Genomic DNA, 61,009 nt, shown 5'->3' on the forward strand with positions numbered 1-61,009 from the left:
GAATTATCAAATAATCAGGAAAAAAATAATAATTAGACGAAATAACTGCCACTCAAATTAGGACGATTTCGAGAAAATCGCGAACTGTTTATTATCTATCACACAAAAAACAGAACAATCGTTTTCACACATTTCAATTCACTTTTATAACAATGCATTCAGTATAAAATAAAAATATTATTACATTGCATTGAAATAAAAATAAAAACCTTTTGCCTTCCCTTTTTCTTCTTTAAAGTGGTAAAAGAAACAGCGGTTCCCAAAGTGTGGGTCGCATTAATGAGCTAAGGGTGGTCACAAAAGATTCTCCAAAACAAAAACGTTCGAATAAAAAATTCAATTTAAGTTTTAACAAACATGTAAAAACTAAAAATGTCTTTATACCCAGCTGAGTTAATTACTATGTAATTTTATCAAATTCTCTACTTGCACAACAATCATGTATCAAGTTCATGTTTATACAGGGTGGCTCAGAGAGAATCGTCCGATTTCAAAATTGTATATTTCTTAAAAATTGCAAACACAGAATGATAAGTAGAGCCTGGATTATCTGCGTGAAATGGGAAGTAAAAAACGCTAAAATATGTAGTGAAAATATAATTCTGCAGTTAAAAACACCGAGACATTCCATGGAATCAGAAGTATGTGCGAAAAATGAAAAGAAATCCATCTAATAATGCCGGAGTATGGCGCTAAAAATGGGGATAAATGCATTTGAAAGTTCCGACAAATGGAAAAAAAAAATTGGTAAAAATACATTTAAAAATGCCAAAATATGCATTTAAAAATGCCGAAACATGCATTTAAAAATGCCGAAACATGCATTTAAAAATGCCAAAATATGCATTTAAAAATGCCAAAATATGCATTTAAAAATACCGAAATATGCATTTAAAAATGCCAAAAAAATTAAAAATACCGAAATATGCATTTAAAAATGCCGAAAAAATTAAAAATACCGAAATATGCATTTAAAAATGCCAAAAAAAAATTAAAAAATACCGAAATATGCATTTAAAAATGCCGAAGTATGCATAAAATAAAAAATATGCTTCAAAAATGATTTAATAAGCCCTAAAGGAATTTCTCAAAAATGTAAATAAATTGGAAAAATATGCATTAAAAAATGCTTGTTTCCCTATGACAAAAAATATGCACAAAAATAAAGAAGAAAAAAAAAACCATACGTTATTTGAAAATGCAGAAATATGCAGAAAAGGGAAAAACGAAAAATATGCGCATGGAAAGCTTTGAAGCATGGACTAAAAGAAGAAAAATATGCAGTATAGAACTGAAAAAGTGCGAAAAAATAAAGAAAAGATGAATTTTTTTAAGTGCACAAAAATACGCATTTAAAAATGCCTAAAAATATGCCCTAAAATGAACGATACTTAATGGAAAAAATTAAAGAAATATGATTAAATTTGAATAATAAAAAAGATAAAAAATAGTTTTGAAAACATTAGTACAATGCGATTAATACTAAAAATATTAATACTTATAAAATACTTATAAAATATTAATAATTATTAAATTATAAATACACTTATATAAAATTTCGGTGATTTTATGCGTTTATATGCACTAAGTACAAAAATCAGAATCATCCGGAAAATCGGGTCATATGGCAAACCTATCTGGGAGGGTTGCCGATAAATTTTTTGGTCAAAAGGGGGGGGGGGGGGTCCGTGCTTCAAAAAAGTTTGGGAACCACTGGATTTAGAAGAATACAAAAGTTAATATATGAGCCGTCGAGTATCTAATATCTAATATCTAATATATCTAATATCACAATTTGTAAAAAAAACAGAAGAAAAATAATTACATAAATAATGTTAGTAGTTAGTTAGTTAATTAAGTTTTGTTTTGTTTCTCTTGAGAAATTTGTCAAACCTGGTCTATCTGGTTTCGATACTACACGGATCCTACACTCTTTAGATAAACACTACTCGACAAAAAAAGAAGAAAAATTCGAGTCTCAAGGAAGTTTGAACTGTTTTACGGGGGGTCATTCAAGTATTACGTCAACATCGATGGGGAGTGTGGGGGGGGGGGGGGTTAGCGCGTTTCCGATCTGCTGAGTTTTGATGACAAGGGGGAACGGGGGGGTTGGATGATGCTTACGTGATCAACCACCCTTTATAAAAATATGAAATATTCTTAATGCCATCCTGGACTGTGGTTTGTGGGCACCTGAACTAACAATCTCCCTATTGATAAGTATCCCAGAGAGCCACTCTTTAGTGATCTCTAAATGTTTCGTGGATCCTTCAGGTGATCTAGAAATGTGTTTGGGCCTCGTAAGTGCTCTGGAACTGTTCAACGCAGGAATTACGGGATCCGTAATTATGCCGCGGATCACTTAAGTAATCTGGGAATGTGCCGGGGGTAACTTGAGTGAGAATGTAGAGCGGCACTGGGGGTTCGCTTAAGTGCTCTAATACTGTGCCAACTGTCACTCAAGGGATTTCTAAATGTGCCACGGATTGCTTAAGGGCCGTATTCACCAAAATGGTTTAAACGGTAGTCACAATTTTTCGATAAGAGATCAACATAGATTGGTTAAAAATCTGAATTTAACTAATCCGTGCCGATTTCTTTTCGGGAACTGTGCCGCGGGTCACTGAAGTGACCTGTGAATGTGCCACAGGCCTACTGGTATGATCTGAAAAAGTTGGCACGGGCCTACTTGAGTGATTTGAAAATGTGCCACGGGCCGCTGCAATGCTCTGGAATTGTGCCATGGGTCACGTAAGCGATCTGTAATCTGGGCCGCTTAGTTCATAAAAAATTAGGTTTGAGGGGACAGGCCACATCAGATAATCCCATGGGCCACATTTGGTGCACGGGCCAAGGATTTACCATTATATGGCTCAGAGGGTGGGTCACAATGAATTTCTTAAAAGGAAATTTTGAGTTCTTAGCCTTCGAATAGCATTGGAATTAACAGAAATTGATTATAACATATAATGGTATTTTCTTTCACAATTTTGATTTTTTTACATATTTTATGCATTAAAAAAAATGATTTTTTGATCGTTTGGGGGCTTCTGCCCGCCCATGTGCCCCCTCTCCTCGTACAGTCTTTGATCCACCAATATGTGATAGAAGGGGGGGGGGGTAAAAAATGGCTGAAAAATTGATGACGTAATACTTGAACGGCCCCCTAGGTTGCTGATTTCAAAATTGGTGTTACTTTTTGCTGGATTAACAATATTTTTTGAAATAATGCATATTCTCCACTATTTAAATGTATAGTAAGTAGACTGCAATACTGTTGAAATTTAATTTTCACTTTATCTCAAAAACTAAAGCCAATCTGACAAAACCAATACCAGATTCGGATGCAGCGCCGCAAAATCATCCTAATCCTGTCACTTTTTTCCATTTTCTTGCCACTAACGTTATTTCTGTTTATGAAATATGTATTTTACAGGTTCCAGATAATGGGGAATCAAATCCGCGTCTCAGACGACCAGGTCAACATCTAACGTTGCCCGACCGGGCTTCTTCACAGCGAAGCTAATGATAATAATACTAATCACGTAAGGCAGTGGCGGCATTTTACCAACGTGAAATTTAATTAATCGTAATCGTAAAGCCAAGAACCATTTTAAATACTTTCTTTCCCGATTTTGACAAAAAAATATATATATATATATTTCCAGCGTCATACATGCACATACACAATTACACATACATTACTCCCTTGTCTTTCTCTTCACCAGGGGGACGCAAGGGCCCCCAGCCTATATGGTGACAGATGGCCCGCACAAGGGCCAGGCGTCACCTTAAAATTCTAATTCTGGTTCAAACTATTAGCGCTTAACCCACATTTTCTATTTTCATTGCGAGAGGACTGGTCCTCTCAATTACGTTTATGTTGTTGAACCTATAACGGATAAATTACCTTCCCCGTTAGTTGATGATCATTAATGTTTTTTCACTGTAATTTTAGAGTCAACCGTAAATGAACCCGTTTCTACAGAAGAAAAATTCCACCGTCACCACAGCGGTGGTCGGCTGAAGTTGGTTTTCAGTGGTTCGCAACTTCACGGCGCGAATGCGAGCCGATATCCCCTTTAAAGAGTCTCGCCACAGAGAGCACCAGACCTACAAACAGCACAAATTCAATCATACTCATCACTCGCTTCACTTCTGAAATATAGATGGCGGCACTGAAAAATCAAACATAACTCTATATGCGCATTCAGACTGTTAGGTACAGTATACACACAGTTACACTTCCGGCACAATTCACAAGGTAGTAAATCGCCCATAGATGGCGATAGACCTGGGTTGTGCTCGGTTTGAAAGAAAGAAAAGAAGAAAAATTCAAGATATTAATTTATACCATACGTATATTCATTATCCACGAATATTCAACCAATTACGTAGCATTCAATTTTTAAAAAGTTAGGCATTTCATTATTCCTTCTCTAAATAAAGTATTTTATGAATTCCGAAATGGATATTATTTATTAATGCCATTGTTTTAAAATCTAGCGACTGTTAAGAATGAACAGATAAGATAATAGTGATATCAGAAATGGAAAGAGAATTATCTCGTAAACAAACGATAAAGAAGATTGATTTATGATAAAAATTATTTTTATCTATGTTAAAACCATTTTTCTTGCCGATTAGTGGTTAAAATATACAATGCAAAAAAGAAACGAAAGATATTTCAGACAAACTAGAATACAATTTAATAAATATCAATAGGGCAGGAGTGTGCGACCTTTACAGCTTGCGAGTCAGAAATTTGTATACATGTATATACATATATAGGGTGACCGTATGACGTGTATTTCACGGGACATTGCTGCAATTTTGGGCGTTGCAACTTTTTCATAAAACGTCCCTTTTTCTCCTTATTTTCAACGAGGCTTACTTTGAATTATTTAAATCAAGAATTACGAGTATTTTCATGACTTAAAAGAATTTGATGTCTTTAACAATTTTTTTTTTGCCTGAAGTTCGCAACTTCACTTGCCTTTGACAATTTTTCAGCTTTAATAAGCAACTTTACTTGAATTTGACAATTTGTTTGTGCACTAATTGGCGATATCCCGTATGAATCATAATTTTCTATAACATCAATTGGATTTGACATTTTTTTTTCCTCGATAATTGGCGATATATGTATGCATCTCGATTTTTTTTTCTTTTCAATGAACGAAATAGGTTCAACCTAGGTATTTATCGTGTTAAGTTCATTGATTCTTCTCCACCGGAACACCTTTGGATGGCCTGATTGAATCTCTTTTCGGGTGACGTTTGGCTCGCGGGCCTGTGCACTCCCGACTTAGGGCGCTGCAATAGTTCTCAGCATTTTGGAAATTTACTTTGGAAGATCAAACATTTTACAGCCGGTACCTCTTCTTTAGCAGGAAAAGGAGGCTGGATAGTGTGAGTGAGTGTATTTTGGGCCCTGTATAAAATATCTATAGTACTATGAAAATTAACGGAGTTGGTGCAAATTATGCAAAAAACACGTTTTCGAATTTTTCACAGTTCAGAAATGCTATGAAATTTTCTGAGTTTAACTGTGTTTAAGTTTTCGTTCTACCTGTACTAGAATTATTTTTAAAATATCTTAATATAAACAGCAGTTTCTGTTAGTTAGTCTGCATTTCATGGTTCTGTTAGGCATTATATATGCCTAATCAAATATTAAATGCTCCTTCCTCAAAACTAAGTTTTTGGTAGATAGTGGCATATTTTCGAACAAAACTCATTAAAATGTCTTGAAACTTGTCTCTCAACATTATGATGTTACATATTCTAACATGAAGATTTTTTTATCAAAATTAATTGAAAAAATTTCGTGGCACAAAATATGGTTAAATTTTGGAGGTTTTTGGAAAAGTTGCACGTCGTTGAAGTTAAAATTCGAGAAAAAAAATAATCAACAATTAAAATCCTAAGGCCGGGATTACACTATAAAAGTTTGATAAAATATCTTTTATAAAACTTGAAAAATTCAACCAATAAGTGCGTCGGTTATATTCCAGCAAATGCAACCGGAGATCGTATTGGTTGAATTTTTCAAGTTTTATCAAAGAGCTTTTATAAAACTTTTATAGTGTAATCCCGGCCTAAATGCTCAAGTTAAATTGCATAAAATAAGTGAGCCAACTCTTTATCTTCATATTAATCTTAATTCTTCTATTACCACCACGAATCGAACTTGGTGTCCATTTGCTTCATCTTGCTCTTTGGTATCGATTGTAGTCTATCGAGAGACGGGAAAATCTTCGGTTTTTTCCCAATGGAAAGATGTTCGTTGCACTTAAGTAAAAAGGTTCTGAACTTTCAAGATGTCCGAATAAGTCTAGGCCTTTAAATAATTAAGACTTCACAGGCTCCAATTGGATCACAATCTGCAAATGAATTCTCTGTTCGAAGACGGTTCTTGCGAGTTATGTGTACCGTTCACTTTGACTGATTTGCCGAAGCCGTTTTCTAAGTGGCCATTTTTAGTGTGTTCCACGTCGTCGGATGCATTCGTATCAGAGAAACCATTTTGCTTCGATTCTATTTCCGTTTTCACACCCTCAATTGTCTTCTTGAACACGATTTTCTCGATGTTTAGGAACGGAGCTTCGATAAGCATAGTGCTCACGAATGAACACGAGTAAGTGATGAACAAATGCCCGCAAAATACCCATACCTGAGTGGGATGAAAAAGAACAAAAAGTCAATATAGGCACATGCAAAACAAGTAAAATTTTACCTCTCGATAACGGATGCTCAAAAGAGTGAAATTTTTGTCCACTAACGAAGAGTGACCTTTAATATATTAGCAAAATACGTTAAAGCCCTGTTTCAAAGGGTTCGAAAGTGTCCACTAATGGGGAGTGTCCGTTATGAGATACATATATAAGAGAGGTTTCCCTCTATTTCTATACTATCAGAATGACTTTTTTATACTTTCAATACACTGTTTGGAATCTTGCGGGACCAGTCCTACAATTTGCTTAACTGTGCAACGTAAGCGTTGAATCCGACAGGTGCCTATTCATTATAAAGTGTACCCATCGTGGATCCAGAGCGATGTGTCGGCAGTGGTGACAAATTGTACATTCATCCCGTATTTTACGGGAACACAAAAAAAAAAAAATTTCCCCATATTTTCTGGCTTTTGGGAGGGGTGATCGCTCACCTCAGGATCGGTACATAAAAACGACTCGCCCTTTCTGTACACGCACGAGAGTTTCTTCATTCCTTTAGAAGCTGAGTTGAGTTTTAGGCCGTTATCTCTATGGCTACATAGCAAAACACATCATTTTGGTCGGGAATTCATTCGTTTTGATGAGGAAAACAAATTTGGTGTCTAGCAGCCCAATATGCGTTTCAGAGTGTTTCAGAAGACGTCTCAAAAAATGTTTCTCACAGACAATTACTGGTCCCTATGAAGACAGAATGTGGCAGCGAAAAGCCATTTCGGCCGCCAGAATGGTGTAAGCGAAGAAAATTTCTAAGGTAATGAGAAAATATTTTAAGAAGTGTTTTTCTGTGACTATGGCACTCATTCACTTCACAATGTGACGGAACAGCCGAAGGGAAAGAACACAATTTTAACGGAGAAGATTCTGGATAATTTAACGTAAAATAATCAATACCCCCCCCCCCCACCTCGGATTTTAATGATATCAGTGTAAAATGAACATTTGCGTATGATATATCCGACCCGCGTCCTCAAGAACGAATTTTATCGCATGCCGCTGACGAGTTTATAGATTTCCCAACATGAGTGGACTATACTCACCGCAAAGTAGTGCCAGGGCATGAGCGTCATTCTCAAGTTCCCTACGGCAGCAATCTGTACCATGGGGTGGAGAAGATACGCACCGTACGTCAGTCGTCCCAACACAACCCACATCTTCCAGGTAAGAATATAGTTGACCACACCTGTTGAAGAATTTAGATAAACTTATACGCAGCATTTTATTTAGACATTTTATGCAGTATGGCAAGGGAATATATAGGGTGTCCTGTAAGTGCTAATACGGAATTTATCTCACGAACCAACGGTAGAGGTACGATTCAAATTTAAAAAAAAAAAAAAGAGCTCAAAATGCGTTAAAGTTAGGGGTACGGGGGGGGGACTGTACAAAAAATTTAGATTTTTTATATTTTGTGACACTTTATTTTCCACTGTCAAAACTGGTACATGGTAAATGTTTAACGCATTTAAAGCATTTTTTTTAATCGGAATCATACCTCTACGATGGATGGTAGATAAGATAAAGGCCGCATTGGCACTTACAGGGCCCCCCTGCATACAGCTGCAGACTGAATATGATAGTGCATGCATTACACATGTAATGGTCTCATTTTATGATTCTGATAAATGAAACCATTGCAGTTATAGGCAAAGTGAGTTTGACGTAATAAAATGTGCTTATTGTTGTAAGTGTACAGAAATGAATGAGTAGATTGTGTGTAGTAAGATAGATAGACAGAACCGTTCACAACCCCGGACGGAGCACCTTACTATCGTTACCTCAAAAGAGGCAGAGTTGTGTCGGAAAAGTTAGCAACGATTTATAGTGGTGGCTCTCCTTGCCCCGTGCTCGCAAGTATCGAATCACTCGCGTCGTTCTCTCCATGAACACAGCCATCAACTCGATGCAACGTGCAAGCCATTTGACTAAAATGGATGGCTGAACCCAATGATTAGGGAGAAAAATTGCGCGTGCCCCCAGCGGCACATAAGGGGTTTCAAAAGAAGTGTGGAAAAGACTTATGGGTAAATAAGAAGAAGTAGGCATGTTGAAGTGGGAGAGATTTGAGAATGGTCTAAATACACAATGTATACAAATTACATATATACAGCGCCTCCACTGTGACGGGAAACGCAGAAACAAAGCCTCCGTACACAGTGCTGGGCAGTTTTGTTTCCCTTTCCTTTTGCAATATACACACACAGAGCCTCCACTGCGACGGGAATAATCAAACACAGCCTCCGTTCACAGTGCTGGGAGTTCAAACTTGAATTACTCACATATATTTACATAATATAAATTTCCCTTTTCATAATAATTTGTGATGCACATAAACATTGTGTGAATAATCGAGTGACCATGAACACAGGAATGCGTACGAGTGAGAACATGACAACGAACTTATTGAGTAGTATCATTAAGAATTAAGAGGCCTATAAAGATATTTCAAGGAACTCTGGGAAGAATGACCAGTATAAGTATCCAGTGATGACGTGAGAACCTGTGACGAATGAGAATCGCATGCGGACGATTCAGTAATAAGTTGTTTGATAGGGATTGCGTGTGACTATGTGAAAAATGAAACTTGTCAGTGCGCTGGTGTACAAAATTAATGTGTTCGTGATGCACACGAATGACTCGAAATAAATATTAATTAGAATGAGCGAAATATATCCTATCATGTGATGCACTTGGATGTTTACAACTGCGAAAATGGATGAGGGTGGAATATTACCGCAACGCACTTTCCGGCACGTGCATATTTGATTAAAAATATACACTAAAGGAAAAAAATAATTGCAAACCCTTGAAGATGCAAGGAATGCAACTTTCCGAAATATACGGTTATGCGTTCTGCATTTAACTACTTTAATACACTTTGAAATTATTCATGTATAAGAATTCCGAATAAGCAGGGTGATCAGTAAATTAGCCCTTACTGCCAAACATTTTCTATTTAGTTACTTATACCAAGCGTTACCAGATTCGAAAACTGAGGAAAAAGAACGTTTGCGTGCGGAACCTTGGTAACGTCACTTTTCTCAATAACATTGCACAACAGATGACGCTACTATACTAACAAAACAACAAAAAACACGTCACCACACAAACATTTCCCTTCCAGAGCCACTAAAAAATAAATGGAAACAAAAAACACCAAACAAGATCCGTCTCTATTTGCTTTTAATGAATTTTTTCACACAGTTTGGTCAGTTTTATTATTTGGTCTGAAACAAGGCGAGAGAATTTCTCCCTCTATCTTCAGAAGGTTTTTATTTTTCTTTCGGGAGCATTGCTTTTTTTACCAGAGGTGTGATTTCGCTATAATCAGAATTGAGAGTGTTGTTTTTATACTATTTTCTTCATTTTTTTTATGGACGAGGTAATTCCTTCAGTATACAACATTACATGTTAGTGAGCAAACAATGGAATTCTCAAAATGGGTGTTGTGCGGTTTTGTTCTTTCAGAGCCGTTTTTCAAACTATCATTTTCATGTTATACTGAAGCAAACTGGGTTAGAATAGCATCTGCCCTGCTTGAAGGCAACTTGGGCTGTTGAATTCTGGGAATTTTCACGGGGTGATTTGTCAAAGCGTGTAAAAAAAAAAAAAAAAACCCTACAAGAAACTTTGATTCAAAGTGAGAAAAAAATATCCCAGGAAAGAAAAAAAGAAAAAGAATTTCAGAAACCTGAAAAGGAAGACGAAAGGGCAAATTTTCTAAAACGTAGGAGGACGCTTGAAATGACATCAAAAAGTAGGGCGTCTGGTTACCATACTAATATTTTACATTCCAACAATGGAAAGAATACCACAACTACTACTTAACCGTACATGCCCCTCATTCATAAAAATTCCTCTAGCGAATATCTGACGAAATGGTACATACCGGAAAGAATTTTCTTAGTGTATGTGTGTTCCATGACGTACTTATCCTGGCAGAGTTAAGCTTGTTTCGAGTTCTGAAGGTGCTGCCATCTGTCTTCCACATTTAGAAGCGAAAATGGAAGATCCTGAATTCTAGAGGCATGTAATTATCGTGTTTAAGACATGCCTGCTCTCAGTGGAGAAATTTCTACAAATGGGAGACCAGCACGTATTCGCTCCTCGAAGTTTGAAAACCACGAAAACCAACAATGATAAACACTGCGGAGATGTGGAGGTAGAGCTTCCTTGAGCAATGAATAACAATGAATAACAATTCTTTTAACGAATTGGTACATGTTGGAATGTGTGTGTAGTGAACCTTCTCTCCGTGAAGTTTTTTTCTGTGTAATGTTTGTTATGTGTAATGCTGCCATCTGCTATTAATTTTTCTAACTATGCATGAGGTGTAATGACAATAGTATACCGCTGTAGGCCTGTTTCTCTCTGCGGCGAGAAAACAGACAACTAACTGCTACATGTGTTTACTACCACAATAGCGCTAGTTCACGTCGTCGGCAGCGCTTGATACTATCCCCAGCGCATGCATTTCGCGACGCTGCCTACGTCAGATATGGTGAGCGAACCCACGAACGTATTCAGCGATCAACTGTTCATCTCTTCTAGACTCAGAGCCTGCACGCGTTTTTCGCGATCTTCACCCTCTCAACGTGGTTTGACACCATGTTCCATTGCAAATTTTGTTCCTCTTGATGCCTACTGACAACTCTCGTCGGTTTGTCGGCCCATTAACAGAACACCCTGTATATTTCTTGTCTAGTATATTTTTCAAATGTTCAAAAGTTACATCAAATAGTTCTGATGACATTGTGAGCGTTTTCATGCATATACATTTTAGATTAATCTGAATTGAAATATACTATAAAAGATGACGTAAACTTAGGTTATGAAAGATGTGGTAAAAGATGTGCAAATTGGGGGTTGTGCAAATCAAATGTGATATTGTGTAGTTGAGAGAATATTTTATGGAAATACATTTATTCACTGAATTGAATGTTGTAAAGTATTGAAAGGCACACGTATAATACAATGTAAATTATCTGGAAATTCCTTCTTGTAACCTTCAACAATAGTTTATATTTTGTGCAATATAATTGTCAGATGTTCAACCTTATTCATGCCTGAAAAGAGTTTTCTATAATATAAAAAAATCACCGATGGTTGTTTTAAAGCAACAATTTTGCCTTGACTGATCAATATCTCTACCTAAGAATAGAAACGAAGGCGAGAAGAAGACTCAGTGTTCGGCACTTTGCACCAACTAGCAATGGAAAAATTCATTGAAATAATCATATTAAGCGGGAAACTTCTCTCTATGGGAGAAATTTTGGTGCCCGAAGATGCCGTCCCTATGAGTAAAGTATCCGTTTATACGAGGCCCATAGATTAGAAAAATAAACAAACGACAGTAGCATAGGCCATGCAAAGTGTCCAGACACGTCCTAGGACTACACGTTTTCTCCCAAAGAAACACATATAAACATGAATCATCTATTCTGCTAGCGAAAAGAGGACGAAACTAAAGAATCTCATTAACGCACCTTGATCAGAATCAACATCACATTGGAATGCTTATTAGCAAATCAATGTGCAGATAGAAAATCTGTTCGGACACTCTAAACATGTTAAGTTTAGAAATAAAAACCCATGTGCATATATATAAAAGAAATATGATTTTGTACCTATTCAAATTCCATTGTATTCCTCGTATTTATTCAAAGTGTTCCTAATTTCTGTTTCCTTGATTGCATTATGGGCAATCCGATTGATCACTCGGTGTAAGAGTATAACTAAGGAAAAAAAAAAAATAGCGGATAATCCAATAAAAGACTCACCTGCCTGACCAGTGGCGCAATTGGCAATAACCCAAGCTACGCCTAAAGCCCAAGCAACCCGATGGCAGCCACTGTATAGCAATGTTTCAAACGTACTCGGTTCGATACCCTTGTTCCATTCCCAAACGCCGTAGAGGACGGCAAGGTTGGTGGCTATCGCTATCGGCCAGCCGATCATTCTGATTGGCTAATTTCAAGAGGAAGAAAAAAAAAATTGAAAAGGTAATTACAAAAATTCAAATTCAATCGCGAAACATAATCATGTGAATTCTATACACAAACGTATACAGCTTTATTTTTTAAACTTCCATAGCACTTACCAAAGAAAACCTAAGCTTTGGCCGCATTGCCAGTAAGTATCCAAGGAGTATCCCAACGCAGTAAGGACCAGCGTGCGGATATGGCTTGAAATATGATGACGACCATTGAGTCATTCTTTGGCTAAAATAATAGCAGGAACTAATTTGAAAGGTATTTTTTAGCAACAGATAAAAATCTTTGACAGAATCTTCATGATTCGACACTCACGGAATCAGAGGTATGTTGGACAATCGACATTGTTGGATAATTAGGGGAACGTATCATCTCATTGCCTGTATACAAACATATAAAGGGTGTCCTGTAAATTTCATATATAATGCGGCGGCCTTTCTCTTATCAACTGTCTGGCGTATAATTTCAAGTTAAAAAAATGCTTAAAAGGCGTTCAACAATAGCCTGTACGAGTATTATTTGGAGTGAAAATACAGTGTGTGGCAAAATAAGAGATCTACATTTTTATACGGCCCCTCTGTTCTCCAACTTCTAATTAGAAGGTTGTTTCCCTGTCTCTCCTGAGGCCATCTAAAAACATTCCAAGCCTCTAAGTACAATATTTTCTGAGATATTGAGATATTGGAATTTAAAAAAAAAAGGAGAAAAAACTTGGAAAATGACAGCATAAATGAAGATAAAAAAAGCTGTCCGTTACTTTTGGCTGTTTTTTTTTTCGAACCGAGCACAACTCGGGTCTATCGCAATCTATGGGCAATTTACTACTTAGTGAGTTGTGCCGGAAGTGTAAGTGTGCGTACCTAACAGTCTGAGTGCGTATCTAGTGTCGTGTAAGATTCTTCAGTGCTGCCTTCTATATCTCAGAAGTGAAGTGAGTGATGTGTAGTGACTGAATATGTGTGTACTTTTTGTAGGCCTGTTGTTCTGTGTGGCGAGACTTTTAACGGGGAGATCGGCTCGCATTTGCTCCTCGAAGCTGGGAACTACGGAATACGAACTTCAGCCGACCACCACTGTGGCGATGGTGGGGCTCGAACCCCGGTCCCTGAGGAACCGTCTTTCACTATGCTACGGCGTGCGAGTATATACCAAGGACTTTCATTTTGGCTCTACTACGCCACAGAATTACACCACTTGGAAGCAACAGTTACTGAGAAAACACTCCAGAATCGAAAGAATTAAGTGCCTTATTAGATACGTCATGTCAAACGAAGACAAAATCACAGTCGCGAAACAGTGCCAAAGTACGAATGTTTCAGCTTCCTCACAAGCTGATAACAACCCTTCATCAGACTCAGACTATGATCCTCTGGCATGAGATGAGATATTTTGGGATTGTCTCCGGTGTCTTTGTGCGCGACTTCTGATAGACAATGAAGTTCCTTGATTCTCGTTGCTGTCAATGGACAATGTCGCCTGCCATGTATATATTATATATATGAGTGTTTATATGTCTGTATATATATGTTTATATATCTCTCTTATATATATGTGTCCATAGTTATTTGTGGGCCCCCTTCGTGGCCTGCTGGCGATGTGCGTATGCACCTGCCCATGTAACCTCAACCTGTTCTCTTCTTACCCGCTGGTGGTCTTTTGGTGCTTAGTGATCCGGACATTGCATCGCTCTTCCACCATGGCCCAAACCCTCTAGGTGATCAGCTTATATTCCCTATGGGGACAGAGCGGGGGCCATGGTCAGTTTTGGGTCCCTGCGATGAGAGTCTGTTACTGTGACTCCTCGACCACCACAGCGGTCGTTAGTTTTGGCTGTTCTTTCATAACTTTTCTCTCCTATGTTTCAATTCAGATATCTTAGTGAATACTGAAATTAGAAACATGGATTTTTTTCCGTTGGCCTCAGGAGATACAAGTCAACACCTTTCTAATTGGAAGTTAAAGGACAAAGGGACCGTATGAAACTTTAGATTTCTCTATTTCGTGACACACTGTATTTTCATTCTCAAAACTGGTACAGGATAATTTTTGAACGCTATTTAAGTGTTTTCAGTTTCAGGATCAGGATTGTTTCGAGAATCATAACGTTTTCAAATTTTATTTTTGTTATTTTTCTCACGGTCAGTCACGCGCCAAACACCAAACGTAATTCACAGTGGGGGGGGGGGGGGGGGGGGTTGCCACTTTTAAAAAATGATCAGAATCCCGTTAGAAGCCGAGTTCGGCCTTCTTCTTTCACGATTGGCGCTTTTTTCCCCTTCGTGAAGTGTAATGTTACAACCTTGTTGCTACGCCAACTATTCTCAGTATTTGTTGGACTTCATTGTGTCAGGTACAGGGTGCAAGTTGCAACTGTGATCCATTTCATTCAACAAGCTTATTGTGAATTGGTTAAGTTAATTCAGAGAATTACGATCAAAAGACACGGTGCAAACATGCCTCTTCCCCACCACATCTAGGGCAGGACCCCTTGGATCTTTTGCGGTGCGATAGTCGATAGGCGGTGCAAGATGTCACGTGTTTGCAAAGGGGGAAACATCCTTACAATTTTACTGCTATTAATGAAAAACCCATATACATTGTTTTTCTAAAATAATTTTTACATTTATTGTTGTGTAGAATTTGGAACAGCGCGTAAACCTTACTAATTCTCATTCGCCAAAGTTGGCAGCTTTGAATAAGTATCCTTAATGCAGTTGCTCAGACACTCTTACTGCAGACGCACTTCAGTGTCTGTATAACAATGACTAGTACGATAATGTACTTGTTACTGCTAGTGCCCGAAATTTTCCAATATCGTTGAATATTGATCTGGCCAATGCTCGGATTTCGGGCTTTGGTCAGCCAGCAAGCGGAGTGGCCACATATATCTGGTCAAAGTCCGATAACAAAAGACAAGATTCGGTTGTCATGGCCATGGTAAGGTATTTTTTCCTCGATAATAATGTTCACGTCAGCTGGGGTAACCCGCCAAACCATCGGTGGGCAATTGGCCGGTCAAAGCCCGAATCATTTATGAAAATCGGACTCTGGTCAAACCTCACTGCAGCACTTCTGTCTTCGGCAGTAACATATATAACATTTACGCGTTTATACCTTACATTAGACTGGGAAATATTATATAAAATTTATAAGCTAGCCATTGAACGAATCAAAAAATAAATTCTTACTCGTGATCGGGATGGACGAAAAGCATCGTCGGAGGGTATCCTTTAGCGTAGATGATCGCAGATGAAGAAAATATCGATGCGAGGATGCCCAGTACAGCGACAGAAATACCGACTTTGGGCCACCTGGGGGAAATATCGTAAAAGAACGGCAAAAAATTTAAAACTTCCGAAAATTTCCATATTGACTGTTATTCAAACAGTACAAAAAAGGGATAATGAACAAAATGAATTATAACAGACACAACAGATCGAATCCCTTACCTTAAGAGCGGCAATAGGACAACGAGTGCGGCTATGTACAGTTGGACATCGCAGGCAATATACCAGCTCTGAGGTAAACACTGTCCAGAGAAAAGAAAATGAGTGGAATATTAAAACCAGAATTATACGTGTTTTTTCAATGCTTTAGGATAATTTATTAATAAGGTGAATGTAAAATTTATAATTACTATTAATATCAACTGGATGACAACTAAAAATGACTATATAACACTTATATAATTGCTATTATAAACATCTAAAATGTGAAACCTATACCTACTTTAATAACACATTCTAATCTCGTTAACGTGATTCCGCTTATCACGCAACTCTGGTTGATGTGAGAGGAATTGTTGGTCCCGTCATTCTTTATGGCGATATAATGTTATAAAATATATGCTTAACACGAACCTTCTAACCGTTTCGCTTACAAGCGATTGGCAAGAAATTCATATGATCTCTGTTTGAGGAATCGGCGATAAATATGATAACCTTGTTCTAACGTAATGGCGTGTTAGAAAGAGAGAAGGAAAAAGAGTAGAAAAGTAAGAAAAAAAAACCAGTATACTACTCTACTTTCTCTCTTATCTGTAAATATTATAGTTCTGTTTCCCCCTCTAATGCACATGCATATAGAAGGACCTATTTATCCTTAGAGTAGAAGCTACAGCAGAAGCTTTTTACCTCCTCATCACGAAGGTAAAAGGAACAACTTTTTTTTCATAGGGTTGCAACAAAGTTTCGTGGTGATGAGGAGAGATGAAAGCAAACAGGGAGACTTGTATATGAATATTTTTCCACTGGCGTTTGGACGCAAAATTACACACTTGATCGTAAAGTGGTTAGATGGAAGATCGCTTAACGTGAAAGGATTTATCAACCTGAATAAAAAGATATAGTATTGTAGAAAAATTCCGGGAAGGCAAGGTGAATGTCGTTAACGCGCTCGATAACGGACCATGCTTGTCATTCAACCGAATTGGCCATTTCGCGAACTGGCCAATTTTGGACTCAGAATTTCTAATGAATCTGCGTATGCAGGAACGTGTGCATAACTCTACTACATTAACACCTAAGTGCCACGTATAACTACTAAGAAACAGTTATGAGTGACCTTTACGATTACAATAACAGCAAGATAGAATTAGTAGGGAGATCAATTGATTTTGTGCTTGAAATTCCAAGATTTAGAGATGCAATCGTTGGTAATAATACATCTGTTTTCTAAAAGAATTTCGGACATTTTCATAGCGCATGTTGCGACTCGTCATCAACATTTGAAACAAAAAAAAAAAAAAAGTTCATAAATCGAAAAACTTTCTCACCATGTGCTCTCCATCGTAGAAGTTGTTGATGAACAAGAAGTTAGTCCACCAATTTTTTTGGCACGATTCCACGAACGGGTCAACTGTGTCGTGCCAAACTGGCCCGTCACCGGTCAGCGGGGCCAGAAACATAAAGGATATGGCCAGCGAATAAATAGGCAATACTCTATAAACATGAAGAAGGAAACAATAATATTTCAATGAGGCTTGTTTTAATAACTGTTAACACATTTGATTTTTTAGATGGTAAATACTGATTTATGGGATATAAATTTGAGCGATTTTCCATTAACGAAGAGAGATAACGTGTGCTCGTACATATATCAGGTGTTTACCTGTAAATTCTGTGGAAGATGTACAATCCGATATTCAAAGGTCGATTGGTCTCTTTTGCAATCTTCACTGTCAAGTAACAGGCAAGAGTCCCACTGGAATGTTAAAGAAATAAATCATCGTATTAGACAATGATGTTACGTATGGTAATGAAAATTTTGTAATGTTTGATGGATTTCGGATTGAAAATGCATCGATCAAATTTTTTAAAATTTTCCTCACGAAACTCATATTCGTGAAGAAATTCGTATTTCTGACCAGGACTGCAACTGGATGCTTGGTCACCTGGGGCAAGGCAGCACCTCCGCGGCCCCCTTGTAATGTCGAAGGAAGTTTTGTGAATGAACTTTCGCCACCTAGGGTCAAGCGCCCGTGGCACGAGACCCTCCTACTGCCCCCTAGTTGCGGCGCTGTATCTGACGAAAACAGTTAATTTTTTTCATTAGATATTTGAATCTCTTGTTTTTTTTTTTGGTCAACATGCTTACACATTGTTTTGCTCACTCACACGCTTGTATACCCTTCATGTAAATCTTTTGGTCACGCGCATGGCTGCTCTTGGCCATTTTTCTGGCCGCTCACATGACTTGCACGCACACTCTTGGCCAAGAGTGCTTAACCTTTAGGAGAGCGTGGGCCGCTTTATTGATGTGGTTGAGTGACGCGGGCCACTTAGTTATCTGTAACTGTGCCATGTGTCGCTTAAGTGTTCTTTAAATTTGCTGTGATTCACTTAAATCATCCATAAATATTTCGCGGGATACTCAAATAATCTGAAAATGTGCTGCACGCCGCTTAAGTTTTCTGAAACTGTGCTGCGGATAACATAAATTGCCTGGAAATGTGTACCGCTTAGTTCATTTTATAAGAAATAGCTTCGAGGGCCACATCAGATGACTCTGAGGGCCACATTTTGCCCATGGGCCAAGGGTTGAGCACGCATGCTCTATAGGTCATTCTTTTGGTCATTCACTGACTCGTTCTTCGCTGTCCAGGCAGAGGTGGATTTATGGTTGGTTCTACACACTGATGTTTTCAAATTCTACTCTGACTTTCTCGACTGTTCATTCCTCAATTTTGCTGCCATAGACAATTTAGCCCACGAAGCCCCCCCCCCCCCGAGAAATACCTCCCTGCCTAATTTATTACCTAATTTTTCTTTCAATTTTCATTGAAGGGAAGAAAGAAACGAAAGATACGATAATATAATTTTTTGGATAAGTACTTCCATTCATATTGTTGTTATACAGATCGTTACAGGTAAGAGAACTAATATGCATGAATTCAAATTGCACTAGGACGAGATAACTCGCCACCCACCTGTGCAAAGATAGTAAGAAAAGTTTGTGCACGAGATTTCAGACATATTTTCAATAAAAAGTTTTTCTCACCCTATCAAGAAGAACGTATCGACGGCAACACTTGCATTCAAAACGGCTTGAAAGGCGAAATCTTTAGAGTAATCCAATGCGGACTTCAGTTCACCTAATGAGCAGTAGAAAATAATCCAAAAAAATATATACACAGTGATTATTTGCCTGAAATTAATCGGTACATTACGTTGGACGTGGCCGTTCGGGCACAACTGTTTGGACGCGGGTCATTCGGACCCGTGCGGTTTGGGCATCGGCTGATTGGACAACGCCGTTTCCACGCAGCAATTCTCAATTATCATGAGAACTTCAGTAATCGAGAAATGATCGAGTACTTACTGTGCTCACAACTTTATGATATAACTTAATGTGATTGTTCTATAACTATACAATTGGTATAATTTTTGGTATAATTTAGTGACATTTTCTGTCCCTCCCACATCCACAAGGAGCCAACACTCTCCATAGATGCCGTAAGATATTCATGGGGGGGGGGGGAAAGATTTTTTTTTTTTTTTCATTTGTGTTTGTCTTCGTGTTTTTATCCTGTCTGCATATCTGTGAAACATGCTTATTTCAGCCAACTCGTAGGCTCGTAGGGCATTTACCTGTTGCGATCTTGTATTTGCATCATCTGTTAGCTGTTCCATTAACAAATCCGATGATACCAATTTCATTATGTCAGTACCTACCACGCAAAGGTAGGCCCAAAGAACGTATTCGCGTCAAAACTTGCGGCCGTGCCACGTTAAAACTACGACACAGTCTACCCCAATTTTTGTATCGTTAATAATAATTAAAATAACTAAACGACTAAATGAATATGACGTTATGAGGAATAACTAATGATCCGGATGATTGGACGCAGTCACGAGATGGCGTCCAAACGGCACGGGTCCAAATATCAGAAGTCCAATCGGCCGCGTCTGTCCTGTTCTGAAAATTAATCGCATAAGAAGAGATATACAAATACAAAGCCACAACAACGAGGTGGCTGAGAAAAAGATGCCCATAAAAATATGGATGTTATATATTTCCAAAAATATATAGCAACCCAATTAAAAATGCAATTAACAAAAATTATAATCAATATATACACATGATAAAATACTATACAATGCCCATAAAGAATACTTATGGTTGTCTTATTTTGAGTTATGTAACGAAAGTTGTCCGTTTTGCGAGCAGTTGCGGCTCATCACAAAAAATACTCAGGTGCCAAATATGAATACGCATTGTTGACCACAAAACAATGTCCCAAACGCCAATCAAATCACAACAGAGGGTATTAAAAATGCATCATCAACAATATAATCTATCGCTTCAACAGTTGAATGATTATTGTTGACGTCTCAATCTAAGAATATAAATAGGGGCTTTTCAATGCTCATACCTCACATTCGCCTTCAAGGCTTCAACGGAAACAAAAAAAAAATTGGAAAATAAAATTCTCGAATAGGGAGGGAGATCAAATCACTAAGGTATTTAAGTGATTTGGTCAGTGAGGTGGGTCGAGAAGCTCGTGTCATAACCCTGCGTGCGGAAGGGATAAAATCGCACGGAAATTGCCGTCGAGGAGGGGTCGGGGTGGCAACTCAAAAATGAGGAATTCTCGGAAGAGCGGAATTGCCAAGGCCATCCCAGAATGTGTTATATTTTCCCAGTCCTGTCAGGATACCTCGATGATCCGGGAGAGTGACTGAGTGTTTCTGCACTTTTCCGTTCTCTTCCGGATCGATTGAGTGATGGAGAAATAATACAAAGGTAACAAATGGGTAATTCCGATTTCCCCCGTGAGTTGTTGAGTCCGGTAAAGGACCGCACGAGCTCATTTATTTCTAAACTGTGTAATACCCCCAGACAGTGAATCCAAAATCGTTATTTTACAATCGAGAGTGTAAAATTGAAGCATAAATTGTGGGGTGTTCCTGATTTATAATGGAACCCACATGTGATGGTAGCCTCGATGAAAAAGGACTGGAAACCATTCCCAGTGGAAACCGTTAGTGGTTTCCGTCCTTGGTTTTCCACCTGAAAACTGGGAAACGTGCGATAAAAGCCGTGTGAGTGGCTCCACATCAGGCGTTTGACACTCTTCAGTATTAACACGAAGGGTAAAATCAGGAGATTTTTTCGCACCAAGTTCCCTCTCGGTCTACCAAGTGGACTTTCCAGGTCAACCGCTCCATAAATTTATGGGATTTGATTTGAATGCTTCGAATTTGTTGTAATAATTTTGATTTAGGGACACAGTTCGTTTTTGTGGGATTAATAAGGTGTGGGGGGGAAATGCAAAAAAATATATATTCGGCGTTCAAAAAGTATACCCGGATTCCTATTGGAAGCGTGGTAATAAATAAACTGGCACTACTCAGACGTATGTAGCGCCCATTCTGATGAAGATATTTTGATTAAACTTTGTATATAGGATATATGGTCCATGGGTAAATCAAAGCTTCAATAAGAAAAAATAGTTACATTTTTGGTCATTAGGTGAAAAAGTGACGCTTTTTTATCATAGTTAGCTTTTTCTTATGGTTCAAATAACGTATATACCAAGTTTCAATGAAATTCGTTCACCAGAATGGGCACTACATAGGTCGGATTGGCGCAAGGATCAATTTGTCAAACTGCGCCAAAACAAATGATTATACAAAAATAAGAAAATATGCCCTTGTTTGTCATGCCAAAAAAAAAAAAAATAATAATAATAATAAATAAAACAGAGCATGATAAAAAGCAACGTGAAACTTAAAACAATGACGTTGATTGTAAACTATATTTTACTGTAAAAAGCAATGACTTTGGTCAATTTAAAAATGCGAGATGCATCGCAATGGTCATTTAAAATGTCGCTAAGTGGAAGATGACTTTGACCCCAAAGCGGTCATGAAATGATGACGATGGTGTGAACAGGTAAAAACATGAGCAATGGTCAATGGACTTTGACAATGTGGGCACTCTGGTTGACTCTCTCGTAATAATAGATATGATTGCGTGAGGCGACTGTGTCCTATGCGTAACAGGGCAAGCAGAACTTCCTCTTTTCGGCTGGTCCTGCAGCTCGAAAGCCAATGGCCAAGTGTGGGCTTGATGGTATGTAATTTATTATTTATTTGGTCATTCCAGTGATCCTGCCAGCGGCGATGCATCACTTCTCGGACGATTGAGAAGTGGTCACTGGCAGGTACCAAAATGCTATTGTCAATGTTAGTTGTTGTTCGAGCTGCGACGTCTGCTTTCTCATTGCCCGGTATTCTAACGTGACTTGGTACCCAGTAAAATTTTACTGTGGTACCGTGATGGATGAGGTAATGTAATTCATGAAAAATGGCATGAATGAATGGATGAGTGTGAAACGTACAGGAACACAGTGCTCGCAATGCGCTGAGAGAGTCACTATAGATGATGCATCGTCGGTGGCGTTTGCGTTGTACATGACGTAGAGCCTGAAGGATAGCGTACAGTTCCGCCGAGTAAATAAAGAATGTGCCAGGAAGTTTGAAAGATGTCTTCTCACAGCAGATGTAGGCACAACCGACATGGGTGGGATTAGTGTCAGTATAACTGAACTGGCAATACTCAGATCGATTATACTGACACTAATTCGACCCTGATGTAGTACCCATTGTGGTGGACGAATTTCATCTAAACTTTGATATATACGTTATATACCAAGTTTAATCCCTTAAGTTTTGGTTCATAACTTGCACCATTATTACTTGAATGTACTGTGAAAATAGCAAAACGTTCCATTCATAGACTTTTTTTTTTCAATAATGTTTCAAATATTACACGAACCTTGCTTAAAATTTGGCATAAAAACGACTTTATCATTAAAAAGTGAGATAGGTGTAGTCCAAAATTTTTTATTGTTTCTATCAAATTTGAGACACTTGTCTTTATCAGAAAATAGCATTAAAATTCACTCCAGTACCTTTTTATGGAAAAGTGCTCTCGAACACGTAGTGTAGTCGGATATCTGGGACATAGTTTCCCAAACTTTCCGTTCCATCGCCCCCTTCATCAGAAATTTCTTTTTCTCATCGCCATCCAACTCAAGTGAACCCATAGGACCCCATGTCAAGTCCATAGCTTCTATCGCTCCCTTCCCCTCCCCGAATCATTCAATCGCCCACTTTGGGAAACTAACGGAAAAGCGTTAATTTTGAACGCAAAGTTACTTTGACATGCGATTACATTCGAACGGTTTATCTCAGGTTACCGAAATTTCATGACTTTCTTCACATTGTTAAGGCTCTGAAAAAAGTTCCAGAGATATAAATGCTCTAGGTTTCGTAGTTTAGTAATAAAATAAAGTTCTTCCTAGAACCACGGTAGCGGTCATTTTGACCGCTATAAAGATATGTAACTAATATGATCGTAATACATGCTGAGATGGACAATGAATGAATGAACGCCAGGGGCTCTGCCACCGGACTTATCCCGTTGCCGAGATCTCTTCCAGCCCAGCTTCGTGGCAGAGTCTGGGACAGAGTGAGTGCACCTAACAGTCTGAGTGTGCAGCTAGTGTTGTGTATGATATTTCAGTGCTGCCATCTATACTTCAAATTGTGAGTGAAGTGTAATGATTGAATATTTGTAACGTTGTAGGCCTGTTGCTCTCTGTGGCGAGACTTTTTAACGGGGAGATCGGCTCGCACTTGCGCCTTGAAGTTGGGAACTACAGAAAACCAACTTCAGCCGACCACCACTGTGGGGTTCGAACCCGGATCCTCGCATCGCGAGTCCGTCACTATAACCACTCGACCACCACAGCGGCTTGCTGAGTGGGACGGTGTTAGCATGCGAACGTGAATATTAAGGGAACAGATGTTCTGTCATGAGGTTTGCTTTTCTCCAGTACCCATTTTGTAACATTTAAAGATACACTTCTGGAAAAGCGTGTCGTCGAATTTCATCAAATTCATTTCGTGTTTCTATGGATTTTTGTGTGCAATTCTTCTACATTGCATTCACTGGTACAATGTCGCACGATGAAAATAATCTTTATTTTCCGCTATTTTAGCCATGGACAAAGCTCCAGCTTAGGGGTAGAGACAATTCTTATTATTTCGTATCTTCGCTGTACAAAATAGGGGGTGGGGCCCACCAAATAACTCAGCCTAAGGACCTTACTGAAATATATGGGAAGCCATTAATTTCCCACAAACCAAGTTTTGGAATAAGAAAAAAATAACTTTACAGTTAATAAGCAAAGAAAATCCAGGTCTGTACAGTACCCATGTACACACAAAATTGAAATCACGGACAAAGGAAATTTCTGCCGGGAGTTATGGAATTTTCTTGCTCTACTAATGAATTCCGTTGATATTTTCCACAAAATGTATTCGTTCAGTGCGCAATGTGATCTGTATCGAAAAGTTGTCTCACGAATGCATTTTACATTGCTCAGGATTTGGCGGCTATATTTGGCTATTTTATAATACCACAAAACAATGTCCGAAACGCCAATCAAATCACAACAAAGGGTATTAAAAATGCACATCATCAACAATGTAATCTATCGCTTCAACAGTTGAATGATTATTGTTGACGTCTCAATCTAAGAATATAAATAGGGGCTTTTCAATGCTCATACCTCACATTCGCCTTCAAGGCTTCAACGGAAACAAAAAAAAAATTGGAAAATAAAATTCTCGAATAGGGAGGGAGATCAAATCACTAAGGTATTTAAGTGATTTGGTCAGTGAGGTGGGTCGAGAAGCTCGTGTCATAACCCTGCGTGCGGAAGGGATAAAATCGCACGGAAATTGCCGTCGAGGAGGGGTCGGGGTGGCAACTCAAAAATGAGGAATTCTCGGAAGAGCGGAATTGCCAAGGCCATCCCAGAATGTGTTATATTTTCCCAGTCCTGTCAGGATACCTCGATGATCCGGGAGAGTGACTGAGTGTTTCTGCACTTTTCCGTTCTCTTCCGGATTAAGTTCTCTTCCGGATCGATTTAGTGATAGAGAAATAACACAAAGGTAACAAATGGGTAATTCCGATTTCCCCCGTGAGTTGTTGAGTCCGGTAAAGGACCGCACGAGCTCATTTATTTCTAAACTGTGTAATACCCCCAGACAGTGAATCCAAAATCGTTATTTTACAATCGAGAGTGTAAAATTGAAGCATAAATTGTGGGGAGTTCCTGATTTATAATGGAACCCACATGTGATGGTAGCCTCGATGAAAAAGGACTGGAAACCATTCCCAGTGGAAACCGTTAGTGGTTTCCGTCCTTGGTTTTCCACCTGAAAACTGGGAAACGTGCGATAAAAGCCGTGTGAGTGGCTCCGCATCAGGCGTTTGGCACTCTTCAGTATTAACACGAAGGGTAAAATCAGGAGATTTTTTCGCACCAAGTTCCCTCTCGGTCTACCAAGTGGACTTTCCAGGTCAACCGCTCCATAAATTTATCGGATTTGATTTGAATGCTTCGAATTTGTTGTAATAATTTTGATTTAGGGACACAGTTCGTTTTTGTGGGATTAATAAGGTGTGGGGGGGAAATACAAAAAAAATATATATTCGGCGTTCAAAAAGTATACCCGGATTCCTATTGGAAGGGTAGTAATAAATAAGCTGGCACTACTCAGACGCATGTAGCGCCCATTCTGATGAAGATATTTTGATTAAACTTGGTATATAGGATATATGGTCTATAGGTAAAAGAAAGATTCAATAAGAAGAAATAGTTAAATATTTGGTCATTAGGGGGAAAAGTGGCGCTTTTTTTATCGCAGTTGTCTTTTTCTTATGGTTGAACTTGCGCTCCTAATCCACAAACAGTTCGCCGTTTTACACCGTTTATGTGCTGCACTCTGCCGTTGCTGGATTTGTGACTCGCCTGGAATGTGTTTATTCCCTGTGGTGGTGGTGGTCAATGTGGAACACATACTGCTATAATAAACGATTTGGAGGCATTCTGTTCGTTATTCGCGTATCTTTTGTTTGACTTATGTACGTCAGCGTCACCTATCGGCTGTTTTGAGAGGTTTTTCTTTTCCTGTCTTGAAAAAATTCCCCCGACTTTAACGATGTTAACCCTGCAAACCGTTTTTATTTCCGTTATTTTTCCGGTTTTTATGAATTTTCAAAGTTTCTATGAACTTTTTGCCCATCCTGTATTTTCAGGAAACGGGCTGTTTCCTAATAATATATATTTTTTTGTTTTTTTTTCTTCATTTTTGATTATTTTTCTTTTCAAGCCACCTTGTTGGACAATTCGCCTGTTGTGGGTTTTGAATTTGTATTTGTATAATTGGTTATCTCTGAAAAAATAAATAAATAATGACTCGCGCCCATGATAACTGACTTACGGAATAGCTGGAAGTTGACATTCAAATACGTATGGGCCAAAACGATCCAAGTAATCGACAGCACGCGCATTCCGTGGAAACATGCGAAGGGACCAGACACGTTTTCGGTATTCACAAGCTTCTGGAAATTGGTCGTGAACGAGAACGCCGTCAATACTTTCAGACATACATCTATGGAAAAAGAACGAAATAAAGGTCAGAATCAAAACAAAAAATTAGTTGCAAAAGAGAAACATTATGTTCTGAATAAATACAGATTTCTCTTTTAATCAACGCGCGTCAAATCCAATGGTTGTGGGTCCTAATAGGGGGCCTGACATAAACGACAATATCAAACGGGCCCCCAGCACACAATACCCGATTAAGTAGGACGTTTGATTATGGAACAATTCGATTGCCATTTTAAAACGTCAGCGTGGTTTTTTTTTTTGTGAAAACTGGTGAAAGATTAGTATTAATAAAGCTTCTCAATTAAACCAGACATCAAAATTATATTTAATTACAATGATTACAATACAGTACATGAGATATTTACTTTTCATTAGGAAAGTTAGCGCCCTCTATTGGATTAACAGAGAACACAAATAAATAAAAATAATTTAATGTACGTATTGAAGACAACTTGAGTACCTGGAAGGTCAGTAGGCCAGTGTCTCAATGCACTTTTTAATTTTAAATCTTAACTTAAGAACGTATGTTCCATTAATTTTAAATGTTTCATTCCATAAAAACGTTGTGTGTACAGTGGTTGATGTCAGGGCCGTCTTAAGAGCATCCCGGGCCAAGTGGTTTTTCTGAGGCCCTAACTGGTAAATTCTAGAAATTTTTTACTGGATCTCATTTTTGTGAGGCACCTTTTCTCTTGAGACCCCCGGGCCCATGCGTTAAGACGGCACTGGTTGATGCGTATTAAAAGTTGACGTGTGAAGCGTAATCATAGACGTAAGATAATTATAGCTGGTTATATTATATATATGAGCGTAATATTCGATTATACGGAGAAAATTCATTGAAATTATCACATTGAGCGGGGAATTTTGGTGTCGGAGGATTTTGTACACGTTTAAGCGGGGCATCCGGTTATCCGGAGCCAACTGTACCTGAATCGAGAAAGAATCAGACCTATTTGTACAAGCAAAAATGACTATTGGAATGGATTAAATTTTTTTCTCAGCAACACATACTCACTTTTGAAAACATGTTTGGTATGGTACGAGAAAATGTCCAGCATTGTACCGACGAGCATGAGTAATCCGAGAATACTATAGAACGTCCTGAAACAAATCAATAATCGACGTCAGTGTATTTTGGACATCGATAAGTCGTGTTCGTTTATTAATTATTTCATTATGCTTATTATCTCTTGCGAAAAATGCATTTCCTTACATTATAGCAATCATCCCATTCGTGTAGACTTTGTCTTTTCTGAGTTCACATCGCTTCACGTCTATCGTTAATGCTGATCTTTCCGTAACTGCAAAAAAAAAAAAAACACCATTAAAATACCGTTACACGTGATCGAATCTGAATTGCCCTATTTGATTGGGTACCGTTAACACTGTTATCATACAATAAATTACAAGAAATTCCGTCACAGCGGGCCAACGGCTGTTGAAAAAGACTTTCCCGTGAAAATGTTAATTTCTGCCTAGTGATAATCACTGTAGAGAACGGGTCTTGAACCTTTTTTCGAGTCGCGAGCACTACTTATGCTTATCATCAAACAAAGAGTACCGCCTTACGACAAGGGTGCTCAACTATTAGGGGCGTGCGGGCCACTTTCTTGGTTTGAAAACGTGTCGCGGGCCACTTAAGTGATCTGCTAATGTGTTACGGGCCGCACCGCTAAAGTGATCTGGAATTGTGTGGTGGGCCGCTTGTGGGGATGTATAGGTGTGTTGCGGGTCTATTGCTTCTGCTGAGTGATCTGGAGACATGTCGTGGGTCTCCTGCATGAGTGATTTTGAGATATGCCGCGGGTCACTTAAATGATCTGTAAATATGGCATGGGCTGTTTATGTGATCTGGAACTGGGCTACAGGCCACTTAAGTTATCTTTAAATATGCCGCGGGTCACTTAAGTGATTTTTAAATAAGCCACTCAGTGTTCATTTTCACAAAACTATGGTTTCAGGTCACGGGCCCTTATTTTAAGGGCCACATTAGGCCCACGATCATTAACACGTATGCCTTACGGCAACTTATGCTTTAAATCTGCATAATCGTAATTCTTGAATGCGATTTTTACTAGGTATTTAGTTGATCAAGTGCTCACGAGCAGGAAATCTGGCATGATCATTGAGCGCTCTTGGTGCTTCAAAGAGCGCCACGGTGCTCACGAGAAATTGGTTGAAGATGTCTGCTGTGGAGTATCAAGGATGCATTTTGACGTAGTTTATCACTGTTTCACCTTGCAACCTTAGCGGAAGGCACAGTAAACCTAACCATTTTATATTACATGATTTTTCCATGATCCCCTCGAATTTCCTATACCTACAATGTCTATGAGGCACTTATTTATTGAGCCGGAGAGATTAATATTCTAAAACTCACGTTTTTTCGTTACTTGAGTGATATCAGCTGCTGAGCAACCAGATGGAACGCAAATCCCTATCCTCATAGCGATGAGATAGAACGCCTGAGCAAATCTGGCTGCATCACTAACGACCTGCACAAGAAAAACGAAATCGTCTCGTAAATGATTTTATTACATTTAAAGATTTTAAGTGCAAATGGCGGATTGAGGAACACTTTTTTCAGTGGTAAACTCACCGTATTCCCCTGAGCAAAATCTTTCAGCTCATCGAGGACATCGTTGACTTTGTAGAAGAACTTCTTTGGTGGAAGAGGAGGCCTGATGTCCAATGCGCAGTACTGACCAGTGAAGAGCACTTTACCTGTGCTTTTACCTCGTTTCTCTTCCAAAGCTTTAGTATCGAGACATTGGTCGTAAGCTCCTATGTTCGACAACGAACCTTGCATCATACCATCGATTATCTTTCCACTAGCGTCGATAACTGCAAAGAGGTGATATTATGACTTGCGAAAATATGTCTTTATTTAATGCAGGGCCGTCTCAATAACGTCATGGGCCCCTGGATCAAGTGATTTTTCTGAGGCCCTATCAGACATATTTACATGCTTAATCTCGAAAATTTCAACTAGATCTCATTTCGTGAGGCCCCCGGGCCGGGCTGATGCATTGAGACGGCACTGATTTAATGTACTTCGAAATATGTGGGTCGAAGCACCTATGAATTACACCTGAAAGATGGTTATAGATCCTTAAGATTTATTGATGAGAATGAATTTTCAAATTATGTGGATTATTCGCCGGAACATTAATTAATGTTTGGCACATCAAGCAGTAATTGCTTTAATTTTGCGGCAAGTAGAAAAACATAGTGACCGGTATTATGAAACATAAAATTTACACTGACGTGAAACGTTAATCAGGGGTTTTGAAGAGAGACTTCTGTGGGTCCATGAGCTTGGATGAGAGAACAATTATTTCATTTCATTGGCATGGGCTGGCGTCTAAATTAAGAATAAAGACTTATCGGGCTGTTTTTTAGGTCATGGTCTCCTTTTCCTTTCGAACGTTTACCCTCAGCTGTGTTTGTATCTTCAGTGCTGAGTCTATGGTACTGACGAGTGCAGACGACAACATCTCGTCGGCACTCAGCACAGTATCAGACTCACCTCTGAAGATTCTTGTCCTCAATTAACTCATTGTTTGTACATTGCTATATACAGAATATTATATTGTAAAAGAGTTCGTGGCCTTCATTTTATGGGCATAGAGGGGGGTCCATGAACTTGATCTCAACGACACAAATTTCTTGTGGAACACAAAACATTAAGAATCCTTAGTCAAACCTCTTCCACTGAAAGATAATAATAATAGAAAGAAGTCATCAAGAAATTGTTTAAAAATTAAAAATTTGAACTGATTGAAAATCAGGGGAGTTTAGAAAATTCTAAGTTCATAGAAAAACTCAAATTGCCCCCCCCCCCGACAATCAAATTGCGCCCTTGGGGATTCCTCCGTATTGGCCCCACGTTGGGAATCACCGCTCTACACAAACACACACACACCCATGCTTTACACATACATGTACAAACTTGTCTTTCTTCTTCACAACGCCTCATATTGTAAGTCGTCAGACAGCCTCATTCGGCTGAGAAACAGGGCCGTCATTTCAACTTTTTTCAGGGGGTGGGGGCAAAGACATGTACTCAATGTATGTATATATATATTTGTATATATGAATATCATTTGCTCCCGACCCCCCGAATGACGGGCCTGCTGGGAAACGCGAAATGAATTGAATCCTGTTCTGTTCTATTATCGGATTCATGTCCCCTAAGAAATTATTCACGTATTCATCATTCATTCGTATTATTCATGTCCCCCATGAGAAGTATCATATCCATGGGTCCAAATCGGGCACGTGTAAAGCTATTCCTAAAAAATCAGATCATTTGGGTGTCAGGTGGATTCACCCTATCTTAAGCCCCGTTTACATGGGAAATAGTGGGTTTAAAAGTCTCATCAAGTCATTCAATTTTCATCAATGACTGCTCCAAATTTCTTTCCTTATGAAGGCAAAAAAATTGTCAAGCGGGTGCTAGAACTCCTAATGCTACCGCAATATTGCACATGTAAACAGGGCTTTAATAAATAAAAAACTGTCATGGCAAAGCGTACTACTGCTACTGAATCGGCAGCGTGATGATGAAAGAGGGTTTGGTGGGTTATTGCTACCAATTGGAACCCCAGCATCTCCAGTCATGGTTTTTCAGGTGCGTATCAGATTAAATCTGAAACAATTTTTGTTTTTGATAGTAAATAAATGTCTGAAAATTAAAACGAAATTGCTAGAAATTTCTAAAGAGATCAATAGAAATGCCTGAAAATATTTCGAATGAATAAAAACAAAAGCGTCATGAACTGTTTCGAAACTTTATAGATGGGAAATAAAGTATTCATTTATTGCATCTCTTTCGATCGGTTTTTCCATGAAATTACCGAACACATTGAATGATAAATTCAATTTTATATATAATATTTTTTTTGGCCATAAATCCTATAAATGCAATTTTCCTTGAAGTTCTCATTACCTCATCCATATAATTGTCATGTAACAGTATCAGTCATGTTGCAATATCTGATTTAAAAAAAAAAAACTTATAACTTATCGACAAGACTTTTGAATGACCTTGAACAGAACCAGCTATTTAGGATCATAAAGAAATGTATATATATATGTAAAAAAGTGAGATTGAAGTGAAAAACTAGACAAAAAAAAACAAAACAAAACGAATTTCTTGAACCTTTAACGAAGGACGCCTGGAGCTAATCAGGACCAGTTTTACTAGGCTGCTTCAGGTTATCAAGAGAAGGTCACTTATATTCATCCTCAAACATGTGACTGATATTTTAATTATGATAATCACGAAAAAGGAAAGGAAGAGGAAAGAGATTAAGCTAAAATAAGCGGGGATTCAGAAATGGCATGATCATTTGTTGTGAAGATCGGCAATAATAATCGAATCGAGCTGTGTTTACAACTTTACAATACGATAGGCTCAGTGCATCGCCTCGGGTTTGTGTCTACCTCGATAGCAAAAGGGCTAGTTCAGATATGCGATGATGATGATGATGATTATTATTGGAATATTGCCATAAAATATTGAAATGTATACAAAAAAGAGGAAATGCTAATAATAATTAGACGGGGTCGATTTGTGTTCAGTTTGCCTTGTGGCTGAAGGACGTTGCTATACTCCACTCGGTCTGCTGTAAGATTAATCAAAATTCGGATGGGGAAAATTAATTAATCCATACCCACGATGAAATCCATGCAAGGATTGAATTTCCTTCGTCTTGTTATTAAAAACACTTTTAAAATTAGGCCCCAATGAATAGTTCAAGATCTATCCTCATATATAAGAGTAATTTCATTTTGAAACATTTTTCCCTCCACATAAAGATTTAATACCATTGCATGGAACAGAAATAGGAGGCAACTTGATGAATGTAATTAGATTCGTCATTAAGCGAGGGAATAGGTTGCAGCCTGTTATGTGTAGTGCGGACTTTTTGAACTGGATGGAAGTGGGAATTTCTCGAGGTAATGTTCCAGGTATCATACTTATTTTGTTTTGGCTTGGAAGCAACTTTTGTAGATGCCGTGAAAGTGTTCGCCATTAGTCAGACACTCAGGGATAAGACGTCAATTTTGGCTAATTTCAACTTGATCGCAGCATGGGCAAATAACGAAGTATATTGCCTAGCTTGATGAGTTTGTATAAGAACACAGACCCTTTTACGAAGGTACGACGTAGAGATCGACAAATCAGATAAAATTTGCATGAATGAGTTCAAACTAAACATGCCCGATTTGATATTTTATATGCTAATGTCGAGTCGAGCATTTGGTTAAAAAAAAAAAAAACACTAACTGTCAAAATTATTACATGCCACGAACATGCTTGTCGAACACTAGATTTGTCCGGCTCGAAAATACAATGGTATCACCGCCTGTTCTGCGGAAGGGTGGGGTTCAATACCCCAAACCGGGGAGATGTAGTTAGGGCGCGAGTGGCAAAAGATGCTCTTCTACCATGATGAAGGCTAATGCCAGGTCTACAGCTTCAATCCCAAGGATTAGTAAAGAAAATTTCTTTTCCTATCGACCCTGAGGCGACCCAGATGGCGGTTTTCAATACGCCTTCACCGAAAGTCCCTTACGTCCACGATGAAGACAGAAGAAAAATGTGCCATTTTCTATAGAGAAAGACTTCCGACTTAACTCAAGCGGTAGTAAATTGTCGTATATTCAGGATATGATCGAAGGTTATGAACGGTAGTAAGACACATATATATGGCTTCTGGTAAAATAAATGAGTCTACAATGGGTGCGTAATTTTTTGATACTTTTTTCTGGTTGAAAGTATGCTTGTATAACCAACGGTTGAGAAGAAAAAAAGTCTGAGGAAGAACCTTCTGGACATGCGGTATAGTATGGTATAGACATGATATCACGCTATTCTTTAGAGCACCGGTTGAGAAGCACCGGTTGAGAAGCACCGGTGCTTCCGCTTGAGGAAAATAAAAAGAACAGTAAAATTTTAAATAATAATAATAATAATAATTTTTAAATAGTAAAAATAAATCCGTAACTTTGATGAATAATTAAAAAATTGGCCGATGGGACTCTGTCATAGAATGTTTTTACTTAAAAGGGTTCCGCGAGTCAAAAAAGGTTGAGAACCGCTGCTTTAGACCATTTATTGGAACTCGTGGCAGAAAACGAAGGCGGTCAATACAATAAACTCAAGGATTCGTATGAAGCTTTATATGAAGTTTGAAGATTATTTACTTGATAATCAGCTATATCAATAGTGTGATAATTGCAAAAAAAAGCGTTACTCACAGCTAAATGCCCAGGGTCGTATCTTCTTGAACCCGATGAGCAGTTTCATCACTTGACTCATGCAGGTACTCGAAACATTCAGGCTCGTTCCACTGCCTTGGCTCCTCAGTGATGTCGAAATGATAGTTTTCACCGCACGCCCTGCCAAATTCTTCAGCGTTGTTTCCATACCTTCCCATTTTTCCAATATAGTCTTGTTATGTCTGTCCAACACTTCAGCGGTATCATTATTCGCCACAGTAGAGAAGTTCTGAGCTATCACCACCGATGCTAATAGTAATATTAGCAGAGGGCTGACTCTCAGCATTGATTGCTTGACCATTTGTAAAGTACAGTCTAAGAACAGCACATGCGCAGGATCAATGCGATGCGATAAGTCTCAATCGACCCTAGATTGGGAAACAAACGTTAAAATTATATGACATTCTTTGTCAAACTTTAGAAACATGATGCTACACCTTTTTTCCATATGAGGAGGATACACACATTTTTAATATGGGTAAATAAATTGGGGTAGGTTGTATCATTGACATGACCACAAGAAAACTTTTTATGAAGAAGGGGGCGATGGAACAAAAAAAGGTTGGGAAACTATGCTCTAGGACATAGTTCCAAACATTTTTTGTCCCACCGCCTCCCTTCTTCATAAATTTCTTTTCCATTTCCCCCAACGCAATCTAACCCATAGAATCCTATGTTATACTCATAGCTTCTACCGCCCCCCCTGGAACTTTCCTGGGACGTTAACGCCCACGTTGAGAATCACTGTTCTAGAATATAATTTTCCAAACTTTTTGTTCCATCGCCCCTTTCTTCAGGAATGTTTTCTCTCACCGGCGCCCTACTCAAGTGAACCTATAGGATCCTATGTTAAATCAGTAGCTTTTATCGCCCACCAGGGGGCGATATTGCCCACTTTGGAAAACAGTGTTCTAGAATCAACGGTTCGCCAGTAAAATCTGGCAAGGAGGAATTCTGGAATCGACCCTGTAAAGTCGGTAAAGTTCTATAATTATAGGCGGAAAACTAGGATAATAATGATAAAGTTTTACGAATGTAAGTCAGGGACACGTCGCAATAGTAGAAATACGTTTTTCAAAAGGTTGGTAACACTAGTTACAACAACGAATACGTTATAAAACGTAACAATGAGGTGGAATGTGACCAGATACATATCTGCGAACCCCGTGTTAAAGATAACATTAAAACGATGCGCATGATTTTGATTATAGTCGTTCGCATACGAATATATGATTAGTAGTTTGATCCTAAATCATTTTTTGGGGAAGAATGAACACAAAATTGTACATAAAAATAAAGTTCCAGATAACACGTATAAATTATACAGGGTGTCCTATAAGTGTTAGCACGGCCTTTATGTCATTAACCGTCAGTCGTAGAGGTATGATTCCAATTTAAGAAATGCTAAAAAATCTTTCAAAATCTACCGTGTACCGGTTTTGAGAGTGAAAATACTGCGTGTAGCAAAATAATAAATCTAAATTTTCATACGGTCCCTTCCCCCTTGTGCTCTAACTTCCAATTAAAAAGTTGTTTCCCTGTTCCTGCTGATGCTAAAAAATAAATAAATAATCCAATGTTTCTAACGTCAAGTGCAATATCCACAGAGATATTCGAAAAACGGGGGAAATTTGGGAAAGAACTGCTCTAAAGGCGAAAAAACCGTTTTGCCCGCATTGAACGCTGTACTTTCCCAAATTCCCTTCGTTTTTCGAATGCGAATATCTGTGGATATTGCAGTTACGTTAGAAACATGGGATTTTGTTTTTTGGCATCAGGAGAAACAGGACAACAACTTTCTAATTGGAAATTAGATGACCGTATAGAAATTTATATCTTTTATTCTGTTACACACTGTATTTTCACTCCCAAAACTGGCACAGGGTAAATTTTGAACGCCTGTTGAGTATTTTTTAAACTAGAATCATACTGCTACGACCCATGGTTGATGAGATAAAGGCCATTCTACCACTAACAGGACACCCCGTATATTTAAAAGAACAAAGTAAATAAAAAATGAAAATACAGTGTCCCATAAATTCATAAACAGTTTAAAAATTCATAAAAATTAGAGGAATCTTTACATCTGTATGCGGTTCGCGAAAAAGTTATTCCCATAGAAAAGCATGTTTTTATTGTCGGGAAAAATGAAAATTAGTTCGAATTTTTTTGTCGATAGAAGACAACGGGAAACAGTCCGGCAGGAGTGATTGGACCTGAACCTTTCTTCAATCTCTTCTGTGTCTGAAGCGTTCGTAAAGCTTACGCCTGAAAAACCAGACACACTGCGACGTTACTATTCCTATGGAACCTCTAACGTATAGAGGAGTGTGCTACGCAAAGCTTACGCCGGCGATTTGTGGCTGAGGTGAAACAACTTCACCAGATAGTGCTTCATCATCCAATGGTGAACACATGACGATGAAAAACTTATTCATGTGCGAGTGACAGGAAAATTCAGAAATGAGCTGTTAATCCTACACTTTGGCATTTTATAGGACCCCCATAACTTCGCATTTTCCACACACGCATTTCTCCACACTTTGCATTGTATAGAATTTGCATATTTCCAGTGATGTGTTTCAGTGCAGCTCCACTCTATCAACAAAAGTTTGAACTAATTTTATTTTATATCCCCCCAAAAAAAAATCCCTCTTCGTGAGAGTGAACTTTTTGGATAACGTCATTCAAATACACGAATTCTTTAATTTTTTATGAATTTTTAAACTGCTTACGAATTCATGGGGTACCGTGTATAATTGAAAGTAAATAAAAGTTAAAAATCATTTCTATTTTCCAATTGTAATTATACATGGATAAATGCTTATCCAAACAAATCAATATTTCATGATCGGCTCAATCAAAATTAAATCTGAAATTTATATTTCAATATTAATTTAAAAAAAATTGCAATTATATATAATAAAGAAAAACTTACTTGAGCATATAGAAGTGTAAAAACGCGTATCTATACTCCCAATATTTTTGAGCCTAGATTGACGCAGAAGTGGTGACGTTAGACACTTTCTCGACTTGACGCCAATGTGAATGAGACACTTTCTACGATTCCGTAAAATCAAAAACAATATTCTGATGACAGGAAAACAAATCTAAGGTATTGAAGAGTTGTTTATGTTTAGTTCTCTTTTACATTAACTATAAGGACGTTTGAAGTGGTTTAGCCGGTATTGAATATTTAGCCTACCTTAAGGGCACCAGAGCCCAGAAAAACATCCCTTATCAATGAAAGGTTTGGTGAGGAATAAGTTATTTTTTTTCTTCGCTTTCCATCTTTTCTCATATATTTCTCTTTTCTCCTCATTTAATATAATATACATTTTTTTTTCTCTTCTTCTTGTTCTTTAATCGGACCTTGAATCGAGAAGAAAATGTTAGAAGACATCAGTAAGAAAAGAAGAGGAGAAAAAGTGAAATATTATTGAGAGAGACCTAAAAACTTATACTAATACCCTTTTCTTGTTTCTTATTTTTCCATTTCGCTTCGGGCTCCGTGATCAATTACCCGGACATGATGGCGTTACGGGGGGGAAAAAATAAAATAATGAATACAGGTTCGGATAGCACGTGACCACGCGAATAGCATCGGCTACTTTCTCAAACTACTATCATCATTATCATCATGAACATGGTATTTTCGGGGGAAGAAGACATAGGAATGTTGTCATTATGTACGGCTTGTAGTTGTTCAAATACTAAATTCATGACTATATACATATTTTTTTTTCCATTGATTTTAAGGGGCAGTGATGACGTGAAAATTTGCAAATTCGTGTATACGTGATGACGGGCAGGTCGCTGAATGACATCGGTGGTATTGAACTACATTGGTTCATTCGTGTCTTCTGAGTAACAAGGTTATCGTTGGGGGGTGATATCGAAGGAATGTTGAGAAAGCTAGGGTCTCCATGTGAATATTAATTATAATATGAGGTGTGGTGTGTATTACAGTCGGCCTCGCTTAAACTGATGTCAATGGTTTCATCATGTAATATCCGATAAGGTGGGGGATTCGATTATGCGAGGAGCAATTCAATCGCCGTCAGTATAGTTTTTGTATTAGTTTTATTTATAGTTTGTTTCCTTATACATTTTTCAATGTCAAGACATTGAAAAATGTCTAAAATGCCAAAGGAAAATAAATCAGATAATAATGAATACAGGTTCCGATTTCACGTGACTACGAATAGCATCGACTATTTACAAAGCACCCTGTCATCATTATCATCATGAATTTTCTGGGGAAGAAGACTTAGAGATGTTCTCATTGTGTCCGGCTTTTATAGTTGTTCAGACACTGAATTCATGACTACAAAGATTTTATTTCTTTTTGACCCGATTTTAATGTACGGTGATGACGTGAAAACTTGCAAAATTTGGGTAGGTGATGACGAGCAGGTTGCTGAATGCCACCGTTGGTTCATTCATGCCATTCGAGTGAGATTATTCTTCTCCAAGAGAAAAAATTTGAACGGTATGAAGGTCATGTATTTTTTAACGCCTTAGGAGTAGTTTGGTATGTTTGGCATACATGACTTCACAGTTATTTACTCCCACTGCATTACCCAAAAAAATGAGATCACGAGGTGATCATCCTTGCTGGACATACGAGATGAATTGATGTGACCGCACTGCTTTGACTTGTTGGTATCTTAAGCCAGTATTTATATATTCAATTGGATTCTTGAAATGGACTAGATCGAGGTCGGATTTTTAATAGCTACTTGGTGTTGCTGTCCCGTGACTAGCTTATGCGTACTGTCTTATCAATACGAAGACTCGCTTCAACGTTGGGAAAGAAATATACAGTAGACTATATGGACTATCCACCCAAAAGTGACGGAAGGACGCGCCGAATAACAACAGAAAAGCCGGATAGGCTGGAGTTCTACGTATAAATACTCACTTTCTACAAACCCTACCATCAAAAAAGCACCCTTTTTATATCAAAACACACTCTTACTGATATTTTCTGACCTCTACAGGAATATAAAAAATGTATGCCGGGCCATAATTTTTACATGCTCTGGGCATTTCGGGTAATAAATGAATTTCAGCGGCTCTGGTTCCTACATTCGGAATATAATAAATAAGCACTACGAAATGCATTGCAAAAAAGCAATCAAGCTTTTTAACGTTATTTTAATGGTTCAGACGCATGAAGGCAGAGGAAACGTTGCATCGACCAATATTTTACTTTATCCGATCATTTTATAACTGAATAAAACTTACCAAAATAATCAAGTATTCTGTAAATAATTCAGAAAATTGATTTTTAAGATGCAAAAAAAAAAAAAAAAAAAAAAAAAAAACCATTAAACAAAAAGATAGAAAGTAAAAAAAACAAGAGCAAAAAACGCATAAAAAAACGTTTTGTCCAATTAAAAAGTAGTATTCAAAACTGAAGGTAGATGGCGCTAGAAAACGAAACTAATTAATTTTAACACACCAAATATCGAAACCAAACCTTCAAAAAAAAATTTTAACCAGAACAAAATTTACAGAAATTATGCTATAACCGATATTTGACTGAAATAAGTTTCTCTATGATATGAGCTCAACTATATAAATTCGATCGAAGTACCAGACCAGACCAGAATAGAACTTTTAGCTGATCCTATATGGACGACTGTCAGCATACAAATTGGCCAGGAAGGCCTATGAAGAGTGAAAAAATGAAAAAGCTTAAGGGGAGAAGAAGAAAGAGAAAAAGAAAAACATCAGCTGGTCGTCAATGGTCAGACTATACAAATTTAAGCCAGAGTTTTTTTTTTTTTTTTTTTTTTTTTTTTTTATGCCACCACAACCAACAGTCCTTATGCAGAAACACCAAGAACAGAAACACGATAGAAAGCTTCTCTCGTAAACGTCCTATCTATACAGGGGGAAAAAAGGGGAAAAAACACTGCATGGGGGACGCAGCGCAAAAACCTCAATATACGTTTTGAAGATGTAATTTTCCATAACAAACCTATTATGTACCTTCCATAACAAACTTATTACTGAACCTTCCAGTTAATGGCAGTCCTAATACATAACTGACTGTAAGTTAGTATTTCGCCAACATCATTTCAACTCCATGAGGGTTTACAGTCAAAAAACCAGATGGGTACATTCAAAAAAATGCCACTACTACTCCAATTGTTCAAGATCAAAAGTATACAGTGAGATATATACATACATAAGAGTTCTATTCAGTAAGTGCTCAAAATTTAAGAATTATGTACAAACACAAGATTCAACTTCTAATGAATACACTATAAAATTTCAACTACCGTTATATATATACATATGGTATCAACATTTTCATATATACAATTATCAGCTATAGATTATTCCAATTTAAATGGAATATCTGCTGTGGTCTCCTATATTTCCCTATGGCTTGTACATCATAGTCCACTATGTCAGCAAGGTGTTGGTACGTAGACTCTCTCATTCTGTCAAACTGATCTTTGTTTAGAGTTTGTATATAGTCAAATATATGTGGAATATTCAAGTCATTTCTAATATTAAAACCTCTGATGAACCATGGGGCATTAGTGAATCTTCTAAGAATTTTATTTTGAACAGTTTGTAAGTTTTTAATATTCATCTTGCAAGCATGGGCCCAAGCAGGGGATGCATAAAGTAGGGTAGGTCTGAGTATTGATTTAAAGAGGATGATTTTGTTATGCAATGTCAATTTGGCCTGTGGAAACGTGATTTTGTTTAACATGCCCATTACTCCATTAGTCTTATTTTTGATAAATTCAATATGTGAAGAAAATGAAAGATTTTTGTTTAGTGTACATCCCAGATACTTTACCTGATTTACTGGTCTTAAAAACTGGTCACCAATTTGGATAAGTTGTCTGGGAAGTTTACGTCGTCGCGTAAACCACATGAATTTGCACTTGGCAGCATTCAATTTGATAGCAGATTTATCACACCAGTATTCGATGTGATCCAGAGTATCCTGTAAATTTTCCACTGCTTGTGATGCACTTCTGCTGCTGCACAACACCGCACAGTCGTCTGCAAATAACGCAATTGTTCCATTCGGCGGAGCTGGTATATCATTGATATATAAGAGGAACAATTGCGGGCCCAACACACTACCCTGTGGCACAGAGGCTCGGATATTTTTAATATCTGAAAGAGTATCTTGTATCTTAACCTGAAAAGTCCTACCCAAAAGGTAATTATAAAAGAAAATTATAAAATATGGTGGGAAGTCAAGGTGAATTAGCTTGGCAAGTAATGTGACATGGTCGCAACGGTCAAAGGCCTTTGAGATATCTAGGAACGCAGAAGCAACATGGTCAAAATTATTAAATGCATTTGTGATAAATTCAGACACTCTTAACAGCTGAGTAACACATGAATGTTGGGACCTGAACCCATGCTGCTCAGGTCTTATGACGTTGTTTGTGTCAATAAACTGTAATAGCCTGGGTGCCACAATTCTTTCGAATAATTTGCTAAGATTACTAAGAAGACTAATTGGTCTATAATTTACTGCCAGTATAGGATCTGTACTAGGTTTATGTATTGCCCTGATTATTGATTTCTTCCAGGGGGAAGGAAAATAATTGTTCTGTAAGGCAGAATTAAAAATATTCCTAATCGATTCTACAATATTTTCTGGTAAACACTTTAAAGCTTTATTGCTAATTCCATCAATACCAGCTGCTTTTTTAATATCCAGATGTTTGATAATGTCCCTAATTTCATTTGTTGAGGTTAGTTCCATGTGACCTTGTGGGGAGTTCGCAGCATTATATAGATAAGAGGCCACCCTGTGTCTCAGTCTTTGGTATGTGTTTAATGGTTGATTGGTATTCCTGGTGAACTGATTTTCATACACTTCTGCAAAGGTGTCAGCTATCTCTTGATCAGTAAAAACCAGATTCCCAGCTGTTGTCTGAATTTTATTAAGTCTTGTGTTTTTGGGTTTACAGATTCTCCAAGCTTTCCAGAGACCTCCGTTTTCTGCTGTTGCATTACCAATGAAATCTGAAAATCTTTCATTGACATGATTTGCGACCTCTTTTTTGATTTCTTTCTGTAATCTGTTTAGTATAATTTTATCCAAATTGCCCCTGTACATTTGCCATTTTTTTCTAACTCTATTTTTGTGTTGGATTTTTTCAAGAATTTCTTTTGGTAATCCAAAATTGTTTTTGGAACTTCGCTTAACTGTTGTTACTTCTTTTATTGTATTATTAATTACCGTAGTAACATGATCAACTGCTTGGTCAATATCCAAAGCACTTGGATCATTAAATTCAATGACCGGTAATTCCTCTAAAATATTAGTGTACTGAGCCCAGTCAATTTGATTCCAGATTAACTTTTTCCTTGGAATCAAGAAATCTATTGTAAGGAAAAGTGGATTATGAGGTGATGAAAGCAATGGTTTGACATGCATATTAATATTGTGTAAAAAGTTCTTAGCAATTCCAAAATCTATAACATCCGGAAACCCAAAATTTTGAGGAGGATGGTGTGTAGGCTCCGGTGAAGATATAACCTCCAAAAAATTATCCAGGCAGAATTTCCTCAATATCCTACCCTGTCTGTTTGTTGTTCTGGAGTGGAAAAGAGAAGATTTACAGTTCCAATCTCCTATTGCTAAGACAGGTAAAGTTGTGTTAAAAATCTCTTTTAAGAGATCCATATCTAAATTGTTATTCGGGGGCTTGTAAATTGCACAGAATCTCATAGCCACTCTGTTTACATATATGGTGGCAGCTACTGCTTCAATATTGTAAGAGTCAGAGAGTGCATAATGCTGAAAAGGGATATTATTCCTAATAAACAAGGCGACTCCTCCCCCCCTATTATGAAGTCTATCCCTTCTTATACATTGATAACCATTAATTTCGTATTTATTGCTAGGCAATAACCATGTTTCATTTATCAATGCTATATCAATTTGATAATCAAAAAGAGTTTGTTTGAAAATTTCTTTTGTACTTCCTCTTAAGCTATTTGCATTCCAGGCCATTAGGGTTAATGGCCTGGGGGGGGGGGGCATTAATTAATTGAGCTATTGTTAGGCTGTTCGAGAATTTGAATCAGAGATGCAATAATCAGTTTAGCCTTATCAGAGTCAATTTTAGCTGACTCAAGTATGTTCACAACTTTATCTATGACCATAGTACCTTCGTTACCAGTATTTTGCGTTTTGTCTTCAAATGTCTTAGCACCAAAATTAACATTTTTTTGATTATTTTCATTCTGCACTCTCATGCTTTCCTCAGAGCTGTGCACAATTCCTTCCTCTGTTTCTTCAACACCACTCATGTCAAGTTCCTCAGTGTGTGTAATGATATCATGCATTACATCACGATGTAAGATTTTTTGTAGCTCCTCCTTCCACTCGTCAGTAGTTCTGTGAGTTTTCCCAATACCCAGAGGGTGAGGGCCCTCGTGTAAAACATTGTGTAACTCCTCCTGTCTACGCAGTAATTCCAGTTTTTCCTCTTCTGTACACACTTGTGCTGACAGGGGAGTATTATGTTGTTTTGTGTCCATCACTTGTTTAGATCGAACAAAAAGTGAATTAGACCCTATATTGAAATTGTCATCCTCTTGTCCAACTAAGGTTGGGAAGTCATCAATATTAGGTGTTTTAATACCAGAAGGTATTAAAGGCAAAAAAGTACGTGTGTTCCTATTTGTAACTCCAGGTCTGGCACTGCATCCTGAAAATCTAGCCGTGTGGCTTCCTCCACAGAAAAAACACTTCAGATATTTTTTATCACCTTTGACAACACAACTTCTAGTCTCATGATTGCCTGAGCAGAACGAACATACTGGCAGATTTTTGCGAAAATAAGAACTGTGCCCCATCAACATACAGTTCCTACACTGAAGAGGCACCTGGTTACCCCTATAACGTTCGATACTGATTGGGATATCACCTATGTTTTTTACATTAGCAAACTTCTTATTTTCAATCGTCACCTCTACTAAGAATAACGGTAGTACTCTACCAGACGAATAATTCTTCATATTAACCACCTTCACAGTGGAATAACCCTGTTTAGACAGGTCATCCGATATCTCCTGCGGTTTTACATTCGCAGGCAGACCTCTTATCACAAATTTAATGGTTCGATTTCCTTTAGTCTGATATGTATGATATTTGTATTTTTTTTCGTCAAAAATTTTTGTGACAGTACGGTGATCTTTCTCCGAAAAAACCTGAAAAGTCATGTTATTACCTGTTGGCTTCTGTTGCGGAGGAAATTCACATTTTGCTTTAATTTCACTGAAATCCTGCAACCACTTGTTTCCCCAATCAGAAAGTATTATTGGGGGAATGTTACTCTTTTTCTTCTTTTTTGTTACCGTAATGAATCCTTCGTTATCATCAATACAGCCATCAGAGTCTGAGTTTGTAGTGGGAGCTCTAACTTGAGAGTTCTGTAAGTGTTGTGTATTGTGCAATGTGTTATCTATTGATTTTTTCTTTTTTTTACTAAAAATAACCGAAATACCATCATTGCTATCAGCAATTTCATCACATCTGTCATTACCATCTGATCTTTCATCGTTACTTGTTTTTGTACCTGATTTAATTTGTACTGGAGTGCTGTGGGTGTCATTACCACTGTCCGATTGTTCAGCTAACACTTGACCAATATCATTTGCCTCTGAAACATCTGAGGCATTTTCCAGTAACAATTTAGAAGGAGACAACGTCAAATTATTATTGGGTAAGTTTTCGGTTGGCATAGCCATTGAGTCATTTATCGAAAAGTTTAGGGTACTATTCTGAATATCTAATATAGGAAGCGTATATTCACTATAGTCAATTTGCCCCATGAGCACGTTTGAGCTCTCAGGCGGGGGAGAATCTGATGACACAGAAGATGAACTACTGTCCGTAGAACCCGATGAACAGGTGTCACACGTATCACTACTGGAGCACGACGAAGTAACCGAGTCGTATTCAATTTTGTTATGTACGACCTTTTTTTTACCTCTACCTGCCCTCTTAGAGGGGCTAATCCCAGAATATTGTTCATCACCCTTATCATAACAAATACCCGGACTATCTCCCTTTTTGGAGACTTCTTCCTCAGTATTCCTCTTTTTCCCATTTTTCTTTTTACCCCTATCTTTCTTGCGCCTTGCCCTCTTTTCACAAGAAGGCGAGGTGGGGGTTTCACTAAGTTTCGGAATTACCGACTTAAATCTAAGCTTGCTACTATGAATGCATGTACTTGCATTAACCTCTTCAAAAAAAGCATGAGATATTTTTAATACTTTTTCATGCAAAATTTCCTCCTCACTAGGAGAGGATTCCAACAAGACAACATATACAGCAATTACATCCTCAAGCTTTCGTGCTATAGCACATTCATCATTGATATTCAGTGAATTACCCTCTTCATAACTGATTTTCAACCAATTAAATACAAGTTTTTCAAATTCCTCTTTCTTATTAAGGGAATCATGGTAATCCTCTGCCAGAGAGCACAGTTCTCTGACGACATGAATGTTCCCCACATTTGCAAAAGGACAAATCAAACCCATTGAGCACTTACTACAAGAATAGAACTCACCTGGATAGATCCAACAAGAAAATCTGAAAAGGAAAAACACAAGGGAAAAGGGGCAGACGTAAACACTGGGGGAATCACAGGGAGAACACTATTTGGCTGTACTGTAACACTGACACTTGTACACGCTGATTCACGTTGAGAAAGCTTCGCCATCAGAAGAAATCTTCGTTGACCGCAAGCCGATGCATTATCCACATGAGATTCGAGCAGGACACCCAAACACCGTAGATTTGACGATTCGCTGCTTCTCCGTAGATTCTGACAATTCGCTGCTTTTCCGTAGATTCTCGTTATACTACTAACGCTGAAGAGCTCCGAAAAATGCGACCATTCGTCACGGCGACCCAAGGAGCTTTTTTAATTTCAATTTTGATTGAGATCGAAGTATTTACTGACAATATGAATTTATTCAAAAAAAGGTTTAAACATTGCTAAAATATGAATCAATTCAGAAATTAGTGCTTGAAGTCAACAGCAGATGTCGCTAATAGTTTTTTCTTGGGAAAGCCCCAAGAAATTAATTTTTATTAATTTTTATTTTAATTTGAATAATTTTGATTTTTTTTTTTAGTTGACTATTCTGTTTTCCATACTAATCTTTACTAGCATTTACCAGAATGGGTCATTTTTTGATTGACTCCTTGGTAAATTTTTTCTTTTTGTACTGTTATATGATAACAATAAATTTGATTTATATATAATAATAAAAAAAAAAAAAAAAAAAAAAAGCACATTTTTCGAAACAAATGTTTGATGTCTCCTAGTTATGTCTCTAGTGGTGTAGATGGTGGCATGCTTGACCGGTATACAAGAGGGCCTGGATTCGAGTCCCGGCGAAGACGCGATGACCTTTCTTTCCGAGTTCACCTCAGCATAATATCCGCAAAATAACTGTTGCCGTGATATATATCTTGGGCTGAGGAAAAGCAATCTATCTCTCTCTAAACCGTCCCAACCGGGGCCATTTCCTGAAGTTCAGAGTCTAGTAATGTCTCCTCACGCCACAGTGCGTGAAATAAGGAAGGCAGCGTCATGTCTCCAGTGGTGTAGATGGTGTTCCAGACTCTGCCACGAAGCTGGACTGGAAGAGATCTCGACAACGGGATAAGTCCAGTGGCAAAGTTCTGGAGTTCATTCATTCAGTGGTGTAGATGGTAGCATGCTTGCCCGGTACAGTATGCAAGAAGGCCTGGGTTCGAGTCCCGGCGGAGACGCGATGACTTTTCTTTCCGAGTTCACCTGAGCATAATATCCGGAAAATAACTGTTTCTTTGAAATGGTTGAAGTTGGGGAAAGTCTGTTTTTTTTAGCATTTGGAAGGTGTAGGCAGAGCCATCTTAACGGAGCTATTTTACTCCGGGGAAAGAATTTTCTGGGGTTTGTAATTAGCTGGAAGTACGTGTTTATATAAATGTATATTTTAAAAAAATCATAGGACCAAGTCTCATTCATGAGGCCTCGGCAAGGCACACGCGTTAAGACAGCACTGGGTACGGGTCTGTCGATAAGAGACATACACACAGAGTAGATAGATAGATAGAACCGCTCACACCCCCGGACTGATGCAAAGCAACTTACTTCCGTTACCTCAAAAGAGACAGGGTTGTGTCGGAAAAACTAACAAAAATTAATAGTAGTGCCACCCCCCCCCCCTTGCCCCGTGCTCGCAAGTATCAAATCACTCGCATCGTTTTCCCTATGAAGATAACCATTAAGTCGATGTAACATACAAGCCATTTGGCTAAAATTGATAGCTGAACCCAATGACCAGGGAGAAATACACAGAGAGTATATCGATTCTTTCAATCATTTACAGTAGAATCTTCTTTTGTTGTGGTGCTTCGACTGCTGGCTGTAACAAAAAAGGTATTTAACCTCTAATGCTTTTGATTTTATCCTCAAAGGAATAGCACATGAATATTCGAGATATAAGCAAAAAAAAGGGTAATGTTATGATAATTTTTATTTCTCTAAGAGATTTGAAATTTGATTTTAAAATTCATTTTTTTGTTCCTCCCTCCCCCCCCCCCCCCACACACACGCACACATGCCAAGTATACTTGGAATGTCATTTTTTATTACAGAATTGGAGACGCAATAACACATTGACGTTGGGAAAGTTCATTGTTAGCGTTTGGAAGGTGCAGGCATGGCGTCTCAACAGCACCATTTTACTCCGGGCAAAAGTGACATTCTGGGGTCTCTAATTAGCTGAAAGTACGTGATTATAAATGAATGCATTTTATACTACAGTCGGATCCCGTTTTAACGAATACCGTCATAGCGAAATTCTCGTTTTAACGAACACTTTTATAATCCCCCCAAATTGGTTTACATAGGAACAATTCTAGGTAACCTGGAATTCCTTTATAACGAAAATTCGTTTGGACGAAGTGATTCCTCTGGTCTCTTGGCGTTCGTTATAACGGGATTCGACTGTATTCTGTATGTCTGTTGAGAAGAGGGAGAGTATTTTTTTTGAAGATGTTTCAACTGTGCTGATTTCACATTTATACGACGTTTCGACTCGGTCTCTTGAAGCATTAGTCGTATATAATGGGGTTTCACTGTATGAAAGACTGGATACAGAGTGGAGACAAATATGAAGTTCGGCAAAAAAATGCCACATGCTTCTCTCTTCTGGGAATTGAACCACCAACCTCTCGCAGTTCGGGTGATGCCCATTTTCTTTTGTGCATCTCTGCCTCCTCTTGGTACATCCAGTCTTTCGTGCTCTGCACGAATAGCGGAGAGTGAGTTTCTCTCTACGAGACCGGTTGTCCAGCGGAAGCGACTACACGCGGCAAGCTACACGAGTGGCAACAGCTGACATTGAATCCGAGGACAAATGCCGTCGGATGTCTTCCACTGAAAGCGACCTTTGAACGCTATTCAATTCGCGACTGCACTCCATGCAGACGAATGTGGGGAAAATTTCAATATTTCTTGAGGAAATAATGAAAAACTAAAATTTTTGAGAAGATTCATCAAGTTCCTACTTAATGAGACATCTGGCAAAAACTCGGAGAAGCCGTTCCCGTTGTAAATAAATAGATAATTGTATTTAATCGATTACACTACTTACCATCACACAGCCCATGAACGGACATTATGAAATTTTGAGCTTTCATGACACGCGGGGAAGGTGGGAGGGGAGGGAGACTCGTCTGCACGGACAGAGAGACCGACCGAAGGAGAGAAAAAAGGGGAGCGATAGTGCGAGAAAAAGTAAACAACCATAGTGCGCAGGCGCATATAATACAAGACACGTGGAAATCCCAATCCAAGCGGATTCATCGCGATTCCTCGCTCGTCTGCTGACGTCGCTCGATCGTATAAAAAATGTGCAGTGGGTTCAGTTACAAATGCGGACAACTGCATGAGACTGGTCTATCGCTTCAGGTAGCTTGCAGTGGACGACCGGCCTGTCTCACCATCTGCGGAATATCATCGTTAAGAGCTATTTGCCACTGAGCCAGGGTGCTGCCCATGCGCGTTTAGCGTTTATATATCCTCTAAGGAAAGAAAATGCCAGTTGTTTGTAGAATGATGGCAGATCACTCGCTCGGACCGTGAGAGGTTGGGTGTTGGATTTTCCACAGAGGAATTTTGATCAGAATTTCATCTTCGTTTCCGCTTGGTATCCAATCTTTCGTACTTTGTATGGACTGCGGAAAATGACACCGTTTCTCTCTGAGTGATTAAAATCTTGGAAAATTCTCATACTCATATATGATGGATGTGTGAAACAACTGTTTATGCAAAGGAATGAAAACATAATAATACTGACTGAGATCAGTTGAACCCCGATTAATATAGATATAAATCCGAAAATATTTAAGTCAGCGGCAGAGACTTTGAGTATGTCTATAACTGTAGCATATATACGTGTGTGTATATGTATATAATTATTGTATTCCTGTAACTTTGTATATATTTTTCTCATGCTCCTTTGAGCCTATAATCTGAAGCTCTGTTTATATTTTCCTTATATTGTATTTTTCTAAATTTTTTCATTGTCTTTTTTCGTCCAACATGTTTTGGAGAAGGCAGGTGTCGGGGAACAAGAATTGGCATTTCTATAATGCAATTAGACATAGCCACCCTTCAGAAACGCCTACACTTTTCAAATCATGCATGTGGGGGGGGGGGGGTTCCCCCGATGACGACGCACTACATAGGCTCTACAGTCGAATCCCGTTATAACGAACGCCAAGAGACCAGAGGAATCACAAAAATAATTCTTTTTTTGTAGTAACAATAATTCTCTAGTTTTCCTAAGTGGAACTTTTCCCCTTTTCGGCAATATTTCTGCTTTTATCGATGTAAAAAACTCTATGCTTGGAAATATTTTCCGCTCTTGTCTCATTTAAGATATTCAAGCTCTGCAGCGTTTAGCACTCGACCCTGCCTCGTATAAGCAATATTTGACTAGTGATTCCGTATGTTGGGACAAATACAAATGAAAATACAAATACAACGCCACAACAGACAAAATGCCCAACGAGGTGGCTGATAAACTCATATCGACGACAACCATTTAGCCCAAGAAACTCTTCGGCTGTCTCTGTAGTCAGGCTGTTATAGAGGTCAGGGAAGAATGGCTTTTTAGGAATCGAAGAAGATTAGAAATAGATTTTATGATTGAAAGCCATCTCAGAAGCATATTGGACCCACCAAATTTCGTAGCTGCTCAACGGACAACATAACTTTGACTTCTTGCTCGAACCTTTAAGAAATACAGTTGAACGCCGGTTTAACAAATCAAATAAATGTTTGATCCAGGGCTTGAAAAACCTCAGTCGCCAGAACGATTAAAAAAAATCAGCGTTGAAGAGTGTGATGACTAAATTGCAGTCTGAGGACGACACGAAATTTTCGGAATTTGTTGTGTTCCTGTCAGCATGAAAAAAAGATTCCCGGGGCCCAGCAAAACAGACAAAATGGGTATTTTGGACTTTTTTCAAGTAGTAATTTGTTCAGTAAAAACATTTATGAAAAAAAAAAAAACTCAAGTTATCAACTGAATTTTTTAGGACCCGAAGTTATTTTCTTCGATTTTAAAACCCCTATTTCATCGTCAATATTTGGAAAATTTTATTCACGTTCATTTGAAAATGCTTGTTGGACCGCATTTTCATCAGTTCTAGAGTTTGGACACACACACCACTGCCTAACATACACACAAGTACATCGAAACTTTAGTGTGTATATAAAAAAAAAATATGTATATATACGGTATCCTGTAAGTCACGTGTTTCCCAAAGTGGGCAATGTCGCCCCGTGGGGGGGGGGGCGATGGGAAGGCCCAGGAAGTGTAGAAGCTACGGGTGCAACATAGCGTCCTATGGGTTAGTTTGAGTTTGGGGCGATGAGAAATAAAAATTTCTGAAGAAGTGGACGATGGAGCAAAAAGTTTGGGAACCTATGCTGTAAGTTCCAATTCGGCCTCTATCTCAGCAACCGTAGAAGAATGGTTTCAATTTAAAAAAGGGCTCAAAATGTGTTCACTGTCAAAACTGGTGCAGGATGATTTTGAAAATACAGTGTGTGTCACAAAATAAAAAAAATTAAATTTTTATATCGACACCAGTCAAAAAGAACCCAATTAGAATGTTGTTGCCCCATGTCTCTTCTGCTTTTTTAGAAGGGTAGTAACTCAAAATTTCTCGGAAAGAAAAATTTTGGGCCTCCCCAAGCCCCCTCCAAAGGTCGATCCCACGCACGCACCTGATGGCATGCACATATCCATGGTTTAATGCATAAATATGGTGACATTTCTTTTTGCAAAAATTGAGTAAGTGTGAAAAGGTGGAGTTGGAAGCCATAGTTCCAGATATTGTAATGCCCAAATGCGGCGAGTGATAAGAAGACAGGAAAGTTGAGTTTTTCCGCATTCACCGATGTGCTATGTCAGCGGTTCTCAACCAGTGCTCCGCGGAACCCCTGGGGCTCCTTGTGCACTCTCCAGGGGCTCCGCGGCCGCTCGAGGAAAATAAAAAAAAACCAGTGAAATTTAAAAAATAATAATTATAAATATTTTTAAATAGTAAAAATAAATCATTAACTTTGATGAATAATTAAAAAATTGGACTATATAGGGCTCCGCGAGTCAAAAAAGGTTGCGAACCGCTGTAGTATGTGAATGTACTTTAATGCAACACTAAATCTTTGAAAACGTCCACCCGACAAGCTTACTGCCGTCGTTTCAAATGGCAGCCTTTTGTGTTTCCTGAATAATGATAATAAACTTATCGATTTGATCAATTAGTCATTCCATGGGTGGCAATGCTGTTTTCTGATTGTGTTAAAGATACGCCTATTGGACCGAAAGGAGATGAGAGACACCTCTTTTCGTTGCAGGGAGAGATTTAAAACTCATAAAATTGAATAAGAGACGCATATATTCATACAATAATGTTTGCCGAAACCTACAAATATATAAGATATGGAAACAAAAATTAAAAAGAAAAACCATATATATATCAGAATAAGAAGAGGAATTTTTAGACTCGTGATACACTTGCCGCCAAGTATCACGAAAGCGTGCCACTTTCGAGCATATGCCAAACCAATGGGATTATTAGCAGGGCCGTCATTTCAACTTTTTCGGGGGGGGGGCAAACTTTTTGTACTCAATGTATGTATAAATATTTCGTGTATATATAAACTGAAGAGCCAAAAAAACTGGTACAGGCATGCGTATGCAAATAAAGAGATATGGAACCAATCAGAGTACGGGGCTGCGGTTGGCAACGCCTGTATACCACAACAAGTGTCTGGCATAATTGTTAGATCGGTTACTGCTGCTACAATGGCAGGTTATCGAGATTTAAGTGAGTTTGAACGTGGTGTTATAGTCGGCGCACGAGAGATGGGACATAGCATCTCCGAGGTAGCGATGAAATTTGGATTTTCACGTACGACGTGTACCGTGAATATCGGGAATCCGGTAAAAAACTAAATCTACGACATCGCTGCGGCCGGAAAAAGATCATGCAAGAACGGGACCAACGACGACTGACGACAATCATTAAACGTGACAGACGTGCGACCCTTCAGCAAATTGCTGCAGATTACAATGCTGGGCCATCAACAAGTGTCAGCGTGCGAACGAAACATGATCGATATGGGCTTTCGGAGCCGAAGGCCCACTCGTGTACCCTTGATGACTGCACGACACGAAGCTTTACGCCTCGCCTGGGCCCGACAACACCGACATTGGACTGTTGAGGACTGGAAACACGTTGCCTGGTCTGTCTAGTCTATGTTCCAATTGCTTCGAGCTGATGGACGTGTACGGGTATGGAGACAACCTCATGAATCCATGGACCCTACATGTGAACAGGGGACTGTTCAAACTGGTGGAGGCTCTGTGATGGTATGGGACGTGTGCAGTTGGCGTGATATGGGACCCCTGATACGTCTAGATACGACTCTGACAGGTGACAGGTACGTAAGCATCCTGTCTGATCACCCATTCATGTCCATTGTGCATTCCGACGGACTTGGACAATTTCAGCAGGACAATACGGCACCCCACACGTCCAGAATTACTACAAAGTGGCTCCAGGAACACTCTTTTGGCTTCAGACACTTCCGCTGGCCACCTAAATCCCCAGACATGAACATTATTGAACATATCTGGGATGCCTTGCAACGTGCTGTTCAGAAGAGATCTCCACCCGCTCTTACTCCTACGGATTTATGGACAGCCCTGCAGGATTCATGGTGTCAATTACCTCCAGCACTACTTCAGACATTAGTCGAGTCCATGCCACGTCGTGTTGCGGCACTTCTGCGGGCTCGCGGGTGCCCTACACGATATTAGGCAGGTCCACCAGTTCTTTTGGCTCTTCAGTGTATATACCATTTTTAGTGTATTTTCAAAAGCCAGGGGAGCAACCCCCCCCCCCCACCCCCATCCCAAATGACGGGCCTGATTATTAGTAACATTCGTGAAAATTTTACCTATAATCGTATTGGTTGCATAATGCTCGAAAGTGAAATGCTTTCGTGCTGACCTTATAACTGTCTCAAAGGCTGATCACACACAAAATCACTCGACTGTTACTTGTTCAATAAAACATTATTTTATGCGAAATAAACTATTCGGAAATAAATGAATGAATTCTGGAGAGTTTCGCTTTCATTTCCCCTTAAACTATGAAGGACATAGTTATTTTAGAAAACAGATTACGAAATATATTATTATTATCAGTTTCATTTTAGGATCATTTCAGTGGATAAACAGGTATTATTATCATTATCAGGTAGACACTTCGGCATGTAGATGGGCGGTACGTTCTCTGACACACATGTAACTTGGTTGGTAGATGATAGCGCTGAGAGAAGCGTCAAAAACTAATTAATATTCGATTGAAACTATTCCGCTAATATGTTTCCTGTCTATTAAAATCACCTTTTCCCCCCAAATGCGATTGAAATATATATATATTTTTTTCTATAACAGAATTGGAAATGTGATTACACACATTGAATTTTATAATATGTTTTATGACTGTTGGGAAGGCGTGGGGGGTGGCCATTTTTTTGAAAGTGGTTCGGTTGTGCCACTTTCCCATTAACCGTTAAATCCTTCATAACGGACAACCCTCAGATGCGGTCACCCCATATTCTACGGCAAAATAATGATTTTCCCCGTATAATAAAAGTAAGTTTTTTAAACCCCTGACTAACGGCCACCCCCTTTTTTACGAACGCAGTTTTTTGTCACACCGGTGTCCGTAAAAGAGAGGTGTTACTCTAATCGCGCATTTACGACGCTTTGACTAGGTCGGGTTCCACTGCGCGTAAGAATAGATTACGAGCAGAAATAAAAATAAAAAAAAGATGGGGGAAAAAATTCACACGCGTTTTGCCGGGAATCGAACCACCAACCTCTCGTTGTCCGGGATTGTAATATTTTTTTCTTTCGCCTACCAACATCAGTATGAACCTTTTTGCTTATCACTCTCTACTGTTCATACAAAGCATACGAAAGACTAGATACCAAGTGGAAACGAAGATGAAGTTCGGCCAAAAAAAGAAAAAAACATTCACATGCATCTGCTGGCAATCGAACGACCAACCACTCGCAGTCCGAGTGCGCCGCCATTATGTTACAGAAGCCTGACATTTTCTTCCCTTAGAGCATAGTTTCCCAACCTTTTTTTGTCCCATCGCCCCCCTTTTCTTCAGAAATTTTTTCTCCTGCCGCCCCCAACGCAATCTAATCCATCGAGTCCTATGTTATACTCGTAGCTTCTACCGCCCCCTGGAACATTCCATCGCCCCCCCAGGGGACGTTAACGCCTTCGTTGGGAATCTGCCTTAGAGCATGCATGAACTCTAAACGGGACTGCGCATGGGCAACGTCCTGTTTCAAATAATAGCTTTTAACCACGATAGCCCCCAGATACTGTTGCGTAGAGTGAGAGAAACGATGTCACTCTCATCTGTTTATACAAAGCACGAAAGACCGGATACTTATGATGGATTGTTTATGCAATGCCGAGGAGAAAAAAATATCAGTTAAACCATGATTTTGAGACCAACTGCAATGGTTTTGAGTATGCAGCAAACTATTATGTGTGTATTTCAGTTTTTTTAATCTAAATTTTTTTGGCATTTCTGTGATATTTCTCTTCCCGTGTAGACGCAGCACAATTCAGGAGAACTGTAATCGAGAGAAAGAAAGATCAAGTATTTACTGTGCTCTCAACCTTAATGCTATAACTTAACATGATTATGATGTGTGTAGCTTAATGTGATTACGCTACAACTTAATGATATCATTAAGGCGATGAGTTGTTTTATTTTAATTTTACGTTTTTTACGCATGTTATGTCTTTTAATTTTTCATTGGTGTGTTTTTATTGCTTTATTTCCCTTCAAATGTGTTATTAAATGTATTAATAAATGTGATATCATTAATGTGATGCGTAATAATGCACGGTCGCTGTACGGTCGTGTGGGCATCGTGTTGGACTCTCGTCCCGAGGATCCAGGTTCGAACCCCGTTGACGGCACAGTAGTCGTCGGCTGAAGTTGGTTTTCTGCGGTTTTCCAGCTTCAAGACCTGAATGTGTGAGACAATCTCCCATTTGAAAAGTCTCTCCGCAGACAGCAGGCAGGCCTACAACACGATACTCACAAAACATGAAAATTTTCAAGCATTTCCATCCTGACTTCAGAAAATGGAAGCCAGATGGCAGCATGAACATGAAACAAACTCAACTCGACAACATAAATACGTTAGCGCCAAGAATACACTCAGAACACACATTCCGGCATGTGCCGATTCGTTAGAAATTCCGAAGAGGAATGTGTACGAACATGTTAACCGAACATGTAGCATGTTCGGTTAAGTAGTAGTAGTACAGGTAATAATGCACGATATTGATGTGAGTGTTTGTGTGTAAAAATTAAAAATAATATAGGTTTAATAAATAAGACGAACGAAGAACAACTAATGATCCGGCTAATTCACCGCAGTCACGAGACGGCGTCCAAACGGAATGAGTCCAAATGTCTGGCGTCCAAATGGCAGAAAACAAAGAGCCGCGTCCAACCGTCCTGTTCCGCTGGTGTCGAAAGGGGGCTTAGTTGTTTTTCCTACGTTATGTGTAAGACAAGCCTATTCGACCGAAGGAACGAGACTCGCCTTTGATAACAGGATGATTTAAAATTCATGAAACCGTTGAAACGCAGAATATTATCTAGCTACTAGAGTTTATGTTGGTCTCAAACGAAGTATTACGACTCGCTAGCTCAATAAAGCATGTTATTTTACGTAAGATTAATAGTCATTAAATATAGAGAACAAATTACGAAACTTCATTTTAGGGCTCATAGACTTTCAGTCTAATAGAAAATCTGGTGTTATTATCATTATACTATCATCATCATTGTGTAGACACTACGGCGGCGTGTAGATGGGCGGTACGTTCTCCGACCCACACGTGACTAGATAGATGACAACACGGAGAAGCGCGTGAAACTATTTAATATTCGATTGGAACAATTTCGCCAACGTTTCCTGCCTATGAGTTCAGAATGATATCTAAGCCATGGCCGTGAATGAGCCGATCGCTCCAAGCGAGTGTCCTTCGAGCTCACGATGTCATTTCTGCATCGAAGTCACTGAAATTCTTCGTGATTACTAATTAATGAGTTCTTTAAATTGGCTATTGCCCTTCCGTATATATATCGTGTCCTTTAACGATGGGAATTCTGAGTAGGAAATAATAAGACCTAAAACAAATAGCTTGGAAGGACACGAGACCAAAGTGTCGCCTAAAAATGAATGCGGAAGAACAAATAAAATCGAAATAACCCCAAATTTTAGAGTTAAAATATCAAATAATTGGAAGAGAAATACAGGGTGTCTCATAAATTCGTAAGTGGCTTGAAAATTCACAAAAATTTAAGGAATTCGCATATTTGAATGCGGTTTCAAAGAAATCCGTTCGAAGAGAGTTTTTTTTTCTTTTGGTACAAAAAGAAAATTTAATTCAACTTTTTTTTGTAAATAGCGGACGCTGCACCAATGTCTGGCAGAAGCGATTGGATCTGAACTACGAATAGGATTCCACCTCCTCTGTTTCCGAAACGTTCGTAAAACTTCAGCAGGTGATCAGTGGCTGAAGTAAAAACAAATTCACCAGTAGTGCTTCATCCACCAATGCAGACATCGCAATGCAAACCTTATATAAGCGGCACTAGCAGGAAAATTCAAAAACGAGCTGTTACTCGTACAACCTGCTGCATTTTATAGGGCTCTGATTAGCATATTCCCAGTGATTTGCTTTCGCTTATTGCCATCTATCGACAAAAGTTTGAACTATTTTTTTCAGTGCTAAAACCTAAACACTGCGAGTTATTGTTAATTGATACATGGCTAATCAGGGATTACATAATAATTTTTGTATTTACTCTAAATTTCTGTTCTACTAGGGTGACATAGCTGGATTTCTATCGTTTACTTACATAATTTCTGAGGGAAAATGAACTACTTGCTGACGTCACAAGCAGACTGCGGGGGCCTTCTTTTTTATCCATTTCTCAACAGGTTAGGTTTTTCAGTGTTGCCGCTGTGATGGTCGAGTGGTCATAGAGACGGACTCACATCGCGAGGACCTGGGTGTCCCCACCGGTGCCCTAGTGGTGGTCGACTGAAGTTGGTTTTTTTTTGTGGTTCTCTATTTGCGAGCCGATCTTCCCACTTTAAAAACCGGAAAACCAACGGTACAAATATTCAATCATTATACGTCATTCGAAAAGCGGATGGCAGCACGCACAACAAGCATTACACAGAAACAAACTTCTCCCGTTAGTTTCACAACACATACACGCACATTCCAAAACGCACCAATTCGTTAGAAGTTCCATAGAGAGAATATGGATATATAATAAGAATATAGTAGTAGTGGTAGTAGTTTTTCGATATTCCCTCAAGATTATGAATCCCAAAAGAGCACCTTTAGCAAAGAATAACAGACTCGGAGCATCTATATAAGGTAGAAAACATTGAAAATATCTTGTGCCAATTCTTCTAGGAGGCTGAAAACGTGAAAAAGATGCTTATCTTTCTATAATATAAAATCGCAAACTCGAAAAGGGCCCGTTTCTATGCAAAAGAAATTGGTCCCTGCCTTTATGGGACCATGGGGAGAGGTATGTATGTGTATAATGTACATATACATATATATCACCAGTGCTACCGACGTGCAGGGTCGGGTACCCTGGCGGATCATTGACATATACCTTTAAGGGGAAGTTAAAAGGATGCATTTCCAGGGGCCTTTGATGGATTTCATTGTTTTCTTGCTGTTTAACATTGAAAAATTTGCAACAGCGGAAGCCCAAGATATATCCAGTTTGGGGAGGAGGAGGGGTTTCCCATGAAAATCTGCGAATTTGGTCCCGGGGAATTAGTTGGGGTATTTTATTCGTTGTTAAAATGACTACAAGTGAACATTTTTCGTGACCTCAACGGGGGGGTCGGACGACCCCCATGGAAAAGTTGACAAGTTCCATTTCGGAGGGGGGCTGGAGGCATCTCATTGATTTTTGTTGTTCAACATTGTGAATTTGCAACAGCGGAAGTCCGAGATAAAGCCAAACTTGGGCACCACTAGAATTATGATCAGTGGATCATTTTTGTCGCACCACGGTCATTTTCTGCACACGAGAGCTAATTAGATCGGGACCTGCAATTTATTGCCGATTCCGAATGGCAGGCTTGTTTTTATAGTCATCGAAAGATTGGTGCGTAGTAGGACTCCCTGCGGTAGCAATTTTTTCTGCGGTCACGTCGCCATTCTGTTGTTCCCCTGTGTCAGGAAAGTTTTCTAACAATGACGAACCGGGTATCGAACTCACGACACCTCTAAACATCCTTTGGTACTTTGGGCGAGTACAGTCAAACCTCGTTAGTACGTCACCCGGTTAACACGTCACTCCGCTTACCGGATCACTTTTTGGAAGTCGCAATTGTCCTCAGGCAGGAATTGTCAAGCTATGACTTACTCCGTTTGACGAGTCACTCCGCTTACTAAGTCATATTTTTGCACTCCCAAGAGTGACTCATAAACGAGTTTTGACTGTATCTTATTCGACCTGAGCTATCGAGCCCACTAGAATTATGCGAACTGGGTCTCGGGTAATTGGTTGGAGGCCCTGGAATTTATTTGTTGGTAAAATGATTTTAGTGTTTTCCCCCCACAAGCGGTTACCCAGTTTGAAAATATTTGCGCACTTTCATCGGCAGCTGTTGCGAAACGGGATCCTTTCTCCCTTCCCGGTCTGATGCAGGTCGTACAAGCACTGCCAGAACAGCAGGTATGGAAGACGAGATTTTGGAGATGACGGCAGATCAGTTGGAGCTGTGGGCCGTAGTCTTGGTGTTCCACAATTCATGACATGGCGGGTGCTGAAGGGTGAGAGGTTGCACCCATACCATTTTCAACGAGTCCAAGCATCGAATGAAGAAGGTTATGCTCTTCGCCCGCTGGCTCAAGAGTGCACGCTCACATTTTGCAGCAACTGTTCTTTTCACTTTCGCAAGAGATGGTGCATAATGCCCACAATAAACATGCCTGGTCGTCTGTAAACCCACATGCTCATCAGCGACGCTTCTCTACCAATGTTTGGGAAGGAATAATCGGTGACCACGTAATAGGACCGTATCTTCTGCCGGAACGCCTTGGTCAAATACCGGACGTTTCTGTTCTGCAAGAGGTGCTGCCAGACTTTCTAGAGGATGTTCCAACTGCCCTCCGGCGGCGTATGTGGTTCCAGCACGATGGAGCTCCAGCCTATTTTGGGCGAGAGGTACGGCACGATCTGGACGTCACTTTTTCCAAACCGATAGATCGAGCAAGCTTGGCCCCCACGATCGCCCGATCTTTCGTGTCTTGATTTCTTTTTGTGAAATAAAGCTGTGGAGTATGGTGTACGAGACTCCTCTTGACTATGAAGAGGGCCTAATCGCAAGAATTTCGGCTGCTGTTGGGGAGGCTCGCGCTATGCCTGGAATATTCCAGAGCGTTCGCCACAATCCCTCCTTCGCCGCTGTTCTTCTTGCATCACCGTTGGCGGTCGCTCTTTTGCTTTACAAAATTGCAATACGTTAAAAAATGTTTTTTTTTAACGTGAACGTTATTCTTGTGTTTTCTTCTCGTATCCTCGGCTTTACTATGTTGCGCCCTGTAGCACGTTTGCATTTCATGTTAGACCATGCATTCCTTGATAAATTTTGTTTTGTTTCTTGTGCGAATCACCACCTTTTGAACTTTCCCCCATCTATTCTGTATCACCCTGTATTTTTCCCAGTCATTGGATGTTAACAGAAAATCGTCGTAAATGTTTAAAGGTTTTCAGTGGAACTTAAAACGTTGCAAAAAAAATTGTTTTCTTTAAATTTCTAAATGTGTGTGTTTCTAAGGAAACTCGTAAAAAGTCGAACGATATTCGCAGTTGATAAGAAGACAACAATCAAGGGCCCGGTTTCTAAGTTGGTCTAATATATATGCGACACGAGTAACCTCGCACGTTTGAAATCACCAAACTGATATAGTACGCTTTCTGACCGTATTCACCGTGAAAACACGTGCGTCGTGTTGTTCATCCTTGAAAATGGTCCGTGACCCGAATATGTAGTAATGGGGAAGAAACTCTTCATTACTGCTGTGAAAGTGAGTTAGGACTGAAGATTGAATAGGGGCGAATCATGTTTTTTCTCTCTCTAATCTTAAAGCAATTCAAAATGTTTCTTTGTTTTCATATTGACAGATGACTGAATTATTCTCAGAAAAAAAATTCGAAAGATTTGTAATCCATTTATTCAATAAAAGCAATGCACGAGATAACATTATATAGTAGAGCCTCACTATAACGGATACCCATAGAACCAAAAATTTTATCCGCTAA

The 61,009-nt window shown here is 38.8% G+C and overlaps 1 protein-coding gene across 1 annotated transcript; it reads right to left on the reverse strand.

Annotated features, from left to right (window-relative positions):
• Window positions 1-4,685: 4,685 nt before the first annotated feature.
• Window positions 4,686-37,261, reverse strand: LOC149084107 (nose resistant to fluoxetine protein 6-like). The gene is made up of 16 exons (XM_089234456.1): window positions 36,934-37,261; window positions 33,975-34,363; window positions 29,305-29,549; window positions 29,086-29,200; window positions 27,919-28,006; window positions 27,721-27,806; window positions 26,533-26,703; window positions 19,226-19,319; window positions 17,837-17,929; window positions 17,502-17,667; window positions 16,177-16,256; window positions 15,916-16,038; window positions 12,835-12,955; window positions 12,515-12,701; window positions 7,775-7,917; window positions 4,686-6,676 (listed from the first exon to the last, which is right to left on the reverse strand). Exons 2-16 carry the CDS (start codon window positions 34,294-34,296, stop codon window positions 6,380-6,382), a joined length of 2,331 nt encoding a protein of 776 aa, XP_089090582.1. The 5' UTR covers window positions 34,297-34,363; window positions 36,934-37,261; the 3' UTR covers window positions 4,686-6,379.
• Window positions 37,262-61,009: the final 23,748 nt, after the last annotated feature.

The sequence above is a fragment of the Pholcus phalangioides genome, unplaced genomic scaffold, assembly GCF_987345545.1.
Source record: "Pholcus phalangioides strain wild (caught in Gottingen) unplaced genomic scaffold, Ppha-v1.0 ptg000008l_1, whole genome shotgun sequence".
NCBI lineage: Eukaryota > Metazoa > Arthropoda > Arachnida > Araneae > Pholcidae > Pholcus > Pholcus phalangioides.

What these genes read in the sequence shown, in the direction of transcription:
- LOC149084107 (XM_089234456.1), bottom strand. Translation starts at nt 34,296, where the DNA reads ATGGTCAAGCAATCAATGCTGAGAGTCAGCCCTCTGCTAATATTACTA. An exon ending in GATACGTTCTTCTTGATAGG is followed by an intron (nt 17,930 to 19,225) that starts GTGAGAAAAACT and finishes TTAACATTCCAG; the next exon opens with TGGGACTCTTGCCTGTTACT. An exon ending in TCTACGATGGAGAGCACATG is followed by an intron (nt 16,257 to 17,501) that starts GTGAGAAAGTTT and finishes TTCTCTGGACAG; the next exon opens with TGTTTACCTCAGAGCTGGTA.